At 35.6% G+C, this 72,089-nt stretch overlaps 2 protein-coding genes and 1 long non-coding RNA gene across 3 annotated transcripts; 1 reads left to right on the top strand and 2 right to left on the bottom strand.

Moving 5' to 3' along the window:
* Positions 1 to 18,569: 18,569 nt before the first annotated feature.
* On the bottom strand, positions 18,570 to 69,479 carry LOC121381286 (phosphatidylserine synthase 2-like). Its single transcript, XM_041510534.1, has 12 exons — positions 69,357 to 69,479; positions 59,393 to 59,682; positions 48,831 to 48,932; positions 46,722 to 46,804; positions 44,671 to 44,738; positions 43,768 to 43,899; positions 41,892 to 41,942; positions 34,602 to 34,715; positions 33,408 to 33,526; positions 32,545 to 32,659; positions 30,775 to 30,920; positions 18,570 to 29,657 (listed from the first exon to the last, which is right to left on the bottom strand). The coding sequence occupies exons 2-12, from the start codon at positions 59,524 to 59,526 to the stop codon at positions 29,324 to 29,326; spliced, it is 1,398 nt and encodes a 465-aa protein (XP_041366468.1). The 5' UTR covers positions 59,527 to 59,682; positions 69,357 to 69,479; the 3' UTR covers positions 18,570 to 29,323.
* Positions 34,734 to 37,506, bottom strand: LOC121381287. Its single transcript, XM_041510535.1, has 2 exons — positions 37,421 to 37,506; positions 34,734 to 35,287 (listed from the first exon to the last, which is right to left on the bottom strand). Exon 2 carries the CDS (start codon positions 35,277 to 35,279, stop codon positions 34,752 to 34,754), a length of 528 nt encoding a protein of 175 aa, XP_041366469.1. The 5' UTR covers positions 35,280 to 35,287; positions 37,421 to 37,506; the 3' UTR covers positions 34,734 to 34,751.
* On the top strand, positions 38,022 to 44,495 carry LOC121381290. Its single transcript, XR_005959066.1, has 2 exons — positions 38,022 to 38,326; positions 44,260 to 44,495. It is a non-coding gene; the product is annotated as an uncharacterized LOC121381290 (long non-coding RNA).
* Positions 69,480 to 72,089: the final 2,610 nt, after the last annotated feature.

Here is a 72,089-nt window from a genome sequence, read left to right as displayed (position 1 = left end):
ATAGTTTGTAAACGTAAGCACCAGTCATAAGTACTGTCACCACAGACGCTACATGGACAACCATAGTTTGTAAACGTAAGTGACCAGTCATAAGTACTGCCACCATAGACGCTACATGGACAACCATAGTTTGTAAACGTAAGCACCAGTCATAAGTACTGTCACGACAGACGCTACATGGACAACCATAATTTGTAAACGTAAGTGACCAGTCATAAGTACTGTCACCACAGACGATACATGGACAACCATAATTTGTAAACGTAAGCACCAGTCATAAGTACTGTCACCACAGACGCTACATGGACAACCATAGTTTGTAAACGTAAGTGACCAGTCATAAGTACTGCCACCACAGACGCTACATGGACAACCATAGTTTGTAAACGTAAGCACCAGTCATAAGTAGTCATCACAGACGCTACATGGACAACCATAATTTGTAAACGTAAGTGACCAGTCATAAGTACTGTCACCACAGACGCTACACGGACAACCATAGTTCGTAAACGTAAGCACCAGTCATAAGTAGTCACCACAGACGCTACATGGACAACCATAGTTTGTAAACGTAAGTGACCAGTCATAAGTACTGCCACCACAGACGCTACATGGACAACCATAGTTTGTAAACGTAAGTGACCAGTCATAAGTACTGTCACCACAGACGCTACATGGACAACCATAGTTTGTAAACGTAAGTGACCAGTCATAAGTACTGTCACCACAGACGCTACATGGACAACCATAGTTTGTAAACGTAAGTGACCAGTGAACTATACTGGGCTTGTTAGTTGTTCTTTAAAAAAGAAATCATCCTCATCATCATCCTCATTATTACAATTTATGATTCTGATTAGTATTATGCAAAGACATCCGTTCGTTGCAATTAACCGTAACTGTGACAATTTATTTTTAATAATCGCAGATAGATCTAACAACTGATATAGTTGCTAGCAAACAATAATTTTGTCTAGAATGGTCTTATGCTATCTACAAAGAACAGGCTTTTATAATACATAGTTTAGATGTGTCAAAACTGTTTTAGGATTGGCACTCCTCCTTCAAAGTACCATCATGTATAGGCTATTCTTTTTCGATTGGCATCAAGGGATCTTTTATATGCAACATTCCATAGACAGGATAGCACATACCACGGCCTTTGATGTACCAGTCGTGGTGCACTGGCTGAAACGAGAAATAATTAAGGTTCAAGCACGCTATCCTGGATACACATCTCAGATATCTGGGCTGTCTGTCCAGGACAGTGGGTTAGTTGGTTTGTTAGTGAGAGAGAAGAGGGTGTAGTGGCCTTACACCTACCCATTGAGACCTTAAGAACTCGCTCTGGGTTGGAGCCGGTACCGGGCTGTGAACCCTGTACCTACCAGCCTGTAATCCGATGGCGTAACCACTGCGCCACTGAGGCCGGTTGCTAGCAACAATAAGTTTATTCAACTTACGTGGCCTCTTAATTAATTACAAACATCACAGACTTTATATTGAGCCTGAATTTAAACAGAATCGAGAACCAGTTAAATAGTTCTTGAACGTTGGTGCTGTTCGTTGTCGCTGAGCGCATCCCTATTTTACGTGGATGACAAGAACTGTATATTGTGTTGCTGTTTGTAATTTTGAATAATAATAAGGCACACAATATTAAACTTTATTGTTGATAGTTATATTGGTTTGCACATTTTATATAACGATTAACCCGTTAGTTACTTCGTTTAGCACTTTAAAAAAATAGTGTATGTAATTGTGTACTATTATAATATGCCAAAGGTGTAAACGAATTGGTTAATATCACTTCAAAAAGAAACCAATCAAGCCAAATATTATGTTTATTATAATTGGCATAATATCTTTACGAGAAGTTATAACACACACACACACACACACACACACACACACACACACACACACACACACAAATTTACATTAAATTTAGTTTATTATCCAACTAAATATATTAGTATACAACTTTGGAGTAAAAACAAAAATGTAACCGAAAATTCATTGAATCAACAATTCTTTTACACTAAATTGTGATTGTATTGTTTTCTTGTGTCTGTGTTTGTTTCTATTGTGTAGATTCCTATATTTGTGACCAAAAAAACCGCTACAAACATTTAATACAAAGACAAAGACATTGTCTTGTTTTAAAAAATGCATGTCTAATTGGTAGTAACCTGCGATACTGTTTATTTGTATTATTATCTATTCCCACTAAGTTAATATACTTTTACATAGTATCAAGCACGGGGGTTGGGGCTGGGGGTCTACTCAATCAGTCGCCCCCCCCCCCCCCCTCCCCAATGTCTACATTTGATATGCGGTGTACACTTGAGGTTGAAATCAGTACAGGTAAAATATATTTGTTTCTTAAATGGACTGCAATTTTCAGCTAAAATGAAGGTTACTAACAAAAATACTCTTTAAATAATAAATGTCATGTGACACCTTATTTTCTTGCAGGTAGATTAAAATTGTTATGAGGTGACTTACTTTTTATGTCGGTGAGCCCATTGGGATATTTCTTTCTAGCCAGTGCTCCACAACTGGTGTGACAAAGGGCGTGGTATCTACTATCCTAGCTGTAGAATGTTGTCTGTATGAAAGGTCCCTTGCTGGTAATCGAAAAGAGTAGCTCATTGCGTGATGGCGGCGAGTTTTCTCTTTCATCATTTGAGACGCCATATAACCCCCATTAGAATTGTAATGCGTGCGTCGTTACATAAAACAGTTCTTCTTTCCTTCAGTTCTTCTTTCCTTCAGTTAGGTCTCGCTTGGTTTCCTTTGGACAGTGGAGCCACCAAAAGTAGACGAACAAGATATGAATACGAGTAAATTTAGATGGAAACTTTAGTTCACTATACTGATCCGTCAGCTGTATCGCTTGTCCCAGGTACAACATCCTGGTTTACACAAACTAGTTATATTAGGTTACCAGCACGCTAGCCCGAGTACTCTGACTGTATTTTGATTATATTTAAAAAAAGAAATATTTAATGGTTGAGAAACCTGTTCATGTCTCCACTCTGTTCAATGATAATATAGAGGATAATAAACGAGTTACTAGTTATTATCAAATTTATGTCCAGAGTGAAATAATTTTCAGTTGTCACGAGCTTTGACCACTGTGTCATGGAGGTAAGCGGGATCGACCGCGTGGATTGTAGGCCCCATGCATTTGGTTGAGTTAAACAGCATCTTGTTTATGGATGCCTGGATAGCTCAGAACGCATCATGGTTAGTCAGCAATTTGCGGGCGATTCGGTGCCATAGGTTCGAGTCCCAGCAACGGCATGAGGCAATTTGTGAGGCTAGAAAGGATTTAATTATCCCCTGCGCCAGTGCATTAATATCTATGTGTGTAGCAATCAACCTCGACATACATACGGTATATAGATAGTCATACACCAATACAACAACAAATACATACATACACACACACATACATATATACATACATACATACATTACAATGGTGTAATGGATACGGCAGTTTTTGACCACAAAATAAAACTGGCCGACTGTTTTCGGCATTCAACTGGAGAAAAAATCCCATTCACGGAAAATTCCGGCTGGTTACCCTCAAACTCTAGAGTAGATCCTAAAATCATTAAAGCTCATAAAAGGATAGTGGAAAAAGTGGGTGATATGACAGTTTATACAAATCAGCAAAATCTTTCTGTCATGGAACGTCGTGCTCTCACCAAACTACGCAATCCGCAAAATTGTTATAAAACCTACAGATAAAGGGTCAGCCACTGTCATTCTATCAAGGGAGATCTATATCCGGGAAGCCGATCGACAGCTTAATAATTCAAAGTACTACAAAATATTAGACAAAGCTATTTGGCCTGAGAATTGTAAAAAGTTCAATGTAATTATTCAATGTGTAAAAGATCAAGGACATATTAATAATAAAATAAAAAAAGTAAAATATTTAGAAGCCAGGTCACAATCACAAACCCGGGAATTTTATCTATTTCCAAAAATCCATAAGCCAGTCGATAGATGGACGGATATTTACACACCACCCGATCGTCCAATCATTTCAGACTGATGATCAGAATCGTACAATATTTCAGAATACATAGACTTTCATTTAAAACCAATTGCAAATAGACATGAAAGTTTTGTGAAAAATACTGAAGATCTTCTATCAAAATTATCAAAAACCAAAATCCCAAAAGATTAAATTTTTGGTTACCCTTTATATTGACTCCATGTACACCAACATAGGTACTGATGCGGGCAGAGTACCCAGATCCAAACAGACTAGATAAAAACATTATTGAGCTGTTAGAATTAAGCCTAAAAGGAAATGATTTTGAGTTTGATGGAGAAATGTATCAGCAAGTGTGTGGTTGTGCTACGGGCAAAAGTTTTAGTCCAAATTTTCCATCTATCCATGTCGCCGAATGGGAAGAGGCTGCTTTAAAAAAATCGAGTAAAACACTTCTTTTGTACCTCAGAGATATCTCGATGATACACTTATCATTTGGCCACATTCCAAACAAAAATTTTGGAACGTTTTTGAGCTATTAAATCAACATGATGACAATATCAAACTTAAGGCCACAATATCAGATAAATCAGTTGACTTTTTGGATGTAACATTTATAAAGGTACACACTTTGAAACACAGGTTAACTTGACTACAAAGTGTTTTTCAAACTCACAAACACACACCAACTTCTTCACTACAAGTTTTTTCACCCACGCCACACTTTAAAGGCATTGTTGAATCTGAGACTATTAGATTCCACAGAAATTCTAGTAACAAACAGAATTTAAATGAGGCTTGTTCACTTTTATTTGGTGCTTTAAAACCTAGGGGATATTCAAAACGGTTTTTAAGAAAAAATAAATCTGAAACTGTTCGGTAATTAGAAAATCAACTTCGGGCAACTGAAGATTATAAACCATACAAACGTCAACATAACCAACCACCTCAAATGAGGAGCTACTTGTGACAAAACCAGGTGTAGACTTTCTTTGGAAAAGACACGGCACCATATTATGTTCATACGTCATTTGAATATTGAGTAATGGCTGACTGGAATTAAAGTCGTGTATGCATTTTATAAAGACACGTTGTATTAACTTTGAGATTATATAATAAAGAGATTATTACTAATGTATTATGCCAGAGGCTCACATAATACAACTTTCATTTCTAATATATGATATTGGCGATATGCACAGAGAGAGAGAGAGAGAGAGAGAGAGAGAGAGAGAGAGAGAGAGAGAGAGAGAGAGAGAGAGAGAGAGAGAGAGAGAGAGAGAGAGAGAGAGAGAGAGAGAGAGAGAGACAGACAGACAGACAGACAGACAGACAGACAGACAGACAGACAGACGAAGAAGGGAGATATCACACAAATATACCAGTGATCAAAATATATTTTTGTGAAAGAAGAACCAGGATATCATCATGTATGTTGTTAGATAAGTACGACTTATAAATTTAAGTGAAAGTCAACATTAATGTATCGCCATAACTGGGACCTAACCAAATATGCACACACAAACACATTTACATAACCAGAGACCCATACAGGCACGCATGAACACACAAACATACATGCATGCATGCATCCATCCATCCATCCGAAGAAGGACGTAGCCCAGTGGTAAATAGTTCGCCTGATACGCGGTCTGTCTAGGATCGATCCCCATAGGTGGACCCATTGGAAAGAAAGGTTGGAAACTGAAAAATGTATCTTATTTAAAAATGGTAATTTTGAAGATTTCAAGACAAAATGGGAGCAGTGGTATAATTTATTTCACACATCATTTATTAAATCTATCAAATATTGAGATATATTTATTTCTAAAAATACTTTCTTCGCACTTTCTACTCCTTCACACACATTTTCATAATACTTTCTTTTATCAATACTAATTCCGTACGTAACATCTTTTTTTTTATCTTGTTTTTTCCTTCTTGGCACTAGATAATAATAATTTTTAAAAATCAATAACAAAAAACAAACAAAACAAAACAAAACAAAATAACAATATACATAAAGTGTGTGGATTATATCTATTCGTGTGTATATAGTTTGCCATTTACATGTATGTATATACAACTGTGTATACCATATGTAATTTACAAAATATTGTGAGACAGTGAGCTCAGGGTACCCCAACCCTGACACTGCCATTTTATATTCTGGGGACAATAATAAAAATAATTATAAAAAAAAAAATATATATATAATGTTAAACAGTCTTGACTATAATGATATGATTATGCTCTCTTGAAGTACCCACCCCCTAAGAAGTATCCGATTTGTATACTTGTACACGGCTTTACAATTATATTAATTTTGCCTATCTGTCATAAATACATAACAGCATTGTTACGTGCTAAACACAGTTTGGAGATATTTCATAAGAAAATTACTTTTTCTTCAATGGTGACAGCCTTATCAATTGGCCTTATTTGCATCCACTGAATTTGAAAATAGTTGTATTGGAATTGCATAGGGATTGATAGCTCATTTACTGTTTCTGGTCTGATGTTTTTGGACATATTTAGAAAAAACTATTTTTTCGTAAATGGTGGCAGCTAATTTGCATATGAATAGGCCTAATTTGCATCTGATGATTCAGAAAGTAACTGTATTGAAATCGGTGACCCTCAAAACATGGGACTAGACACTTCATTTATGGTTCTTGGTCAGCTAGTTCTAGAGATATTTAAGAAAATCGATTTTTCTTTAATGGCGGCAGCTAATTTGCATATACATGGGCCTAATTTGCATCCAGTGATCTTCAAAATAGCTTTATTGAAATCGTAGACCCTCAAAACATAGGACTAGACACCTCATTAATTTTATGGTTCTTGGTCTGATAGTTTGGGAGATATTAAGAAGAATAGGTTTTACTCTAATGGCGGCAGCTAATTTGCATATAAATAGGCTTTATTGAAAGCGTGTTTGTGCACACTGCACGTGCTTTCGCGGCTCGACTTGGGGATCCTTCACTTTTGTTGTTTTTATCAGCCAAGTGTAGTTTTCTACTGGGATGTATGTATGCGGCCATTGGAACTGATTGAACGCTGGAACGCTTCTCGTTTCGACAGTCTGCACCACCAGGTTGGATTCTTTTTTAGCGAGATTCCTTGCCTCCACGTCATTTCTCCGTCTGACTATGTTGACTAGCTTTTTTCGTGACTCGTATGACGGCCATTCTGCAGAACGCCAAGGTTGTTCGCGTTTAGTCTCTACATGTCCGAGCCTGTCCTAGCAGCACTGGAAGATTGACCGCCCCACTCTAAGAAAAAATAGGAAGCGGGGTCGGCCCCTACTACTCTTTTCTAGACTTTACTTTGTTTTATTGTGATACTATCTCGTATCCTCCGGAGACGGGCCCGTCCGCACCACTATACCAACCTATGACGACTGGACTATACCCTAGTCAGATTCTCTCTCTCGTTCAGACGGATCCGGCTTCTCAAGATCTGTATTTCAGCACAGCACTACACCTTCAACGTCTATTGACTGTCAATCTAGGGGTTTTCTTGACGGGATGCAACCCATCTCGTCCATACAAGCTGTGCACCCTAACGGCCTTAACGAGGCCACTCACGTGGACATATAGATCGGACTTTAAACTTTTAGACCTTCGTTCAAACGTTTATGTCGAAATTACTTTCTTTTTTTTAATATTATTAAATAGTCCGATCCTCTCTTCTTTCTCTTATTTATTTTTGGACTGTCCTTCTAAAATGCTCCAAATTATATAAATATTCGGCCGAGCAGTATATTCTTTTTATTTTTAGCTTGTAACTTTTTTCTTCTTTTTAGCTTGTAACTTTTTTCTTCTTTTTTTTTAAAATTCTATTAATTTTTTTACTAATTGCTATTTTCAAAATTCTGCCCATTTTCAACTCTACCCCACCCCCCCCCCCCCCCCCCCCACCCCACCCCACCCCACCCCTCCATCTTATCTAATTTCTTTTTGACCACCCGATCTAATCTAGCGACCAAATTTAATGAGTAGAATTTTCTTTATTAATTATATTAGAGATGCGCATCAAAATTTTAAAGGCCCACTATTTAATTTTTGGATGTAAATTTCAAAATTGTCCGCTTAATTGTTTTCTGTCCCGGGACAAGCCCCTGGCTATCCAGAGACAGGCCCCGGGACGGACATGCTCGAAACTCTAGTGGTATATGAGCATGTAAAAATTATTCGCACTCACACTCAAAACATAGGACTAGACGTCTCGTTCATCGGTTTTGGTCTGATAGTTATGGAGATATTTAGAAAAATCGTTGTTTCTTTAATGGCGGCAGCTAATTTGCATATAAATGAGATTTTTTTAAAATGCTCAAGGGTGCTAGGGTGGCATCACTCGGATTCTTGATCTAGATGGGTTGAAGGTCACAAAACCGCAAAAAAACTTTGGAAGGACACTTTTACACGCTTCAGCTAAAAACGGGCATTTGACTGCCGGACTATTTATGTATATTCCATTTTTGTTTATATAACTGTGAAAACTCATGAGAGCATAATCATATCATTTATAGTCAAGACTGTTTAACATTATAATTATTTTATTGCCTTCAATTCCTTATTGCACATACATTAATTTGGTTTACTGGTATCTGGTTACGTTTACTCAAATAAATGTTATTTGTTGCTGAATTATTTTTTACTTCTATTGTAACATGTTTTTGACCAATAGAAAAATGTTTACCCAAAAAAAATGATATTAATTATATTTTCTCATTTAGAAGAAGTTTGTTTTGTTTAACGACACCACTGGAGTACATTGATTAATTAATCATCGGCTATTGGATCTCAAACGTTTGGTAATTCTGACTCGTAGTCATAAGAGAAAACCCGCTACATTGTTCCTATTGCAGTAAGGGATCTTTTATATGCACTTTCCCACAGACACGAAAGCACATACCACGGCCTTTGTCCAGTTGTGGTGCACTTGTTGGAACGAGGGAAAAAATCCAATCAGCTGAACAGATCCACCGAGGTGGTTCGATCCTGCGAACACTCAACCGACTGAGTTAAATCCCGCCCCCTTCTCATTTAGAATGTTTGTGTCTGTACATACACGCCCCATGTTCAGTCAGCAAACGTTTCGCTAACGTTCGCCAACTATTTGATTGGTTCCCAACGGGGCCATTTGGTTTACTGTAGCGCATAAACCAGACTAGCGGGTGTTTTTTACGCTCGGTCTGGCTGAACGCAGCTCAGGTATGTCTGGTCGTCCTAATGTTTGTAGTAGCCTCCGCTGGATTTTACCCCTCAATAAGTCAATCCTCGTCGGAGGGCCCATTGGGCTATTTCTCGCTCCAGCCAGTGCACTACGACTAGTACATCAAAGACTGTGGTATGTGATATCCTGTCTATGGGATGGTGCATATAAAAGATCCCTTGCTGCTAATCGGAAAGAGTAGCCCAAGAAGTGGTGACAGCGGGTTTCCTTTCTCTATATCTGTGTGGTCCTTAACCATATATCTGACGCCATATAACAGTAAATAAAATGTGCGTCATTAAATAAACCATTTCCTCACCTCTCAATAACTTCATGCGTATGAAAAAAAAATATGCATTAGGAAATAAAATCAAGTTTGAATTATTACAAACATTAGAACATCAGGAAGACATCAAATATACAGACACTGATATTCTTAACAAACACAAAATGTATTTAGTATGTATAATAATCTTGTTCGTTACAAGAAAACGTAATGACAGCAAATTCGGGAGTGTCCCTTTAAATGTTGAAAAACGATTTACTTTAATGCCCATTGCACAGCTCTGATCAAATATATTATGTTTCAACATGTCTTCAGTGGCGGATTCAGAAAATCCATTTAGAAGGGGCCCAATTACATGAGACGGAATGCCAAGAGAACTTTGGGGATCGTAAAAAAATGAAAATTAATATATAATGAAATTATAACTGTCGCAAAATTTAGATCCACCTCTTGTCTTTATAGTTAATAATCTTGAACCTATGACTTAGCCTGTAATTTTATATTGGGGGCACTTAAACACCCCCTCCCCCAACTCTATTAAGTCCTATAGTCCAGACTAAATGGCAACAGACATATATAAGGTGAAGAGGGGGAGGGTGAAGATCGCCATTACCGGCCTCGGTGGTGTCGTGGTTAAGTCATCGGACATAAGGCTGGTAGGTATAGAGCTCGCAGCTCGGTACCGGCTCCCACCCAGAGTGAGTTTTAACAACTCAGTGGGTAGGTGTAAGACCACTACTAACCACTAACCCACTGTTCTGGACAGACAACCCAGATAGCTGATGTGTGTGTCCACTGCCAAAACAGCGTGTTTGAACCGTAATAGGATATAAGCACGAAAATAAGTTAAAATGAATCAATGAAGATCGTCATTGCCCCCTTCGGACCGGCCTCGGTGGCGTCATGGCAGGCCATCGGTCTACAGGCTGGTAGGTACTGGGTTCGGATCCCAGTCGAGGCATGGGATTTTTAATCCAGATACCGACTCCAAACCCTGAGTGAGTGCTCCGCAAGGCTCAATGGGTAGGCGTAAACCACTTGCACCGACCAGTGATCCATAACTGGTTCAACAAAGGCCATGGTTTGTGCTATCCTGCCTGTGGGAAGTGCAAATAAAAGATCCCTTGCTGCCAATCGGAAGAGTAGCCCATGTAGTAGCGACAGCGGGTTTCCTCTCAAAATCTATGTGGTTCTTAACCATATGTCTGACGCCATATAACCGTAAATAAAATGTGTAGAGTGCGTCGTTAAATAAAACACTTCTTTCTTTCTTTGCCCCCTTCGGCTATGTCAGTGCCTTAAATTATCGCATTGTTTGATGCATTCTTTTTACGGGCTGACCCGAGTTTATATACATAGGCGTACGGACTCCCATTTGTGTAGGGGGGGGGGGGGGGGGGGGGGGGGGGGGGGGGGGGCAGGCTGATTTTTGCCCGAATTAAACGAAAATGCCCGAAACTGAATAACAATGTCTATTCATATTATCATTGTGCCAAACATCTGTAGATGGAAAAGAAAGAAAGAAAGAAATGTTTTATTTAACGACGCACTCAACACATTTTATTTACGGTTATATGGCGTCAGACATATGGTTAAGGACCACACAGATTTTGAGAGGAAACCCGCTGTCGAAATACTGATTAATGTTGTTGAACCCCATTCCCGTGTTATCAAAAATGTTTCATGAATGTCAGCCAACCTAATACTCTTTTTCTTTTTTCTTTTTTCTAACGACGATGACGATGATAATGATGATGATAATAATTGATGATGATGATGATGACGTCCACAACGATGGTAATTGGTTGTTTTTGATGATGTTGATTGAGGAATAAAGGAGTAGAACTTAAAGTAAAAAATAGTCAGTAGTTTATGTGGTAGTAGTTGATATTTGATAACAGAGGAGCTGAATGCGGGACGATCGGACATATTGACGCATTGAACTCCTCGGAAATTCTATGGGACAGGAGCTCTATGCGGTTCTTTAATGACGGAGAGCTCTATACGTCAGGAGCTCTATGCGGTTCTTTAACGACGGAGAGCTCTATACGTCAGGAGCTCTATGCGGCGTTACAAAGCATGCTTAGCAAATGAATTTATTGTTGTAGTCACATAAACAAACCAGTTGTGTGCAGAAGAGGGGGCTTTAGATTGTGGCGAGCAAAATTTCTAGGGATTTGGGTCATTATACCCTGGAAAATAGAGTTAAAAATAAATATTTCTTTGAGCAGGAGAGGGTTTCGAACCCTGGACCTTTCTCCCCCAACCACCCCCCCCCCCCCACACACACACACACACAAACACCGCACACGCGTCTGCAAACAGCTGTCCAGAAAACGTGTGAAGACTACTATAAGATTAACAATTAATATAGATGAAAGGTCACTACATTTTCACATTGTCATATGATCAATTACTCAATATCTTGATATCCCAACGGTAAATACACCTCTTTTTCCTCCAGACAACTATACTGTGTCAAACTGTTTGTTTACTGATTTTCTTGCATCTATAGTTAAGGTTACTTTGTTTAACTACATCACTAAGAGTACATTGATTTATTAATCATCGGCAATTGCATGGCAAACAGCTAGTAATTCTGTCATGTCGTCTTAGAGAAGAAAAAAAACCTATAATAATAGACATTTTCCAATTAGTTACCGTAGCAGCAAGGGATCTTTTATATGCTCTTTCCCACGGCAAGGACAGCATAGCCTTTGATATACCAGTCGTGGGGCACAATCAGAGAATGGGTCCGCCGAGGGGTTTCGATCATACGTCCAAAGCACCTCAGGCGAGCGCTGTTTTGTTTTCCTTCCCATCAAATACTCTACGATTGAGGTAATAAATGCTATCAATCAATCAATCAATCAATCAACTGGCTTAACGTGCGTATATTTTATGAAGGTTTAAACACGCTCGTTATGTGTACAAACGTTGACAGAGCCAGAGTTTGTATCCAAAGCGAGACGGGGAACGAGGGTGTTAATGGCGGATAAAAACCACAGTGAAAACGAAAGCCTGAATAAAACGTTAACTGACAAAAAAAAAATATATATATAAAAAGAAAAAAAAAGAAAAAAAAGTATATATATATCACTGAACAAAAAAAGAAACTTCCGATTTGTACATATAGTATTTGTTGTGTTAAAGAATTCATTGTGTAATGAAATTATATAGGTCGTATTAGCCTTGAGCTGTATTATCAGGATTCATGAATTTTATCGGGTTATTTTTGCACTGTTAATCGTCGACAACGTGAAATTCAATTTGCACGTGCATGCATGGTTCGACGTGTCCCGTGTAGTATTCGGTCAATTTGTTTTACTTGTCTTACTGACATTGTTGTCAAGTGAACGAAAACGCTTCAAAATTAAAAAAAAAAATTAACGTTTTTTACATTGTAGCATTTTTTACATTGTAGCATTTTTACCCAATAATTTACGCGACGGGAGATTGGCATGCTTGATGCTGGCATGTCGACAGAAGACGTTGCAAGGCATGTTGTGAGTTCTAGTCGAGCGATACGAAATCTTCGCGTAAGATTTCGAACGACAGGAAACACCAACGACTTGCCACGTCGTGGACGTCCGCGTGTTACAACGCGTGGTCAAGACCGCTATATCATGAACACGCATTTGCGCAATCGGATTCCAAACTGCCACTGCTACTGCTGCTAAACACACCTGGGCTTCATGATAACCGAATCAGTGGGCAAACTGTTCGTAATCGTCTGCGGGAGAACGGTTTACATGCACGACGTCCTTACGTCGGGTGCGTTTTAACGCAACTCATCGTCTAAATCGTCTTAATTGGGCACGTGTACACACTCGTTGGATACGGCGACGCTGGAATACCGTTCTTTTTTCGGAGGAATCCAGATTTTCTTTACAACGTGGTGATGGCAGGGTGCGCGTCTACCGTAGGAGAAATTAACGCTATGCTGACTGTTGTGTTCTTGAACGAGATCGTTTCGGGGGTGGGGGTTGTGTCATGGTCTGGGCAGCCATTGCCCATGGTTATCGTTCACCACTAGTCGTCTTTGATGGTAATTTAAATGCTCAACGTTACCGCGATGACATTCTCGTTCATCACGTCAATCCTCTGTTCCATAACAACGCCAACATCTCGATTTTTCAGCATGATAATACCACCTCTCATACAGCTAGAGACACTGTAAATTTCCTTAGGACAAATAAAACTGATTTCATTGATGACTGGCCCGCTAAAAGTCCTGATCTCAACCCCATCGAGCATGTCTGGACAGACGATTGGGGCGTCGTCCCAACCCACCCGCTAACATCAACGAACTTCGTCAAGCGCTCATTCAGGAATGGAACAATATTCCACAGGCAAAAATCAACACTTTAGTCAATGCGCCTGCGATGCACTGCAGTGGTCAATTCAAGAGGTGGTCATACCCGTTATTAAGTGGGTGTGGGGTTTTTTAACCCCTACCACACTTGGTCAAAATTTCTCCCAGTTTCTGTTAACCTATGGCCATGATTTTTGCACCAAACGATGCAACATGGAACACTCTTTAAACGCATATACAACAATTATTCCCCCGGTTTGTTTTCATCAAGTTATGTTAAAGCAAAGTTAGCGGAAGTTTCTTATTTTGTTCAGTATATATATATATATATATATATATATATATTATATATATATATATATATATATATATATATATTGTCGCTAGACTTAAAATTGATATAATTTGGAGCATTTTTAAAGTGCAATCTAAAAATACATAAAAGACTATTTAACAAATGTGGGGAGGGGGGAATTTTAGCATAAAATTTTGACCAAAGCCTCTAAGTCTGATCTAAATGTCTACATTAAAGCCATTAAGGTGCACAGCTGGTAGGGACGAGATGGGTTGCATCCCGTCAAGAAGACAACTTGTCGGAAGATGTGGAAGGTTTAGAGCTGTGTGGAAATATAAATCTCTAGAAGCCGGATCCGTTTGAACAAGAGAAAATCGAACTAACGTGTGGTCCAGTTGTCATGGTTGATATAGTGGTGTGGACGGGTGTTAAGGCCTATTTTGTAATAAACGACCCATTTTGTAAAAAGTACCCATTGTGTTAAAAGTACCCATTTCGTAATAATAAAAGACTCATTCTGTGATAAAATGTAATAATACAACTTTAATAAATAAATATTTTAATAAATGCTTAAAACAGTAGAATATGTTAAAGGTGTTAAACATTTACTAATTGGACTCATTTTAAATAATGGATTCACGTTGATATCGGTGGTAGAGCGTCCTGTGCTTAAAGGGGAAGCTCAATTCCGTCCAAGTAGACCTTAAGTAGCCCTGTTAATTTTCTCGTTTCGTCCAATGTTCCACGGACGGTATATTAAAAACTAACTATGTACTATTATTAGTGGGGGAAAACTTGCTGCTGCGTATCGCAAGAAGTAGACTATGTGGATGTAGCATATAAAAAATTTATTCAATAATCTTTGGTTCACAATTTTTGTAGCAGGCAATTAACAATGTGTTGTGGCCTACAACATTATATATAATTATGAATATCTTTATGCCAGTATTTTCTCCCATAGAAATTTATATTAATACACGTTAATTTACTCGTCACTCTTCTATAAAACATCTAGGCAATAAAAAATATTCGAAGTATGTAGTAGTCACTTGGTTTTATATGACGGTTAAAAATCTCCGATTGGCTTATTCAATATCATATATCTGCACAAGACGGGGTTCAAAATAAATTATTGCCGAGTTCAGGCAGTATATAGCAACGAATCACGGTAAGGTGCTTTGTCTATAGGGGTGATGGTGACAAATAGTTTCCACAAGATAAGTAGGACTGTCACTTTCAAACGATACATGAGCCAAAAGCTTTTCCTACAGCTTCTGTTAGAAATATACCGGCCTCGGTGGCGTCGTGGCAGGCCATCGGTCTACAGGCTGGTACGTACTGGGTTCGGATCCCAGTTGAGGCATGGGATTTTTAATCCAGATACCGACTCCAAACCCTGAGTGAGTGCTCCGCAAGGCTCAATGGGTAGGTGTAAACCACTTGCACCGACCAGTGATCCATAACTGGTTCAACAAAGGCCATGGTTTGTGCTATCCTGCCTGTGGGAAGTGCAAATAAAAGATCCCTTGCTGCTAATCGGAAGAGTAGCCCATGTAGTGGCGACAGCGGGTTTCCTCTCAAAATCTGTGTGGTCCTTAACCATATGTCTGACGCCATATAACCGTAAATAAAATGTGTTGAGTGCGTCGTTAAATAAAACACTTCTTTCTTTCTGTTAGAAAGAGGACGCCTGAATGTGTATATTGATGTGCACAGAAAAGTATTTCAAGAAAGGAAAAATACTGCAAACATTTTTTTTATAGAGGGAGAAGACCCTTAAATTTAGGTCAATTTTTTTATAAATATAAATATTAACAAGTTTATTTGTAATGTAGATCAAGTTTTCACAGCGTACTCTACATAAAATACACAAGAAATACACATCTAATTAAGAGTAATAATATAAATGAATGTGAAATAAAGTGGTACAAAATAAATGACAACTGAAGTTAAGTATGGGCGACATGTATTTTGTCTCTGAACCTTCATTATCAACTTACCTTAGTGCAGTCGTTTATAAAGGAGTTCATCATTAATAAACAATTTTAATTTCATCTTGGATGGGTTTTTTTTTTTTTTTGGTTTTTTTAATGATTGAGTCTTGTAAATAGCAATCTCATTAACATTTAGACGAAAGAGGAAGTACGTTTCTTCTCTTGGAATTTGTCTTCCCAAGTCAATTTTTTAATTTTGTGAGTTTGTTGATATTACATGTTAACATTTTGTGCGTACTAAATAAATAGCCCTTGAAAAATTATTATCATATAGGTTGTTACATATTGCATATATATGTTTACAGTTAACCAAGTCAGTATTACGCATCATTGCCACTCAACAATTTAAACATTTTAATACAAGACACAATGTCATGCGCAAACAGGAAAAAGTGTATCGTACTAATTATTTTTAACCATTACTTTCATGTGACAGATAATAATGTTACGACACCGCTTTATGTTCACCAGGTGAGTAATAAACCGTGTATATTTACGGTACTTTCAGCATACGAAATGGTGGCAGCGGGTTTCCACTCAGTTCAGACCAAGTGTCAACATAACTATGACGGATACCAACAATCTGTAGATTAAAACGTAAATGTGTCTTTAAGTCAGTAGCATTAGGAACAGCGCATTTGAGCACAGAGTACAGCGCTCGCTCGATGCGCGGTTGGTCTGGGATCGATCCCCGTCGGTGGGCCCATTGGGCTATTTCTCGTCACAGCCAGTGCACCACGACTGGTATATCAAAGGCCGTGGTATGTGCTATCCTGTATGTGGGATGGTTCATATAAAAGATTCCTTGCTGCTAATCGGAAAGAGTAGCCCATGAAGTGGCGACAGCGGGTTTCCTCTCAATATCTGTGTGGTCCTTAACCATATGTCTGACGCCATATAACCGTAATTAAAATGTGTTGAGTGCGTCGTTAAATAAAACATTTCTTTCTTTGAGCAGTCTGTGAAAGCCTTCAAAACATTAACATATAGACCCTTCCCATCAAGATAGTGGTACATAGATGGGGCACATGAGAGTTAGTCTAGAATCAAAGAGCGAGTTCAAATATTTATTTTCATTTCGGATTTACAATCAAACAAGATGCCACGTGTAAACTTTTATTTATTTTGGCACCGAAATGCATATTATATGAATGGTTTCCTTTATTGTTAAAAACAAAGCCGGCGTATTCTTAATGCCCTCAGAAGATATATGAAAATTTTGTCTGAACTTTCACGCCTGTTAATACTCTTCTAAAATACAAATTTGTAAATTTAACTGTCAAATAACATTCATATCGCAATGGTGGTATGTTATATTTACGTACATGCTTCCAATCTACTAGCCCATTGGTCTATTTCTCATTCCAGCCAGTGCACCACAACTGGTGTAACAAAGGCCGTGTGTTCTATGCTGTCTGTGGGATGGTGTATATAAAAGGTCCCTTGCTGCTAATCGAAAAGAGTAGCCCATAAAGTGGCGACAGCGGGTTTCCTCTCTTAATATCTGTGTTGTCCTTGACCATATGTCCGATGCCATATAACCGTAAATAAAATGTGTTGAGTGCGTCATTAAATAAAACATTTCCTTCCTTCCAATCTATTCCTGTGCAATAAATTGAAGGGCCGTGCCAGCATTTATTGCCGTCTTGTCCCAGGTTATCACCATCCTGTAATAGTTCAATTTTGTAGTGTAAAGAACATAAAGAGTGTATATCATGGGTCTAGTTCCGAACGAAAATGCTTAGGTTTGAAAGTCCAGTAACGGTTCCGTGACTTGAGTGTGCTCTTTTGTTAGCCCTAATGATTGTAGACGGGCAGTCGTCTTAAACGGCTTAACTGGACAGTCAGTTGACCGGCATCGGTGGTGTCGTGGTTAAGTCATCGGTAGGTACAGGATTCGCAGCCCGATAACGGCTTCCACCCAAAGCGAGTTTTAACGACTCAGTGGGAAGGTGTAAGCAACTACTCACTAGCCACTATTAATAACTAACCCACTGACCTGGACAGACAGCCCAGATAGCTACGGTGTGCCCAGAACAGCGTGCTTGAACCTACGACGAAACCTCCTCACGCGAGGGTTCTACCTACTGAACTAGACCCCCCTCCTCCCCCCCCCCCCCCCCCCCCCCCCCCCAAATCAACGGTCAAAGACAACATCTAGAAACATCTGGCTTCAACGCTGTTTAGGTCCGGGATGTAGCTCAGTGGTACAGTGCTCGCCTGACGCACTATCGATCATGGATCGATTCCCGTCGGTGGGCCCATTGGACTATTTCTCGTTCCAGCCAGTGCTCTAAAACTGGTGTAACAAAGTTCGTGGTATGTACTATCCTGCCTGTGGGATAGTGGGTCCATGTGCCCTATTACCTTTTAGTCCCATCCCTAAAATATATCCTGGATCCGCCCTTGCAGTTTTAATTAAAAGAAAACAAAAAACAGATTAATTTGTTTGAATATAGATGTTTTGATTCAGAAACTACTTGGAATGATTACAAATACCATTAATGGGTCAATACAAAATATTTCTGTGAAGAATGGTACATCGTTACCAATACTGACGTGTAGTTCTTTGATTTTAAACAGTCAAGTGGTATTCCTGAAATTATCACATTGGGGTACAGAAACAAAACCATTCGTCCCTGTATTGCTGTTATTGGTTGGTATGTAGCCCGAGTACTCTGCCGTTAGAGAGCTAGACGGACATTTGGACGGTTTTGATCGCTAAAGTAGACGTAACCCGTCCATATGTTCGTCTAGCTCTGGAACGGCAGAGTACTCGGGCTAGGTTGGTATGCAGATTTGTTTTCCCCATGTATCTTGGCACTACAGATAGCGCTACATTTTGAGGGACTGGTGATGGATTTGTTTAGAGGGTTTTTTGTTCATTCATGTTTTTAACAGTGATTGAAAATACATTTTGAGTGATTGGTCGCAATATCTGTTTCTCAAATTTAATTTGAAGACACATGTTAGAAATGGAGAAACCGTTCTCGACTACAAGTACTTATACAACTCAACTCTCATAATTTTTTTTTATCTTTATTGATTTTTTATTTTATTTTATTTTATTTGAAAATTATATATAAAATTTAATATCAATACCAATTGACCGTCCTCTTGTTGACATAACGGGCACTAATTTCTTAATATGAATAAACAAAGTATATTATGTCATCTGAGTTGTAACTGCCTCTTGCTTCCTGTCAATGTCTAGCCATGCATCGAGTCAGACAGGGTTCTACATTTAGGCTTGCCCGGGACAATCTGCTCTATCATATTAACAAAACAATAATTAAATTTATTTATAAATTTACCACTGTGCTATGTTACAAAGTTTTATTTTAATGGAGAAGATGTTTTCTTGTCTAATGAAATATCACTTACATTGTTTGATGCTTAAAAACATTTGGGTGGAGCAAGCAAATTTAAGACACGACAAGTAAAGTAAAACTGGAGAGAAATTTGTTCCACGGGACAGATGGATGTTAAGAGTTAATGTAAAGCTTTAGCTGTGTCAGTGGGTAATTAAAGCATTCTTTTCTTTCCCTACCCCATGTGGCAGTTTCTGGAATATCCCTAAATTTAGACTCATGCACAGAAGTGCCAAACATACGTATTTACCAATGTACATAAAGCATTCACATACAAAACATGTAATATATTATGGCACGCAATAAGCATGATGTCCAGCAATAAGGCAACAGTATTCAATAGAGCCAAACGTAATTGAGAATATGAAAACAAGCAACAATTTTTTTTTAAATATTAAGTTTGAGATAAACAGCATCATTCACTCATTGATACAATATAAAACATACAATTATTTAACAGAAACAAAATACAAACGACTACTATAAACTCAAGCCATATTAGGAACAATGGGTTGGGGGTGTAAAGGGGGGCGGGGGGGTCAGACCATCTTTGATTAGATATTTAAATAAACAAATCTGTCCTCCAGATTGAAAGAAAATCGCATTTGAATATAATTCTTCAGCCCATACATATCTTAAAATTTCTCAAAATATTAATTCAATCTTATATAAAAAAAAAAAAAAAAAATTATGTCCTTCCTAAAAGCTTAAAACTGACCACACTGAGATACTGGATTACAAGCAGGTTGATTATGTTTACATTACACATTAGATTATTATTCATCACATGGATTAGTTATTTCCATGTCTGTTCTGTGCAAGCTGAATGCAATTATGAAACACATCAACGCACCTGTTGTATGTGAAATGGAGAATCTAATTACAGTTAGTACATGGCGAGGGAATTCAATTTTCTTTGATTACAGGGGTTAATATGGTAACAGTAGCTTTTTTTAAAAGTCGGTTTAAATGGGTTCATAAGTTCTTGACAGTTGGTAGTACAGTCAAACTCCCCTAAACCGGACACGCTCAGGACCAAGTAAAAAGTCTGGTTTTAAGAGGTATCCGACTTACAGAGGTTCTCTTCTGCACAGATATTTAAACAGGGACCATGAAAAACGTCCGGTTTTAAGGGAAGTCCGGTTTACAAAGGGTCTGGGTTTTGAGGTTTCACTGTACATGTATGACCACTCCTGTTTACAGCAAATCTATTACAGTAACAATTACACTTTTATTTTATATTTTAACACACAAGAGACATAGGCTTTTAAAAAAAAAAAAAAAAAAAAAAACCTTTAACAACTCTGTACCTCTACCTTCTCTGTACCTCTACCTTCAACAATTGTGTACCTCTATCTTCAACCCTCAACAATTGTGTACCTCTACCCTCAACCCTTAACAATTGTGTACTGGACCTCTACCTTCAACCCTCCTCAACTGTGCACCTCTACCTTCAACCCTCGACAATTGTGTACCTCTACTTTCAACCCTCGACAATTGTGTACCTATACCTTCAACCCTCGACAATTGTGTACCTCTACCCTTAACAATTGTGTACCGTAACTCACTGTGTACCTCTACCTTCAACCCTCAACAATTGTGTACCTCTACCCTCAACCCTTAACAATTGTGTACCGTAACTCTACCTTCAACAACTGTGTACCTCTACCTTCAAACCTCAACAACTGTGTACTTCTACCTTCAACCCTCAACAACTGTGTACCTCTACCTTCAACCCTCAAAAACTGTGTACCTCTACCCTCAACCCTTAACAATTGTGTACCATACCTCTACCTTCAACCCTCAACAACTGTGTACCTCTACCTTCAACCCTCAACAACTGTGTACCTCTACCTTCAACCCTCCTCAACTGTGTACCTCTACCTTCAACCCTCAACAACTGTGTACCTCTACCTTCAACCCTCCACAACTGTGTACCTCTACCTTCAACAAATTCAGTTTCCATCTTTGGCTAGTTTTATTTTGTTCTGCTTTTCAGTTAGTGTAATAACAGATAAAGATCTATGAAAAATATGGTTGTCATTTCATGTTGCCATAAGATACAGATTCAAAGGTATTCTTGCTTGCAAACTCCTTGACCAGTGGAAAATCTGCCGTGTATAATCAAATGTTTAAGAAGAACTTGTCAAGTTATTAACCTAATCAAAAATGTAAAGCTCATCTAATCACCTAATAAAAAAAGCTACATTATGAGTGGACTAAATTCAACATATAAAGAGATAAATATTATATAAAACGGTAAACCTATAAGTGGAATAATGGCAAAATATAATGAAATTAAGCAAATAAAAAATATGTGTTAAATGCAACATATAATCTAATAAAACTGTAAAAGTGTGTGTGTACTAAGGCATTTCAAAAAAAATTAAATGGGAATAAGGCACATCAGAGTGTACTGGTCACTTGCTTGGACTCATTGCAAAATAAACCACTGAAACACTCAAATCTTTACAATAACTGCAATCTGTATAATATTAATAATAATCCCCGTTTAGTATGGTCAAAATTTTCTAGATACAAATAGGATTGAAATATTAAGATCTTTTGATGTTCAAAACTGTAATCATAATATCATAATAATAATAGTATCATAACAATACCTTAAGTTTTGTTAATATTTTCCAGATACCATCTCAATTAGGACTGACAAGCCAAAAACATTTTGTGTTAAAAATTGTAATCTGTATCGCATACAAATAAGCCCCATTAAATATAATCAACATTTTCCAAATACCATCTCAGAAAGGATTTAAAACACCAGAATCTTTTTATATTCAAAGTTGTAATCTGTATCACATAATACATGTAATAAGTCCTATTAACTATGGTCAACATTTTCCACATACCATCTCAGATAGGAATGAAACATTAGAATTGTTTTGTGTTCAAAATTGTAATCTGTTTCACATAATAATAAGTCCTATGGTCAACATTTTGCTGACATATTCTTGGTAAAGAATACTTGAATCTTTGTGACCAAATCTGACTTGGTATCACTCAAAGCAACGTATAAAAAAACTGAGTAATACCAGTCAAAAGCTTAATGCTCAACAGTCAAGACTGATACACAAAGATATAAAATATTTTAATTCATAATCTATTTTAACATTAAATAACTGCGGCAAAAGAAAGGCTTAACAAATTAAAGGTACTGTCCAGAGTATGTAGCTATTATAAATTGTTTCTGACTAACAAAAACTTTCAAAAGGTTAAAATTACATATCAAACATATCTTCTTGTTCAGAATATCAGTGTCTGCATATCCAAAGTGTTCGCAGCCATACTTTAATGTTTGCAGCAGTCATATATCATTTTACTTATATATTTCTTTATACATATGAAGTTATTAAGAGGTAAAATCTGGTTGGACTACTACAAACATTAGGATGACAACATACATCTTGTTTATACTGACACTGATATTCCAGTCAAGAAAATATCTTTAACATATAATTTTAGTTATCAAAAAGGATCGATCTTGTAGCTGGAAACATCTTACAATGAAAGCAAACTACATGTAAGAACAGATTCTTTAACTAATTTGAAAATGAGTAATACTGTCCAAAAAACCCCCACAAACGTACGTTTAAATTTGTATAGTAACAAAATTGACTTGCCATCTTACTTTTCAGACTTGTTAAAATAATTTTTGATGTAATATATGTCATGTTAACACTGTGAATCGAAGACTGTCAATGACAGAAATACACATTGCAAAAAGCAAACACAGGCACCCAAATTGCATGCCCCGAACGGCATACTGAAAGTTACTTGAATATAAGTACATGTATGTTAATTCTGATTAATGCACTCATTACAAAAAATAAATTGTACAATATAATAAGCATCAACAAAAAACCCAATTCAAAAAATGTTTATGGCTTAGTAAGACTGCCCAGAGTTTGTAGCCATTGTTAAGATGTTAACAATTAAAAGTAACAAGAGCAGGGGCATAGCTTCCATATATGCAGGTACACAGCTGCGTACCACCTGAGATTACAAATAGTTTTTTATTAAAATATATGATGTAAATGTATGTATGCTCCATGTACTTGTTCACCAAAAAGGTATGCGTACCTGTCTGTGTACCACCTAAAAATCCCAAGCTAAGCCCCTTAAGAACCCTTTTAATGACTATAATAATTAATTTACAAATTAAATGTATTTTCCTTTTTAGAATATCAATATCTGTATATGTTTCTGATTGTCCTAATGTTTGTAGTTGACCAAACTTCATTTTATTTCCTAATATGTATGTCTTCGTACATACAAAATTATTGGATGGTAAAATCCAGTTTGGGTACGATTATTAGAATGACCAGAATGATATTGAACTGATTGACACATACATGTACATTCTGAAAAGCAAAATGTATTTGACATTCACAAATATTAGTTGTTAAAAGACTCTGCAAGCAGAAACATGTTACAATGGAAGCAATCTCAGTCTCTTAAGATGTGAGAGGAATTTCTGAAATGAAGGATAAACCTTTTGTGAGAGTCCACATTGAAATAAAACAAGAAATCATGTCTGTTCAATTCTGTAAGTGTACTCAAATAAATCGTTTAATAAACTGATGTGAACATGTTTGATGTTCATGGCAGTACGAAACCACAAAACCACTTTAAAACATTGTATGAACAGTGTAGCGCATTAGCACAAAGCTGTTGATATTATAAGTGTGTAAAACAGTTCAGTGGTTCATATCTCCATGAACGTAAACAATTATGATGTTCAATAGAAGTATTTCATCAAAAGGTAAAATACTATGAAATAACCAAAAAACAGCTCTCTACATTGCAACCATTTTGGTTGCATACGTGACAATTTTTTTCATCTGGTGACCAAAACATCTCATGTTATCTATACAGGCATGTGATTGAAACATTTCTAAAAAAGCTCAAAATGATACATGCATGCCAAAGGCACGTAATTGATTGCAGAATGCAAGGAAAATGAATGAAAGGAAAAATTTAAAAGCGTAATTCCACCAATTAGCGAAGAATCACATGCCTGTTATATAAAAAATAGAAGTAGGCGCCATCTGGCTCATAGATGGAATAGTTAACCGAGAGGACTGCAAATTAATACATAGAATAAGGGGAATCTTCTATTCTGCAGTTCAGCTTTTTCCATCAGTACCTGAATGAAGGAATTCTCACATTCTTTTATGCATCACTAATAACAATTTTAAACAATTCATAACATTTACTGATTCAACATTAACAAATAATGTACAGAGTTATTTTATAACTGTATATAAAGAAAACAGTTGAAATTATCAATTTTATTTTCTAAGAATTGATGAAAGAAGTTCCATGCCTGAAACCTTTGTGGTATAGGAACATGTAAATAAAGTTAAGTTCAGAACTGAGGTCCATCCAGTTACAAATATCAGGGACCAATTTCACAAAATATTGTAAGCCAAGTTTTGCAAGTAAATGTAAATCTATGACTAAAAATACAGTTCGTATATACATGTACCGTACTACTAACAGTACAACTAATATAGTTTGAAACAAACATATTTCTTTTTCTTCAATCCTTACAGTGATCCACCTGCTGTAACATGATGCAACGTTCTGCATGAAACGTGGATGCCAAACACATGTAAAACACATGACAGGTATTTTGGCTAATTGAAGACATAAACTTACAATGTTTTGTGAATTTGGCTCCTTATGTTCTGCACCAGTCCAAGTAACTGAACACCAAAACAGTATTTATAAATTGGAATTATACTGTTATAAACATTATATAAACACTTTATCATATATGTCATATATCGCACAAAAAATCTTTGACTTTGATAAATATACAATATATATAATATTATCTATATACAGGACATCTGTATACTTGCACTGCACTATGCACACATACGAAAGAGATTGACATGTATTTTTACTTTGCCAAAACAAGGTCACAAATGGTAAAAATAAATGTAGTAACATCATAATGAAATATCCATGTCAAGTAATTCTACAGCAGCATAATACTAAAGGAAAGATGATATAATTCTAGCTTTTCAACTTCTGAAACTGAAAAACTCAAGAATGAAATGTAATCCACAAATATTACACAAACTTCAGTTAATCATCATTGTTAGAGAATACATGTAATATTAATGAATTTACTGAGAACATCCTGTAGCAAAAAGTCAAAAAACAAAATGAAAATTAGGATTAAATTCTTATGAAAATATATTCTATAGGAAACGTAATACATTTTTGTATATAGATACATGTCCTTGTATACAGTAAGAACCTATTTATTTATGCTCTATAATAATGACAAAAAACCCGAAAACATCATGAATAATCCCAACATAAACGTAACATAAATAATCAAATGGATTAACAAAAATATATAACGCTATCATAAATGTACAGCATCAAGGCTTAAACTACAGATAACGATACTCAGTATGGACAGTACAAAACTATAAAATATATACAATATACAGTTTGGGTTTTTTCCTCCATGTACTACATTTTGTACAATGTACATGTGCAATCCAGAATAAGGGTTACTGTAATTAATGTGCCTTTTGCTCTTTTGATCTAGATTACCAGTACATGCAAGCTGCCTATGTTTGCACAGGATTTGGTTTTGTTTAAATAGGGCTAGCTCTGGTACCCACCAAATTCGCCAATTGCAAATTTCAAAAACAATTATTGTCAAATTGTATTTTAATTTGGCGAAATAATTTAATAAAATATTTGATATTTTGTTAGAAAAATGTATTGGTTTTTACTGTTTTTTAAAGTTTAATAGGTAATTTGGCAAAAGAATTCTGCTGACCCACAGCTAGCCCTGTTCAATATTGGGTATATATATATATATATATATATATATATATATATATATATATATATATATAATAATTAAAAAATTAAAACCCACCCACCAAATAACAACACTTTCTTATTCCATGAATGCATTAAAAAACAAAATGATATAGACAGGAGTGAATCTAGGATGTAACAAGAACAAAAGAGAAGAAACAAACATTGCACTGAGGGTGATTGATCCTGTGACCCATCCTATCTCAAGTGTAACTGGAATGAGTAACCCATATGACAACAGCAGGTTTCCTCTGTCAGAATAACCTTCCCTGGATAGAGAGCCCACAGCGGCGAGCACCATGCCCAGAATGGCATGCTACACATAGAACATGGCTTACACACACATGAACACGTGAAAACAGAAGTATAAAATATAATATAATTATCACCACTGCATTTCCATTTTACATACTGGACCGGTGGATTCAGCCGCTGAGAAAGTGAAAACATTCAGATTCGAACAATATGGTCAGCAATATTTTAATTACTAGTAATTACTAGTCGAATGTCTTTAATGAAAGGTGAACCTGGGTTTTAAACAAGTTTTAGGGTGGGATTTAGCACAGTATGAAGGAAACTTGTGTACGGTTCTTGGGTCGTAGATCAAACCCAATGATATTGGTGGGTGGGGAGGGTTTCGTATCCCAACCAGTGCCCTACAACTGGTATATCAAAGGGTGTGGTATGTGCTGTCCTATCTGTGTTAAAGATTTCTTGCTACTAATGGAAAAATTTAGCTCGTTTCCTCTTTAGACCATCGCCGAGTTCAGCCAGACCAAGCACAAAAATGTCCGCCAGACTGGTTTATACGCTTCACAGTAAACCAAATGGCCATGTTGGGAACCAATTAAATAGTTTACAAACGTCAGCAAAATGTTTCCTGGCTAAACATGAGGCATGTATCAAAATGACCAAATGTGCGACATCCAATAACCAATTGTTAGTTAATTCGTAACAAAAGGTATTAGGTGTCTTAAATGATGTTGGTAAAGCAGTGACCTTGTAATTTCTATTTTTAGCAAGTGACCTTGAATTTGATGCATACGAAACAGGAACTTGTCCAAGATATCATGATCTTATTCCTGTATGTGAAATGTTTCATGAAAATTGGATGAGAAATGAAGTCTAATTTCTATTTTTAGTACCTTTGACCTTTATCGCAGTGAGGTGAAATACAAAAGTGTTAAAGATATGATCCTATTCTTATATGTAAAGTTTTATGAAAATCAGATGAGAAATGTAATTGGTAGAGCAGTGACACTGTGCGTCATACATTCCCCTTGGCAACTCGTTGCTAGGTGATAAATGTATTTCATCTGTACATGAGCAAAGTAATGTTTAAAAATAATATTATTGAGCAATGAGTTTGGTTTTCTTCAATGTTGATTGCACCTCAGAATGTGTGAACAAGAATTACATTAGACTTTTAAATTTCTAAATATTAAAATAGGTACATGTACATTCATATGCGAGTGTGTACATGTACCTATTTTAATATTTAGAAGTGGAGTGGATGATTTTCTGATTTAATCATATTTTACAATCATTTGAAAAGTATTCTAGTTACCATAATTATCATGGAATTTGATCTTGCTATTTCTTTTATCTTAGACAAATTAATCTTCAAATACATATATAAGAACAAAAAGTCAAAACTGAAAAATAATTAATAAACATTTAACAAGCCCAAGGTCAAATATAAAATATATTTAATTGAAGATTAACTTTATAACAAAATTGGGAACTATTAGCTGTAAAGTTTAAATTTATTTTACTGTATACTTTGTATATCCAGTTATGTATAAAACATGTTATCCCTACTTTTTCTTCATGTAAGAACCAAAAAGCATCTTAAAAAATACCTATGCTGCTAAACTTTCAAAAATGTATTCAAAAACAAGGATGACATTGTTATTTATATGTGATGTTATTCTTGATCATTATCAGTACGTAACTACACAACTGAAGATGAGGGAAATTGTACTAATGACCTCAATATTCAATGGTACATTTTCTTTAAATAGCCTTTATTGAAAATGAAAACATATGTAATGCCATCTTATATTTGAAAAAAACTTGGCAAAACTTTTTTTTCTGGTTTTAACATTATTATAAAGTTAATCTTTAAATAATAACATGTATAATTGTTCAAAGGCAAATTTGGTTTTTTAAATCATGTTTGTTGTAATCTGATTCATGAAAACGGCAAAACGATTACTTTCTTATATATATAATTTCTGTTAGATTTAACAATTTCCTGTCTTGTTTTCATGCCTCAGTTCATTATTCAGTTTGGGAGACACTCAAGTCTACTGTCATTTCAAGTGGTAGCATGGACATGAGTACATATTTTAAATTATATTCTGGGGACACAGAACTTTATCCTGGGGCTCAGAAGCATATTCTACAAGCCAAGAGGTATTACAGTTAATAAAGCAACTGTTATTCAGATATGGTTAGATGTGATGAAAGATGATGCAAAAAATGTCAGAGATGGAAGTGCCAAGATACTTTAAAAACCCTAATCAGGTGATCATGAAGCTATGAAAAACATGCAGATGGTTAAAGAAATCAATGAGATCACAAATCAAGCATGCCGACCCTGACAATTCTGGATTTAAAAATAGTTTCATTATAAAAAATTCAGTCCCAGTAAGGAAATATTATAGGGATGGCATGGATTCCATGCGGGACTTGGCAGGGATATACACTGCAAATAGATACAATTTCATTTGTGAATCCTAAAAAAAAAAAAAAGACATATTAATTAATTAAACAAAATTAAGTAAACTAGAGAAATAAAATAATTTTCATTTCATCTGTGAATCTTTAAAAAAAAAGTACATTTTATTTAATTAACAAAATAAAGCAAACTGTGCTTCTGAGAAATAAAACAAAAAAAACACAAACATTTTGTGCAAAAAGGAAAAAATAATGCCCTTGATTGTCAGCTAACTTCAGTGAGCTGTACCGTTTCTTGTCCGGGACCGTAGTTGCATAGACTTGGAGTACGACATGTTGTGAGTGCCAACTCCGTTTTGAGAGCCGAGTTCGTCCGAGCTGGCGTCCACTTCGTCCTTCATAGGCACGTCGTTCTTGACGTCTCGCTTTATGTAGAACTTCCACACGGTCCACGAGACGAGGCCGAGGAAGCCGAGGATCCAGAAGTAGGCGATGGGCCGTGGGATCGGCTTGCTCAGCGTCTCCCAGTCGAAGCGCAGCACGATCAGGAACTCTGTGATGATGATCGTCGAGATCACCCATGTCTGCTGGCCGAACCGCTTGCACTTTCTGCAAGTAAAGTTTGTTCTGTTTAACGACACCACCAGAGCACATTGATTTATTAATCATCGGCTATTGAATGTCAAACATTTGGTAATTCTGACATAGTCTTAGAGAGGAAACCTACTAAATGTTTTCCATTAGTAACAAGGGATTTTTTATCTGCACCATCGCACAGATAGGATAGCACATACCACAGCCTTTGATATACCAGTCATGGTGCACTGGCTGGAAATGAGAAATAGCCCAATGGGTTCACCGACGGGGATTGATCCCAGACTGACCGCATATCAAGCAGGCGCTTTACCACTAGGCTACAAGGACAGTAATTATAATCAATGAAATACTGCTGACCGAAACGCTTACACTTTCTAGAAGTGAGGACAGTAATTATTAATAATAAACGAAATACTGCTGATCCAGTCATTAACTGGTAAAAATGGTCAAAATTCAATTGGTAACATAAATGATGTACTGCTGATTCTGTATTTTACACTTTTCTGAAAGTGAAAACAATAATAATAATAATCAATGAAATATTGCTGATCCGGTCGTTAACACTTTCTGAAAGTGGTCAAAAGACAATAAGTACAACAAATGATGAGTTGCTGAGCCAGCATTTCACACTTTCTGGAAGTGAGTTCATTAAGTACAATAAAAGATACAACCCTGATATAGTCATTTGCATTTTCAGAAAGTGATGACAGTACAATAATGATATACTGGCTTCACTCATTAAATAATTTTGTAAACAAATCAACAAGATAAATGGCATCTAACAGTCACTCATAGTATTTTCTACTAAATGAAATTTTGATGATGTAGTCATTTATTCTTTTGAAAATGTTAAGTTATAACAAACATTACATTAAAAAGAATGAAAAATTGCTGCAGCACATCTATACATGTAGAATAAAAAATAGAAAGTTTGTTTTGTTTTTAAACAACACCACTAGAGCACACTGATTTATTAATCATTGGCTATTGGATGTCAAACATTTGATAATTCTGACATATACACATGTAGTCTAGAATAAGGTAGCCCTTTCCCCATGGCTAGAGTTGTTAGTGAACCTTTCTTGATCTACAATATTTAATAACAGCAGACTGAGTAGGATGAACGTACGGATCATCTAAATACTGGAAGGCTTCCCTCATCGCCACAGCACCCATGAAGAGGAAGAAGACAAGACGACCCAGACAGAGACTGTGCTCGGGAGGAATCCACAAGACAAACTTCAGGTAGAATGTGTTCATCTCCGCCAACAGAAACTGAAATAAAACATGTGATTATTGTTTGAGTGTGTTAATAAAACACAGGACAACAAAACTAGAATATCAAGATGATTATTGTTTCAGTGTGTTGATAAAACACAGGACAACATAACTAAAAAATTAATGAAGGTGATAATTGTTTCAGTGCATTGATGAAAAATAACTAGAATATCAAGGTGATTGTTGTTTCAGTGTGTTGATAAAACACAGGACATCAAGGTGACAATTGTTTCAGTGTGATTGTTGTTCCATTGTGTTGATAAAACACAGGACAACATAACTGATCAAGGTGTTGTTTCCATGTGATTGTTGATAAAACACAGGACTAGAGTACAAGGTGATAACAGTGTATTGTTGTTTCAGTGTGTTGATAAAACACAGGACATCAAGGTGACAATTGTTTCAGTGTGATTGTTGTTCCATTGTGTTGATAAAACACAGGACAACATAACTAGAGTATCAAGGTGATAATTGTTTCAGTGTGATTGTTGTTTCATTGTGTTGATAAAACACAGGACAACGTAACTAGAGTATCAAGGTGATTATCAGTCAGTCTTTCAATAAATTGTGTTCCTCTTTGTCAGCAAAACCTCAAAATTGCTATAGGTAACAAAGTCCTAAGTTTGAGCAAATATATACTACCAAGTATAATGGACTTTTTGTATAAACAAGATTTAAGTAGGACTAACAAAATGTGTCAGAATACACAGAGTTCCAGATTAGACAGATGTCACGGAATGGGATTCTGTGATCATGCCATTGTACACTGAAATCTGGATCACACATAATGGTTTGGACAGTTAAAGTTTTTTTGTTTAACAATACCACTAGAGCACATTGATTAATTAATCATCGGCTACTGGTTGTCAAAAATTTGGTAATTCTGACACTTAGTCATTAGGAGAAACCAGCTACATTTTCCTAATGCTGCAAGGGATCTTTTATATGCACTTTCCCACAGACAGGAAAGCACATACCACTGTCTTTGACCAGCTGTGGTGCACTGGTTGGAACGAGAGAAAAATGGTTTGGACAGAGTGTATTATACAGGAGCCTAGCTTTCATATATGCAGGTACACAGCTGCGTACCACCTGAGATTACAAATATTTTTTAATTATTAAAATATATGATGTAAATGTGTGTATGCTCTATGCCAATAGCGTTTTATTCCATCGCCGAAAAAGTCTGCATACCACCTGAATATCCCAAGATAGGCCCCTGCTGTATATTATGTTACTAATCAAGGTTTATGTGACTGCAATATTTTTATTTCAGTTCAAAAATACTTTATTACTGTCTAAAATAAGTGATACTATATTGGACAACAGGCTAAAGCCTTTTATTATTATTTCATATACAATGAAACTCCTCTAAACCAGACACCCTAGGTACAAAGAAAAAGTCCAGTTTAAATGTGTAAGTTTCTGCTTATTTTTATAAAAAGGAACAATGATGGGAATTTGAGGGAATTCTGGTTTACAGAGGGTCTGCTTTTGAGAGGTTTCACTGTATAAAATGTACGTATAAAACTCATTATACAATTTTATTGAGGGCCATGAACTCACGGTTCCACATGGCACGGACTGCCACATAAAACACACATGCATATGTTTAACTTACAATAGCTATGATGAGCACCATAGACAGCCATCGTTTGAGACTGGATGTTGGCCTCCAATCAAAGTCTGTCCAACTGTACGGAGTGAATTGAGCTGCCAAACGCTTGAACATCCCACTGGAAACATTCAAATAGTACCATAATACATTTTGGGGGCAATAGACTATTTAAAAAACAAAAAAACATAACATACAATGTACTCACGATAAAAAGTCCCTGTGCACCAAACAAAATAGTCTCAAAAGGGTTGGAAATTTTACAAAAAGTATGACACAACATAATTGTATAAATTGTCTCATAACGTTTACGAATGACTTAAAAATAATATCTTGAAATAACAAAAACCCAACAAAACCCACCAACTAGAATTCCAATAGTAATACAGTCTTTAAACTACCAAGCATTGGTATCCCATCAATTCATTAGAGTGCTTGGATCAGAGAATAGAACCCCTTTCACAGACCCATTGGGTTCTTTCTCATGATCTGTCCATCACACACAATTATGTTATAATTTTCATTACACTCTTAGTTTAGAGCTGAATTGTTATTGGTAATCTTCTATAGTCATGTTACCTTTACTTCAAGGGCAAACATTGATTTGTACAATTTAAGGGTTTCACACAATTTGGAAATGAAATTTGTTGCTTTTTACCAATAACCTTTTGAAGTAACGTCTGTCAGTGCCTATGTAAATTTACTATAATTAAATATTTTATTTAATACATCAGTTCAGTGAAAACTACAGGCATAAGGCAAATAGGTGTGGGGTGAGGAGGGGGAAGACTTGTAAACTACAGGCATACGGCAAATAGGTGTGGGGTGGGGAGGTGAAAGACTTGTAAACTGATGACAAATTAACTAACCTGTAGGTTGGAATGTTCCACATTCCACGCCAGTGGTACGGTTTCATTGACAAATAGTGCAGGGTTTTCATTCCGAGATATATTCCAAGACCATTACATATAAGGGCATCCATTATCCACTAAAAAGAAAAAGAAAATAATGTGCAATAAAAATTATAAAAATTACATTGTATTATTGACAAATCAGACAGTTACATTATGACCACTGGATAATCATCATGCAACAGATTAAAAGTCAGATGACAATACTGCCGGACATATTTAGCTAAAGGGATTGGTAGTACGAAAGAACTCCACATATAAATACATTACTTCAAGATATATTAATATTGTTTCCAACATTTCCTATAGTTTGCATGTAAATTGTAATATATAATGATTCATAAATTAATCATATGATACTAATAATGAGAAGACCTTCAGTAGCATATTTGTTTTAAAAGTCCTAGCCTTAACAAAAAATAAAAAGATATTAATTTTCCTTAATTTGTGCCCAAAACACCTTAAAATTACCTTTAGAGGCATTAACAAACCATGCCACAAAACAAACAGAGGTTTTGGGCCAACATCTATTTCAAAGAGATTTTCTCCTTTTTTTTTCAATTCTTTGCTTTGAAAGAATCAGATACACTAAATCCGGAAATTAATGTGACATTATATTTTGCCCAAACTGTGTGTTTTCAGTAATCTGTCTGGTAACTGCAACTTTAAAAGATCACATTGCAAGCAAAAAATTAGGAGTCGGTTTTCACTAAATTAACTTTAGTTTTATCTTACATAAACTACACAAAAGTTGGCAAATGTTATGACGGTCAAACCAGTGGAAGTTGGCCAATGTTTGTTAGTTTGTAGTAAATTTCTCTACCTCTTACACAGAGCACCACATAATATTTTTTAAAATTACTGTACCATTATTTCAGTTGCATTTTTTGCCTTAATAACTTGCATTAATTTAATGCTAAACATTATTAGCCTATAAAATTTTGAAGACACATTTTAAAAAAATAATTAAGAACCCCTTTAAGACGTTGCTGGTGACGTCCACTGTGTGTTGTGTTCGTCTTGTTATCTTATACTCACCTTTTTTAATATACCCAATTATCCTATGTGTATTTTTGTGATGGGGCATCATTAAATAGTCATTCATTCAGTCAGTCAGTCAGTCAGTCAGTCAGTCTTGTGAAATATACTCACATGATCCCACCAGCACTCTCCAAAGTTAGGCAGCTGGTGCTCCAGAGTGTACTCGAGAAGTTCAAACATCAGGCTGAACACTGTGCACAGCCACCAGTCACGAAGAATAAGAGTCTGCAGGGAGAAAAAAAACATTAAATATTAGAATTATCATAGCTCATCAAGACAATATATATATATGTTTTTTCTTTTCTTTTCAAGATACTTCTGCCTTCTTTTTTCTTTTTCTGCTGCCTTTTGTTCTTCAGATCTGTTGACCCTCCATGTAGCCTTTTGCATTTTCCATTGTTCTTTTTTTGTCTCCTTTTCTTTTCTGGTTTTTGGTGCAACATATGAGCTAACACTCTTTCCCACAGCCTTCTGTTCAGCCCTCCACTTTCTCACACGCTCATTTGTCACTTTCTGGTACTGCCCTTTCTTTTCTGGTGTCAGGTTGGCCAAGAATAGCTTTACACGATTGTTTTCGTACTCCAAGTGGTTTCGGTATCTTTCCGGGTCTGCCTTTATTCTCTTCCGATAATCACTTGAAGACTCTGCACTACTTTTCTTTTTCTGTGCTGACGTGATACCATTTTCTGCATGTTGAACAGTTTCAGTTTTCTTCACTGCAATTCTGACACTTCGACGTGAAGTTTGACCTTGCTCAAGTACTTGCTCCAAAGGTTCATCCTCACCCATCTCAAATCCTGCAAAAATAACCAAATAGGAAAATAAAGCAAACATGGAACACAAAAACTAAGACTACGTAGATCTTTTATAGATGTGGACTATGTATATAGGATTAACAAACTTGAAGAAATGTAACAATAGCAAACATGATGGCATTCTTACAACTGTACCTAGTGTCGGACAAAATGACCGCTTATAATAAATGTGTGAGATTACCAAAGCATGGCAATTGATCCATAGCCTCAACTGGCTTACGTGAAGGTATCTGTGTACATACCGTTAGATTTAGTTTAAAACCCATTTTGCCTCTCACAAGAGCATGTACCATGTATTACGAACATGCACCGCGGTACACAAGATCTTGTGCCACTGTTGCTGGAAAATTGTGTTCTCGTTACTAGGAATAGCATTTTACAGAATTTCTAATTTCCAACAAATAGAAACTGATGTTAAAGGGACATTTCCGAGTTTGCTACATTGTAAGATGTTTTCAACTAATAAAATATTTCTACGATTAAACTTACAAAATAAATATATTTTCTTGTTTAGAATATCAATGTCTGTATATTTAATGTTTCTGGTCGTAAATTGAAACTGGTTAAACAAATTTTTTAAATATACAATAATTCTTCCCCAAAGGTATTTTGACAGGTCGATTTTCATGGGTCGGTCGGGTTAGACAAGCCTAATTTTCTTAGTCTTTTGAAAAAAAAATTAAATCTAATATCAGAATGTCTTACTATCAGTAGAATTCATAGACCACAACAAGTATTCGAAAAAAGTGTCCAGTGTAACTAACAACACTATACAAATTCCTAAATAATTAAGTGTGAGAAAAACAAACTATTGACATCACATTATGCAAGTACAAACATCTAAAATTAAAATACAAGAGTAATATTTACAGGAATAAAAACTGCAATTACTTAAAACTACATGTTAATGATGTAAGATACATAGGACTTGAACCAACTCTGCAGCAATGTGTCTTCTGTAACTAACATCATCAATAACTAAATATTCAGTTTGCATTACCATAAAATTTATATAACAATATTAAAAATTCCTAATTAAAACAAAAATATGGAATATTATTGTGTTCATAAAATAATTAATAGTAGACCAATAAATTTAGTGTCCATTTCTCAGCATTAGTTTTGTAAGTTACACTGGACAACAAAACATCTAAAATCAACTTTGCTTTCATAGTCTTCTGTAACTAACATCATCAATAACTAAATATTCAGTTTGCATTACCATAAAATTTATATAACAATATTAAAAATTCCTAATTAAAACAAAAATATGGAATATTATTGTGTTCATAAAATAATTAATAGCAGACCAATAAATTTAGTGTCCATTTCTCAACATTAGTTTTGTAAGTTACACTGGACAACAAAACATCTAAAATCAATTTTGCTTTCATAGTCTTATGTAACTAACATCATCAAACACAAATTAATTCAACTTCAATACTGTTGGGGGTTTCTTGAAAATATCAAATATATACATCAGAAATAACCTAGATTGTTACTTAATTTTATCAATTTAACAATAAAAAACATTAAGAGTAGACCGTTAAAATTACTATGGCGATGGCGTTCGTTTCAGTTGACACAAAAATCATTAAAATGGCGGGAGAAATATGCCGGTATTACATTTTTTACTTTTGTCATTATTTTACGACCGTTTCGCTAGTAACACGACTTTAATCTGTTGCTAAAAAAGAGCCTGCAAAACATCGCTTAACTTATTCATTTCAACTCGCTGTAAATTTTGACAGAGAAAGGAAAACTTATTCGTTCGTTGCAAAAGACCACAAAAAGGCGCCAAAAATATTGTCCGTGAAACGAACATCAGCTGGCATAGAAATATAAATATAATCGCCGGTTTCACTTAGCTTTCATACTTTGTATTAATTAGCTTTTGATTTTATTACATTAAAAAAAAAAAATCTCGAAAAAGCGATGCACCAGCGCTTAACAATCTAGTTTTAAATAATGTTCGTTTCACAGAGACACGTGTGCAAATGAAAATCTCCCCTGAGCAGTCCACCAAAAATGAGCTAAAAATGCTAAATTGTAATGTATCATATTATAACTTTAACTAAAAACATATCAGAAATAAAAAGAGTGTATTTTGCTTACCTGATTTTGTCAATTATCGAATCCAGTTGCACACAAATCATAAAAAAATAACAATTAGTCGAAGTTCAAATCAAGTTGCGTTTCAAGCGGATGTCGGACAATAAATGACTTCCAGGTCACAATTATAGGTTGCACTATACCAATTAATTTCCGGCTGGGTCGAAGTTCGAGGTGCAGCGAACTTTTGATAGAGAAGTTAACACCACAAGTCCTGTGATTGGTTATAAATGTGAGTGTGTTGGTTGTAAAAAAAATTAGTTTCATCTGGGCTAAAAATGTATGCAATTTTATTTGATGTAGTACCACCGTGTCAAGTAGCCTTGTGCTTGGAACATGTATGGGGTACCTGTAAAAAAAAGTACTAAAATTTTGTGCGAAACTAGGGGTGTTGCAGAAACATCTGGTTATACCGAAAATGAGCCATGAAAGGTACCATTTTCTGCAGTTAATACTTTGAGGTAGGGGTTGTAGTACTGATATTTATGGGTCACAGTTTGGTTGATATATTGCATATAGTGTTTTTAAACACAAACGTTAACATGGTCGCCTATGGGATTTGAATTGGTATAGTCTAACCTATAGCCTCTATACTTTGTTGAAAACAGTGAAAGGTCATTTCGTCACTTCCTGTGGAAATTTCCAGTCTATATACCCCATTGACAAGTCGGTAAAGATTGTTGACCACGTGGGGTGAGCGGGAAAATGTTCGTTTCACATGGACGCAAAAATTTAAAATTAAACTTTGTTTAATTCTGCTAGAAATATAGCTTGTCATTCTTATTAGGTTTTGCCATTTTATTAAAACTTTGTTTGAATGTAAATTGTAGAAATAAAAGCTGTGTAGAAGTAAACAAACAAAGAAACGACTATGAGGTACAAAGGTCGTGCTCATGTTGGACAACAATGGTAACGAACAACAATGATTTTTAACTAATTCACTGTATAAACGTGATAGCATAAAAAAGAACAACACAATTAATTACTGGCTCTTTCTTTATTAAACTAGAAGCAAACATTTTATTTTGATCATTGTTTTCACTTGTTTTTGTGCTACACGCCAATTAAGTTGACCCATCGTTCGTGGGTCACTGTAATTTAATCACATATATCATAATGTCAACATGCTATTTACTTTAAACTTCAAAATCACGTATTTTTTAAGGATTACGGAGTTGAATGCACACACCCTTGCATTTTCCTTCTTTGGCCCAATAGCGTGCCACTCCACATATGCATCTCAAAATTTCGAAAACAAGCCTACATGTAGTTTTGCTTTACCCTTTTCTTTTTTTTTCTTCTTTTTTTTAATATTTAATTTATGACATCATTTACATGGTCAAAATGGGTTACATAAAACTGAAATGAGTTACCTCAACTTGGTTTTGTATAACCCACTAAAATGGTTTAGGCAAATTTTTGCATTCTCAGAGGCTTGAGATAAAAGACAATGGCAAGCATCAAAGATAACACTAGATAACAATGATTTATTAATCGAGGCATCAAATAAAGTCATGAACGGTTGTTCAAGTTAACAGTAAAAATAAGAAGGAAGGAAATGTTTTATTTAATGACGCACTCAACACATTTTATTTACAGCTATATGGCATCGGACATATGGTTAAGGACCACACAGATATTGAGAGAGGAAACCCGCTGTCGCCACTTCATGGACTATTCTTTGCGATTAGCAGCAAGGGATCTCTTATATGCACCATCCCACAGAAAGGGTAGTACATACCACGGCCTTTGATACACCAGTCATGGTGCACTGGCTGGAACGAGAAATAGGCCAATGGGCCCACCAATGGGGATTGATCCCACACTGACCGCGCATCATGCAAACGCTGTACCATTGAGCTACATGTACATCCCGCCCACAGTAAAAATAACAGCAGATGTAAACATAATACATGTAAATGTTTAAACAATATTTATTGCAGTTATACAAAAGTAAACACTTTGAGGATTGGCCAACAGGCTATACAGCCTATATTAAGACCTAGCGCTAAATTTTACAATACAAATATTTTACAAACAATATGCATGCAGGCCTCTGAAAATTGTAAAAGCGACAGTTTTGTTTGTGCATCGCTAACATAAGTATAGCTTGTGTAACCTATTTTTCATTCATGCTTTGAATTTATATCATTTACTTGATCATGATGGGATACGTAAAACATTAAATGGGTTACCTGAATTTATTTTTGTATAACCCATAAATGGCTTATACAAATTTTCAATTCTAAGAGGCTTGAATATGAACAAGTCATGATAATTAACTCTTGCTTGCCCAATAAACACAGGGGCTGAATAAACATAAGGTCTGGAAAATTTTCTAAAATCAATTAAAAGTAGGGTGTGGAATTAACATTGGGTGACACTGTGTGGAAATAAAAAACAAAAACAAAAAAAACAAAACAAGAGTAGATCGAGTGCGGAATTAGCACAGGGTCTTGAAATTTAGCTAAATTGTAAATATTGACTAGTAATGAAAACAGAATACAACAGTAGTAAGATCTTGAAAGTATGCATATGTACTTTTTTGTAAATAGTTTCAGTTTGGTTTGACGTAAAAATAAAAATAAAAGTGTTTGTAAAAATAAAAATAAAAGTGTTTTGGAAATAACAAAAGTACATGTATACTATTGTGGTGTGTAATTTAGAAAACAAGTGGCTCAGAAGTAAATAACTTGTAGTAAATTCCATAGTATGAAAAAATGTGTTCCCCGTGGGACACACTATAAACATAATTATGTTTCTATTATCTATCTATTACAACTATGTTACTGTCACACATAATTCATTAAAACTGTAGGTGTGATTGTATGTTTAAATGAAATTATTAGAATTAATGTGAGGTGAGATTGCAGCTTTACAAAACAATCTAAAAGTTCCATGCAAGAAAACCAAAACAATCAGGGTGGATGACAGCTCGCTAGATTCATCTCCTATATTTAACACATGGTCAATTTCATCAACTTAATTTTCACTTGTATCATTCTTTAGTTTTAAAGCATAGGTGGGGACATTTATGATGCCAGGGGCTAGCATGCATAAATCTCAGCTGAAGATACACAAACAACTGTGGTCATCGGCCATGCCTGCTGTTAGCGGAACGTGCCTCAACTGGAAAGTGGTTATGGGACATAACTCTGCCTAATTTTTCTCGTTAATTTCTAATAGAGGCTATATGTAAGCATTTGATAAATTAAGAATTGTAATAAGCGTTGGGTGCTGAATTAGTGTAGGGGCTTACATGTTTTTTCAGATGTAATTAAACGTAGGGTGCTGAATAAGTGTAGATACAGACATTTTTTTTACAAATTTAATAAACGTAGGTGTACGTTTATTTGGCACTCGAGAGTAACTTGTTCCAAATATATTAACAAAGAAAGAAAAGAAAAAGAAAACATTTTTTGAAACTTTGAACTCTGAACCAGTGACATCAGGCTTTGGGATTAAAAATTTCATGGGAAACACTTTTATCAATTCTCTGCCCTGTAATTATATGTATCTGGACCCATTGGAAACTGTTCTCTGGTAATCATGGTAACAGTGGATTATGCTACATGATAATGTTTATGTCCTGAGTGAAATAGTTTTCAATTGTCACAAGCTTTTGCGACATAAACATGATACGAAATGGAAACAAGTTTAATATCCTATTTATTTCACATAATAAACTTTAATTTATATCACTGATCTCATTTGGTTGATGATCCAAGGTTGTAGTGCACTAATTGATGACTTTATTGTATGGTGTCGAAGTGTTACATCCCACTAGATGTCACGTGACTATAGAAATAACCGACTTTTCTTCCATCTCAATAGTAATCAAGGTCACTTTTATTTATAATCCTTGGTAGACCTGGGATTGCAAACAGATTTGTAAACTCACCCGTGGGAATATGCCTTTAAGATTTGGAATCATCAAATTTACCATTAGTCTGTCATGTTGTGTAAACCTGAATTACATTTTCAAATTGTAGGAAGAGGCCTTGATATAGGCATCTTGGCTGTTGGCCAATCCCCAACCAGCATTATAACTGGGAATAAATATTGTTTAAACCACGTTCTGGTGGGACGTAACACTTTGATATATACCATAATAATTTTAACCATATGGGTAATAATTTTGGTTCTGTGATTTTGCTGACATGCTACTGGAAATGATTGCTTCTGTGAAAATGTCAGGCCTGTGATGTGCTATTCAGTATATTGCTACCTGAAGTGGGAGTAATTCATTTGAATTTTAACCAGATGGCAAAAACTTAACACTGGGCATTAACTGTATGTATTTTGGCAATATTATTTAATTATTTCCTATACATCCATTTGCAAGAGTGAGAGCTAAGATTGTAATATGTCATCTTAGAGATTAATTTGAAAACACCCAATTGGTTGCTGCATATTACATCAAACTATCTAATGAAATTAACACTACAGATAATAATAATAAACTTGTACTTACCTTTAACCACCATCCAAAGAAATGTGTTGGAACAAAACCATCAAATTTTTCCTAAAATGATAAAATATTTAATACATTAAATATCTAACGACAATTTTTTTTCGTGGTTTGAAAAATGCTTGATAAACTGTAATGGATAAACAGTTCAACATTATGGTTCATTTTTGACAACCAGTTTTATCTCGCAAATTTGAATTCCCCATCGTCAAAACACACAACACACACACACACACATTTTCTTGTAGCCATTCTTAAAGGGACACGCCCTAGTTGTTAACCATTATGCCGTTGTTACTATTAAACCCATTTTCTCACAAATAAAATTGCACTTTACTAACATTTTATTATTTAGAATATACATTTCCATTCACCTGAAGTGTTTTTTGGTAATCCTGGTAATCCTGGTGTTTGTAATACCACAAAATGCATTTTTCGTATTTCTTAAAAACGTTTGAGCGTTTGAGAAAAAAACGTTGAGCAGACAAGGTCTAATCTATTTTTAGAGGGGATCTTCCCGTTTCAACATCACAGCCGTTGGTATACCACGTGACCATTATCATTTTGGTTCGGTTTGTTTTCTCGTGCACGGTTCATGCAATCAACATCTGATTTGTTGTCGTTTGCTTGTCATTCATTTGTGAGGTTTTTCTTCACAGTTCGTGAACATTTTCATTAACAATAAAGTTCAGACAAGTAAGTATCTCAATACAAAACATTACCAACGCTTAAAACCAATAAGTCTTACGATATCTGAAGAGGACAGAACAGTTGGAACATGCCCAGGAGAGGTGAAAGGAACGCACCCCAAGTCTGTGTGCACTCTGGTAAATTTGTTGTGACATAGGCATTTCTGTGCTTCGAGCGACATCTACCGGTGACATCAGAATACTAACTTTCAAAATTATTTCAAGTAATTGGGTCACGGGGATTCCCATGGTATTTATCGATATAAAACCTGCCTTTTCACTCTATTTTATAAAAACGTGATCTAAGTGTGTTACAGTTTTGTAGATTAATTTTCGCGGGCTGAAACTAGGGCGTGCTACTTTAATGCAAGCTACAAAGTATAGTATATTTCTAATTAAGCAACAAGGGTTCCCCAACCCACAATACCTTCTCCAATATAAGTTTTGGAATTCTCACTTACTGTTTCATAAGAATCTTATAAAAAATATGTGAAACAAATTACCTAATCATTTTAACATGCAGCTACAGTATACTCATGACAATGAATTATATTTACAGGCCCTAATCTTGCTGGCAAAAATTAACTTTTTCTTCACCGAAAGATGGCTCAAGTCGCTGACTTAATTAGCAGTAGTGAGAAGTCGAAGTCACCATAATATGTTTTACCTAATCCGATTTCAAACACAAAATCATACTACAGTCGTCAAAACCCCCAATTATTTAGTGTCATATGTCGGTCCAAGTTTTTACTTTGGTGCCAGACTGTCCATTGAAACATATCTCGTCGTTTGCTCCAACCAGTCAGGCGTTGTTAATCCTCGGTCACATTAATTTCAGTAATGCCAGAACATACTAATTACATGTATTACTTTCATTTTCACAAAACAACACATTATCAACTATTTTAATATCATGTTTTAATGAAAGATACAATTTTTTTTATTTTATTATATTACCGGAAGTACATGTAGTGTTTTATATTAAAATATTATAATTAGAACCGAGTGTATAATTAAATTCAGAATTTTTTAGAATGAAAGTGGGACATGTACGAAATGTACCAATAAATGTTCACTTTTTCTATTTTCATCAAATTCTCATGTTCGTTATGGGAAGGGAAAAGTCAATTTTCCTACTTTTTCAATTCTAGATTAGGGTCTGTATTTATAAATGTAGTTTTTTTACTTACCTTTAAATTATGAAATGGATCTTCATGGTTAGAGTCATATATTAGGCAATTGCCTCCATAATTTTTTTCAGGCATAGCTTTTCCAAGATTTTCATCAAAGTATCTTAGTAATTGTCTGGCATCATCAACTCGCTGAAATGTGAAAATTATTTTTGATATTCCATACTTTAAGTAATAAAGATTTAATTCATTTAATCTAAGATTATCAGAATAATGTTTTCCAAGAAATTTTGCATGGCATTGTAAAATAAATAATTTTGCGGCATTTTATATTGTTTCTTTCGTTTGAGGAATGAATTAGAAAGTAATTATTTTCTCCTTGGTTGAAGTACAATAAAGAATGGAAATTTAGCATACGGCCAATAGAAGATGCTTTATATGTACTATATAAGGATGTCAAATGCATTTGTACCATCTCAGTTTGCAGTGCATGCGTTTCTCACTCATTAAAGTTTATATTCAATATTTAAAATTATATTTTTGTATTTATAGATTTTGGAGCTGGCAAGCCATGAGAGTATGCATGAGATGGGCAGTGATGATACTATTTGGAGGAATGCTATTTACATGGTTTTGTGTAACCCGAAAGTGTTCGTGGGGGTGAGGGCCCATTATAATGTGTCACAGGCCTGGTGTTTATGGACATGTCCAATTATTAATTTTCAGTGTATGATTTGTTTTTGTAATAAACTGTGACGTTGGGTTGTTGCACCACACAGTATGCCAATTAACTGTTGTTTTGTTTGACATGTGTATGTATGAAGGTGGTGAAGAAGAACACCATTTTCAGGGCACATACTTTTCATTAAAAAAAAAAAAAAAAATCAAACGAAACTAAACTAAATAATTTTTAAAAAATAATTAAAATTTAATTTAATTCTTCACACATAGAAAAACACTTACCTGAAAAAGTAGAAAAATTAAGGCAAGTTCATACACTATACTCAGGCACATAATTAGTCTCCAAAAGGCTGAAAAGAAAAACATACACATAAAGTATTAGTTGCTATGCCCTTCAAATGATTAGTTTTAAAAAATGCAGGTAGCAAAGGAAAGGAATGTTTATTTACACAAAGGTATCTACCATAATGATGTATGGGTACATGTAGCAAGGTGCCAAAAAGTGGGGGTACACACATGTATATAGATATAAACACATGTATAAATATATAAAAATCATCGCTGCTGCTACAATAGTACAAAGTGGGGGTACACACATGTATATAGATATAAACACATGTATAAATATATAAAAATCATCGCTGCTGCTACAATAGTACAAAGTGGGGGTACACACATGTATATAGATATAAACACATGTATAAACATATAAAAGTCATCGCTGCTGCTACAATAGTACAAAGTGAGGGTACACACATGTATATAGATATAAACACATGTATAAATATATAAAAATCATCGCTGCTGCTACAATAGTACAAAGTGTGTGTGTGGGGGGGGGGGGGGGGGGCACATGCACCCCCTTCCTATGCCAGTGTGATGTGACATTAAAACACTCCTGCCAGTCAACAGCAAGGGGGTCTTCTGTATGCATTTTCCATAAACAGGGCAGCACATGCCATAGCCATTGATAATAACAGTTATAGATTATTAGTTGGAATTGGAAATAATCCTAAGGATCACATAAGGGTGTCAATCCTAGGGCGAGTGCTCAACTACCACTTCATCGGAAAATAAAAATGCTTACCCAGAGGTGGATCCAGGATTTTGTAAAGCAGAGATCACAAAATTCTAAAAAGGGCAAAATTGAGTTTGCTGAAGCAAATGAATAGCATTCCTGAATGCACTGAGATTTGTTTAGGAGAGGGGGGAGGGGTGCAATTTTAAAAGATTTGATATAAAGATGCTCAGATGCAGTCATGGTGCACAGATGGAAATTCACTTTCGATAACATTAAGCAGTGATAGAAATAAGCAGAATTTTTCTATAGTCCACCAGATAAATACACTTACAAATCTACTTCTCCTCAAATATTTTCACTTGTCAAAATAAGTGGTTTGTTTTATTCAAATTCAAAGACATTTTTTGATTGCTTAAAACGAAATTGTGTTAAACATTTTACTTGTTCACTGGACATCCATTGTCACTGACATCCATTTTGCTAGTCTGAGAAGATTTTCACTTGTCAGGACAAATGGACAGGTGCTTATTTAGAACACTATTCAGGCAGGGCTTCTAGAAGATTTTCACTTGTCAGGACAAATGGACAGGTGCCTATTTAGAACACTATTCAGGCAGGGCTTCTAGAAGATTTTCACTTGTCAGGACAAATGGACAGGTGCCTATTTAGAACACTATTCAGGCAGGGCTTCTAGAAGATTTTCACTTGTCAGGACAAATGGACAGGTGCCTATTTAGAACACTATTCAGGCAGGGCTTCTAGAAGATTTTTCACTTGTCAGGACAAATGGACAGGTGCCTATTTAGAACACTATTCAGGCAGGGCTTCTAGAAGATTTTCACTTGTCAGGACAAATGGACAGGTGCCTATTTAGAACACTATTCAGGCAGGGCTTCTAGAAGATTTTCACTTGTCAGGACAAATGGACAGGTGCCTATTTAGAACACTATTCAGGCAGGGCTTCTAGAATTGTTATAAAAATACACTAACCATGGGATCAGTGATTTTAAAAATGTACTAGCCATGATTAAAACCTTACTAGCCCTACTTTAAGTAAAATACAATTTTACTAATTGGAATAATCGGATATGTCTCCTAAAGAAGGAGATGGAGTTTAAAAGCCCTCAGATTGGGGAGGGGGTAAGATATTCATATTTGACAAAATTTACTTTAATGCAGACTTTTTTACTACCTGCCGGGCTTGGCAATAGTAGATATTTACTAACCTAACATTGAATAACACTAGCCATGGGAGTGGGGCTACCATAATCTAGAAGCCCTGATTCAGGCTAACAAATTAATGAGTACATACCAGGATGTGGTCGGACGAATGGCCCATCGGGTGTGTGAATTACTCCAAACACCAAGAAGGCTATAACAACTGCAGACAGACCTCTGAAATCAACAACCAAACACATTACATTGTATTAATTGTATCATGTACTTATTTTATTAGTCTCTTTTTGTTTAAGAGGAGCACACATGTTCTTGGTCTATATGGAATGTGGTAAAAAGTTGTAGCGTCAGAGCACGGAAAGAAATGTTTTATTTAACGACACACTCAACCCGCTGTCACCACTTCATGGGCTACTCTTTTTGATTAGCAGGAAGGGATCTTTTATATGCACCATCCCACAGACAGGGTAGTACATACCATGGCCTTTGATATACCAGTCATGATGCACTGGCTGGAACGAAAAATAGCCCAATGGGCCCACCAGGTCAGAGTACATAATCAAATAAAGATATTTTTGGAGTTGGCGAGTCTGTCAGAAATGGTTTTAAAATAAATATCTTAAAATCATTCAATTCTGTGGATGATTTGTTTTGGTGAAACCACAATGTCACTGATTTTCTGAAATCATCTTTAGGTAAATTAATTTTAAAGCTGCAATCCAGTTCTTTATTACATAATACATACGGGTACATATAAAACATCTATAGCAGTGGCATCAAATACAATTTCTTAGTTTTTAAGAGTAAAGAGCCGTCACAAAACTTGTGACCTGTCACAAGACTTGTGATCTACATGTTAAATAGCTCACAATTCTTGTGATAGTGAAAATATGGATTCATGGAACATTTTGTTTCCAAACTCTTGATTTATAGCAATATTTCTTGGCAATTGAAAATTGATTAGCAACTACTTAATATTTATAATTGTGTAGCAATCTCTAAATTTTAGTCAATTGAAAATTGATTAACAACGACTGTTTAATATTTTGAATTGTGTAGCCATCTCTGATATTAAGCAAAATGTTCCATGAGATTTATTTTTAAAAAACTAAATGTTTGCTTTATGCATTAATAACAAATATACTGAACTCCACTGAAAACGCATCAGTAAGATTTGAAGTTGTAAAATGGATATAAAAATGACAAAACATTTTTAAGACGGATTTTGTACAACTGGATGTATTTTGATGGGTAATAAATAACCCCAAATTTGTATTCACGGATTAGGTGTATTGTCTGTTTTATAGCGACTTCGCACATGTGAAAGTTACAACAACTAAACATAGGGTGGTGTGTTTTAAATGGAGTTCAGTATATTATAGAAATAGGAGGGGAGAATGCAACTTGGTCTGGAATGTACATGTACAGTCAAATGTCATTATTCTAATGTTGATAGGATCGAACCAAACAGTTCCACAGAACAGTGGGTCAAGACAAACATAGTAGTTTTTGGTGAAAAGTATGCCATGGTATCATTTGTTTTACCTCAAGATTACCTGGGCTAAATGAGATAACAGAGGACAAGATAACAGCATTAGACTGTACATGGATATTCAGTTTACATTATATAAGAACTGTTTGTCATGACTTTATTGATGTATACATGTACATGTACATGTAGCAGTCACAAATTGTATAAAATCACATAGCATATATAGCCAGGCGATTGTATACTAAGTTTAGGACTGTTAACCAATAAACTTACAAAAATGAAAATCAGATCTTTTATATATATATATATATATATATATATATATATATATATATATATATATATATATATATATACTATATATAATTACAAATTTTAATACACTAACAACACAAGTTATTTAGTTCAAAATATACAAAAATGATTTTCAAATGTCCTTTCCATAACCTATTTTACAGGTACATGTATGTGATGTTTCCCCTCCCCCCCCCCCCCCTAAAAAAAACCCAACAGGTTTTTTAGTGACTTTATCTAATCAGAACAGAGTAAATGATAACAGTGAAAAATTTGCAATTATATTTACATATTACATTATATCTAATGGTCTACATGTGTACACGTATATTTTGTATTACACAGTAATCTGACGTGACTTTTCTTAAACTAACAAATGACTATCGCTACTGTTATTACACAGTAATCTGACGTGACATTTCTTAAACTAACAAATGACTATTGCTACTGTTATCATACCTCTTCACATTGTAGTCTACATCATCAACTGCTTCCTCAAACAAGGCAACGTACACCAGGACACAACTGAATATTACTAGAGCTGTGATAGTGTGAGCTCGCCTGGTGGATAAAAACGAAATTAATAAATAACAAGTGTACCGGCGAGGTACATGATACCCCAATCAGGAGTCTGATGAAAAAACCATATCTATATTAATGAATATGTTACGGGTATGACTCAATTCTTGATTATGTGAAAATTTTGCAATGGGATGGGTGAACAGTTTGTTTTGGACCAACCACCATCCCAAGTTGTTCCTACGTGTGGTTTGATGGTCCTGTATGCATCTGTATGCAAGGTATGATGTGAACAAGGATTTACTATTATGTGCAGTAGACAGTGAAAATTAAGTCACAGTGACCTTGTAATAGTACACGACACAACGCCATCCGAAGTTGTTCCTATGTGAGGTTTGATGGTCCTGTATGCAACTGAATGCAAGATACCTATATGGTCTGGAAAAGAAAAAGTTAACAGACGGAAGTATGGACGGACGTACAGACAATGCCATACCATAATACGACACATCATAGATGGGTGTATAAAAATAAGTACAAGTAAGTAAAAGTTGGTTTTAACTACAGCACTAGAGCACACCGATTTATTAATTTATCATCAGCTGTTGGATGTCAAATATTTGATAATTTTGACATATAGGCTTAGAAAGGACACCCGCTACATTTTTCCATTAGTTGCAAAGGATCTTTTATATGCACCATCCAACAAACAGGATAGCACATACCATGGATATACCAGTAGTGGTGCACTGGCTGGAACAAGAAGAAGACCAATCGACCCACCAACCGGGATCGATCTCACACCGACAGAGCATCAAGCGATCACTTTACCACTTAGCATGTCCTGCCCCTAGAAGTAATAAGTAAAAAGATAAATAACAAGCATTCTAAGGGTACTGCCAAAGCAGAACATGTCCTCTGCCAAACAAATTTTCATATCTCCTAAGTTCAAGGGCCATAACTTTGCCAAAAATAAGTAAATTGCCATGAAATCCAAACTTAGTTCTGGAACAGTTCCAGGGCAATAACTTTGTCACAAATGGGTAAATCCCCATAAAAGTTTAATTTATCTGTAACAGTACTCGATAAAGTTACATGTACATGTACACACAAACTTTCAGCTCAATATATTGAGGCATAGTGGAAAAAAGCATCCAGAAAACTATATGAGGGACAGACAGAAGGACGTAGACAAAACCCATAGTTCCCTATAAAAGCCAGACTGCACACGTTCTGCACCTGATGTGAAAGTAAAGTAAAGTTTGTTTTATTTAACAACGCCACTAGAGCACATTGATTTTTTATCTTATCATCGGCTATTGGACGTCAAACATATGGTCATTCTGACACTGTTTTTAGAGGAAACCCGCTGTCGCCACATAGGCTACTCTTTTTACGACAGGCAGCAAGGGATCTTTTATTTGCGCTTCCCACAGGCAGGATAGCACAAACCATGGCCTTTGTTGAACCAGTTATGGATCACTGGTCGGTGCAAATGGTTTACACCTACCCATTGAGCCTTGCGGAGCACTCACTCAGGGTTCTGATGTGAAAGAGTCCTAATATGACAACTGTGATAATTAGTCTAATATAGGGTTTGATGTTTGTTTTGTTTACCTGTGGGGTTTTTTTGTGTTTTTGTTTAGTTTTTTTTGTTTGGGGGTATACATGTACCAGCATTCTTATACTGGCAAAAAGGGGGGGGGGGGGGGGGGGGGGGGGGGGGGAAGGGGGGGGGGGGGGGGGGTTAAAAGAACACAAAAAGAACATATATGTACATCATTATATTGTACATTGTAAATTAACACCAATTGAAAAACCAAGACTAGCTCATCTGTAATTCAAGAAATAAAACAGGAATCACCTGTATGTAATTTGCAACATAAATTTGTAAATGTTGTTCTTGAACAGGTAGTTACGGGGCTCAATATAGCAAAAACCAGTCCACTGTTTTAGGGTCTAGCAGATGAAATAGAAATTTACCTGCTAAAACTACTAAAACAAATCACAGGTCAGTTTTCAAAAGACAGATGTATAAGCGACTATCTCATCTAGCTGCTATTAAGCTCGTGATTACATTATATTTTAATTCCACAATGCTCTAAAATACATCTCAGAGACCTGTCTTAATTTTTGCTACATACTATCCCAAACCCCTCCCTCATCCTGTGTTGTTTTATTTTCAGGAGTCCTTTTCTTTCTTTCTTTTTTTTAGGGGCGAGGCATAGCTCAGTGGTACAGTGCTCGCGGGATGCGCTGTCGGTTTGGGATTGATCCCTGTCAGTGGGCCCACGACGGGTACATCAAAGGCTGTGGTATGTGCTATCGTGTCTATGGGATGGTGCATATAAAAGATTCCTTTCTGCTAATCAAAAAGGGTAGCCCATTAAGTGGCGACAGCGGGTTTCCTCTCTCAATATTTGTGTGGTCTTTAACCATACACGTATGTCTGACACCATATAACCGTAAATAAAATGTGTTGAGTGTGTCGTTAAATAAAACATTTCCTTCCTTCCTTCTTTTTTAGTATTACCAAGACATATTTGGGGGCTGCTATTTAAAAAAAATAATAACAACAGCAGGCCATATTTTAACTTCCTATTTTGAGCTCTGTGGAATATTTGGTGAGCACTAATAATATGGTAATACTAACAATATATTAGTTAATTAATTTTTAAAACTACACTAGTAGCACAAAGTAAGCATTATTTACAGTTCTTGTCCGTCCTACCTCTCAGGTCTAAGCTACGCCAATTCAATATTGTACATAATGCAAACTATCATTACATTTATTTTGTAACCACCGTCGAAAAGCGTCCCAGTTAAGTTTTGACTTAAGTTTAAAGTTAAGTTTTTGAAACTGACTTATCTAAGTCAAAAACTTAAGTTGGTTTTCATCAAACAACTTAAGAAAAACTTAAGAAAGTCAATACACAAAATTTAAGTCAGTGGTCGTTGAGGAAGTATTTCCTATTTTCTATTTATATCCTAGCGCCATGTCGATACGAAAACATTACGTTTGTCAAAATATAGCGGAAACACCTGTACGAATTAGTGGCTATGTTCATGAGGGATTATCACTGTTTTTCACAATAAACTAATGTGACTTGAGAAAGGTAAAGTATTATTGTATGTACGAAGTATTGTTTTTATTATATTTTAATACGCATGTAGAATATCCCGTAATTTCAGTCTGGCGAGTGTGAAAAATAACGCACGTTGCACTTAACAGCGCACGTAAAATATGTAATTATGTAACTGATAGAAAGTCCAGTTTAATAATACCATAAAAACAAAAATGTGACGAGAACGGCAGCGTCAATGCAACCTTATAATATATGACCGGTACTTATAATTGCTATAGCCTACAAATCGGAAAACACTGGTTTAATAGACATCTTCGAGGACGTACCAATCCGATAAAAAAAAACATCCTTTACCAATTTAATTTATTATTAATTAGAAACAGTCTACTTTTGTAAGGTAACAGATCACAACGTCTGATAATGCTAACTGTCCATATAGTTATGAAAAAAAAGGAATTGAGTTAAATAGTGGTTTCTGTAGCCTACACAAATGAACTCGCTACGGAAATCAGCGAAGTCGGTAAAATTGTCTCGATTAGTTCATAACTGTTAAGTCTACAAAGCTTATGTGAGGTCCCGAAAACCGTTTACGGTAAGCGTGTAACTTTTTACTTTCTTTAAAAAGGAAATAAAAATTTAGACAAAGACAATTCAAAAGTAAACGGAATAATAAAAAGAAGGAAAAGAAATGATAGGTATATAAGAACAGGCCTAGGTCTCGTTTACTAAAAAAGTATCTTTTGTCAGTCTAGTTTTTTGTTTTTTTTATCATCTTAAAAAACAAAACAAAAACTTCATTTAAATATTTGTATTTCAGCAAGCGATTAATGAATATGCATCTGTTATTTATATATGTATATATACATGTACAAAATATAATAACAGTAATCAAAACCGACTATTTAATTTTTGTTTGTTTCAATACGTTTGTTAGAACGTCGCAGACCATGCGACTGGAACATGATTTCATGCCAGTACTCTGTGGCATATTGACCAATCGGATTATTTTTACTCTTGGAACTCTGGTTGCACGCACACGCTACTAGTCTACTTTGCAACTTGTTTCGTATTAAATGATGGTGTCTAAAATTGTTGTTGTTGTTTTGTTATATTATCTTTATTATGGTATCCCACGTTTGGAATAAAATCCTTTGTAATGACAGATTTTGTCGGCCCTATAAGTTTTATCAACAACCGTTGTAGATGAATAACGTAACGCCGACTTGACATGTCAGAGCCGTTCGTAACTGGTAGTGGAAAGAAAAAAATGTTTTATTTAACAAGCAAGACTTCAAGGATCTTTTATATGCACCATCCCACAGACAGGATAGCACATACCATGGCCTTTGATATATCAGTCATGGTGCACTGGCTGGAACGAGAAATAGCCCAATGGGCCCACCGACGGGGATCGATCCCAATCCGACCGTGCATCATGCGAGCGCTTTACCACTGGGCTAAAAAAAAAAATGTTTTATTTAACGACGCACTCAACACATTTTATTTACGGTTATATGGCGTCAGTCATGGTTAAGGACCACACAGATTTTGAGAGGAAACCCGCTGTCGCCACTTCATAGGCTACTTTTTCCGATTAGCAGCAAGGGATCTTTTATTTGCGCTTCCCACAGGCAGGATAGCACAAATCATGGCCTTTGTTGAACCAGTTATGTATAACTGGTCGGTGCAAGTTGTTTACACCTACCCACTGAGCCTTGCGGAGCACTCACTCAGGGTTTGGAGTCGGTATCTGGATTAAAAATCCCATGCCTCGACTGGGATCTGAACCCAGTACCTACCAGCCTGTTGACTGATGACCTAACCACAACGCCACCAAGGCCGGTCCCACTGGGCTATGTCTCGCCCCAAACTGGTAGTGAAGGTCAAATGACCTGTTAGAAAATGTTGAGGGAGGGGGACTGGTTGCGTAATTGTTGTATTAAAAATGCCATGTGAATGTCAATGCCCCAACCAACATTATCAATTGAACTAATTGTAGGCCTATGTTTAACCAGTTATTTAAAAAATAATAATATGATGGATCTAATTCTAATTCAGTCCGTAGTGCACACCTGAGATGATTGGGTCGTAGTTCTAATTGAACCACCTCCTCAAAACCAGTGGGTTTTTCCCATCCCAATTATCCTAATCATGTTTGCTGTACATGAAATTCAAGACAAGTTGATTCCTACACGTTTAGCTGCACATTCATCAAACCATCTAACACTGAAAAGGTATCTATAAATGTGTGCATCAAATTATCTGAAATTAGAATAGTACATATTGTAAGTAAAAAAAATCAAATTATCTGCATCAGTGTATGTCATAATTATATTTCTATAGCACTGCTCCTGAAATGTTTAATAATTCCATTCCTGATGTCATAGGGAAAAGAAATCAGACTACACTAATGAACCAAACAACATAAAATTAGAAAAAAACATTGGTTTATTAGTTCCTTTTTGTAACCTATGTCTCTGCATTTACATGTACCAATTACTTCATAAATTAATAATGCTTAGTTTTCACTCGCTTTAGCATTTTGATGAGTGCAATTTTTCACTCGCCATGGTTTTTCAAAAGCCAAGGACTAGAAATGTTTTCATTAATTATATTTTTTCTTCTAATAAGGGCAATATTTTTCGAGGTAAAACAAATAATGTTAAAAAAAAAAAATCAAAACAACACATCTTGGTTATAAAGACATGTATGAAGTTGATAGATAACACTTTGACCGAATAAAATATTTAATTAATGTAGGAAAGGCACACTTTTGCAAGCCTATAATGGCTAGATCAACATGGTTTTTTAGCACCGGTTAACGGCTTAATGAAGGAGCTCATAGACTACTATAGCTGTCTTATCAGCAAAGAGCTTACACATTTTTATATAAAACCTGCAATACATACCTCATAGTAATTTATGAATACGTAAGTAAAATTAATGTTTTATTTTACTATTAATGTAAACACCAAAGCATATTTTGAATTTCCCTCCGAGTGACACCGAACACAATCATCATGGCTGCCCAGACTACAGCCGGTCACATGAAGTATTTTCAACTATAGAATGAGTATAGACTGTTTCACAATTAAGTCATTGTCTTAAATGTGCTGAATGAAAACATTTATACAGTTAATAATAGATATTTTTAGTTTTCATAAATTTTCAAATTGTAGTTTGCTGTGTTTCTTCTCTTTTTTGTTTTTGTTTGTTTATTATTGTTTGTTCTGTTTATATATGTATAAGACATGTATATATAATATTTCCTAAAAAAATTCAATGTTTTAACATAGGCAGATAATGAATGAAAAAATAAATATGTGTTTACAAATCTACATTTACCATTCCTTCTCTCAATCTTCTCACCCTCCTTTTTGTCATTGCCATGAAAAAACCCCTCCTACTATCGTGACGCAAAATTGCTGAATTTCCCTATCTGTAAGCAGTCCGTAGAATGATCGAATGTGTACACACATGGAGAGACGCGAAAATTAAATCTACTCAGAATTATTTGCTTAGAAAGTGGTTTTCCCACACAACACCTTACAGATTACGGAGGAAAATTCTTAAACTATTTTACGTGAATTTTGGATTGTTTTACATTATGACGCTGTATTATTATATAAATAAAGGTGATATCGAAGTATTCGGTGTGGACGCTGACATGTTTTGTGTGTGTCCATTTATGCGGTTACCCATGCGGTTTTGCAGTTATCAGTACCAGTTGTGTGTTTTCGGACATGTTCGTCGTTTCCATAATTACCGCTACATGACCCGGTCAGAAATAAAATGTAGCTGTACGCTGGACCGCATTCTGAACCGGACAGATGGACAAAGTCTTAAATGAAATTTCAATGTGTAGTGTGGGATTTCAGTTGTATATACATGTACATATTCTCGCCCGCATACACAGAGGCAGATCTAGGGGGGAGGGGGGCTGTTTACAAATCTACATTTAATGTTTATAGTAACATAGTAAAATTTTGCGACAATTATAATTTTATTATATATTCATTTTCTTTCTTTTTTACGAACCCCTTCCAAACCTCCCCCAAAGTTCCCTTGGCATTCCGGCTCATGTCGCTGGGGCCCCTCTAAATGGATTTTCTGGATCCGCTACTGATACGCACTTGTAAATGGACTAACTATCATAACACAGAGTTTAAACAGTGTGTATGTGAAGTATTTTGTTTCTATTTTGTTTGTGCTAGGTAAACAATTTAAGTAATTATAAATTTTAAAAATTACATTGATTATTTTTGAGAGAGTTACATGACCTTGTCAGCCGCATTGGGACGGTTTTCGACGATGGTTACAAAATAAATGTAATGATAGTGTGCATTATGTGCAATACTGAAGTGGCTTCGCTTAAACCTGAGATGTAGGACAGACAAGAACTGTAAATAATGCTTAGTTTGTGCTACTAGAGTAGTTTAAAAATTAATTAACTAATGTATTGTTAGTATTACCATTGTATTAGTGTTTACCAAATATTCCTCATGGGGCTCATCTCGGCCTGTATATAGTTTTAAAGTTCCTGTATATTATTATTATTTTATGTGTTGATTTGACAAATATGGATTGACACAGTTCCTGCAATGCTCCGAAGAACATAGTGGAGGAATCTACAACCAAACAACCAATAATGGTTGTTGTTGATCAATTCATAGTATTTTAACAACTCAAATAAACAACATACATGTAGTCATGTTTTGCTGCTAGTTTACACTACAATGGATAAACTAAATAACAATGTCATTAAATGCATAAGATGACAAGAATGAACATGTGTAGTAGCTTTGGGTTTTTTTTTGCTAATGGGACGGTTTTCAATAGGTCGAGACTAAACGCTTAATTTTCTGAATATCTAGACCGAACTTAAATATAAAATGTTTGCTTTTTCTTTGTTTTAAAACCATTTAATTTTTAGTCATAATATAGTTAGATGGAATGTACATTAGCTATAATCCTTCCCACTATGGCATTTGTACTACAAGTTATTTATTTCTAAGCAGATTATTTCATTGCACACAAAAATAGTTTTTTGTTGTTATTTCCAAAACACTTTTACTTTTCTTCTTACATCAAATCAAACTGAAATTGTTTACAAAAATCATTGTTCGTGGAGGCTGGGATGGACTATAGAAATGTATACCCAGTTGTCGTATTGTGAGTTAAACCTTGTCATAATGCGTGAATGGCCGTTTTGTTACACTCAAACAAATCAAACTTATATGGATTTGACTGGAATTTTGTACGAGTTAAATGGTAAAGTTTGTGGTACTAGTATTAAAAACTGTTTAACTGTAAGTGGTAAGTTTTATTATGTTAACTTTACCCCAATTTATTTTGGTAAAACAATATTGAAAATATGACAAGTCATCGCTATGCTATTTCATATAAACAGGAAATAGTCTATGCATAAACAACAACAGTTTACCGTGAAATTTAAGTTGTATACTCACTTTTCAAAAACACTTGATTGTTTTCAGTGTAGACAATGAATGAATGAATGAATGAATGAATGAATGAATGAATGAATGTTTAACGACACCCCAGCACAAAAAATACATCGGCTATTGGGTGTCAAACTATGGTAATGCAAACAAATAAAGTGATGATCAACATCAATATAAAAATTCAAGATTTAAATAAAAACACAGTGTAAAGAACTGTGCAAAAATACAAATATCACAGATAGATACTGACTTTTACTAAAAACTTCAATTGTATCCCGATGAAAACAAGGGGATTTGTGCTGTATTGGCCATTCTCAAAGAGAATGTTACACCCCTGCACCACGGCAGTGTAGACAATACCAAATGTCTGGCATTATTTTAGTTTTTCTGACAAATCAGTTAGAAAAAACTTAAGTCTGGTAGGCAGGAGGCTAAAACGTTAAGTCAAAAATGGGCCAAACTAAAGTCTTAAGTAGGTTGATAAATATGACTTAAGTTTTTTTGTGGAACTTAAGTCAAAATCGTAAAAACTTAAGTAATTTTAGCTGACTTAAGTTGTTTTTTTTGTTGATAAATACAGGCCCTGATAAGACATTTATGAATTGTATTTCAAGTGAATATGATAAGAGTTATCATGTACATACAAGTACACCTGGTGGAGGTTTATAATCATCGGAGGTAACATCTTGGGGAAATTTTCTCAGGGATGCATACATGACCACACTGACACACGTGGTCCGACTGATTTCAGGTCAGAGGTCAGGCCGTTAATGTCACACAGAATATAGTTCCACCTGCCAGGACCTGTTCTGTAATCTGTGTTGGTTAAAGTTCATTAATATGAACCGTCAGCAGTATAGTGATGTGGAATCAATATGACCTTGTATACATTGTAACTTTCCCCAGAGCTCTGACAAATACTAAACTTCTGAATTTGTCCATTTCATTTGTCTGGGGAAGAAGTCTTTTTTTGGTAATTTCTGACATTATAGTTTTAGAGAGGAAACCCGCTACATTTTTCCATTAGTAGCAAGGGATCTTTTATATGCACCATAACACAGACAGGGTAGCACATACCACAGTCTTTGGTATACCAGTTGTGGTGCACTGACTAGAGCAAAACACAGCCCAATGGGCCCATCGACGGGGATCGATCCTAAACCGACTGCGCATCAGGCGAGTGCTTTTCATAATTTGCATGAAATAGTTTTTATTTTGTTTAACAACACCACTAGAGCACAATGATTTATTAATCATCGGCTACTGAATGTCAAACATTTGGTAATTTTGACATACAATGTATGGTCTTGAAGAGGAATCCTGTCACATTTTTCCATTAGTAGAAGGGATCTTTTATATGCACCATCCCACAGACAGGGTAGCACATACCATGGCCTTTGATATACCAGTCGTGGTGCACTGGCTGGAATGAGAAATAGCCCAATGGGCCCACCAACGGAGATCAATCCCAAACCAACCGTGCATCAAGCAAACATTTTACCACTGGGCTATGTCCCGCCCCATTGCCTGAAATGGCAACCAAAAAAACAAGTATCCTAAAAAAAAACCTGCTAAAGCAACACACATATGGATAAATTCTATTTTTGACAGTTATGGCCTTTGATTAAATTCTCACGACTATCAAAAAGTTGACATGGCCACACATATACATGTATCTGTCAAAAACTTATAAATCCCCTTAAAACTCAAAAGTTATGTAACATTGTACAAAACATATACATGTGTTAATTTATTTATTTTTTATTAAAAAAAAATTGTTTCTCAACCTGCTGCACAGTCAGTCCAAAAAGTTATATTTGTAGGACAGATCAACAGATGGATGGACAGACAGACAGAAAGATGGAGACAAAACCAATAGTCTCCTCCAGTCGGACCAGTAGGGAACTAAAAACAAAAACCCTAATCAAACTGGTATTATTAGAATGACACTGACCAGAAGTACGACAGAGTTCCATCATCATAAATAGGCGAATCCTTGTGTTTGCGTTTCTCTTCCTCCCAGTTATGAGCTGTGCAGTTGTGGAGGCGGTAAACTGTGTCATCTGTGGTTTGCCTTGCAGTCGCCATCTTGAAGGTATCTTATCTTCCTTACTTTCACCAAACTGTCAACTCCAGTATTTTGTTTTGCTTACAGGACTGGTGAATGTTTAACTATGCAACCTCGGTAGGATATAATATGGGTTCGTTTCCAGCGCAGCACCAGTGATTTCAGAACAGAAATGGCTGCAATAATAAAAGAAAGTATAAAAATAACAAATTTCAAGCTGGACAAAAAATAACTGTCAAAGTATAGTAGAGCAATTGCATACATATGGATGTATATGTAGTTCTGCCTTTAGCCTCCCTGTACTGCATATCAATAGCTACATATATATTTCATTTTCAGTGCAATCAAAGTATGATATATTTTGCATATCACATACTTTACGAATTTGATAACTTTGCAAATTAGATGTAAATTAATCGGGGTCACGGCACTATGTTTATTGACATTTAAGCAAACATACTTGGGAGACACTCCATAATTGACATATGCATTCATAGTCATCAAATAAAAACATTTCAATAGCAATTTTACATTGAAGCTGTCCCACGTTCAGACAACAAAAAACGTTAGGCCATAGTTTATTTTGATGTAAGGACATCCAAAATGACGTCATTTCCATTCAAAAAGAAAACGTGCCACATATATTTACGTCATTTGAATATCTAGTAATGGCGGACTGGAATTAAAGTTGCGTGTACAGTTTACAAAAACACGTATTAAGCTTGAGATTATATGATTAAGAGATTATTACCCTCGTGTATTTCAGTATCGTCAATATCATATAATATATTAGGAATAAAAATAATGTATTCCTAATATATGATATTGACAATACCGAAAAACACTCTGGTAATAACCTCTATATATATATATATATATATATATATATATATATATATATATATATATCTATCTATCTATCTATCTATCTATATATATATATATATATATATCTATATATATATATCTATATCTATATATCTATATATCTATATCTATATCTATATATATAGATATCTATCTATCTATATCTATATATATATATATATATATATATATATATATATATATAGATATATATATATATATATATATATATATATATATATATATATAGATATATATATAGATATATAGATATATATAGATATAGATATAGACAGACAGACACACACACACATACATACATAATAATATATATTCTCAATTCAGGTGCAATTGCTTACACATATCTTGGCTGTTCAAGCATTTGACTTCATCCCTGTATTAATCAGATACAGTTTGATTGTACATGAACTTTGTTCACAATTTTTGGGGGATAAAGTTTTTTGGTAAAAATGTAATACGAAAAATAAAACCTCATACGGTTTAAAATGTAAATACATTATTCACTACAAGTTTTTTTTACGTCATTATATCATCAATTCCGTTATAATGCAAACCGGCTGCACATGTATAGCATTACAGTCTTCCAACAGGCAGATTCATTATAAATTCAGTTCTTAATATTATTATTCGCATATACATGTACTGCAGATTTCAGAAATACATGTATAGTAGGCTTTTCAAAATGACACTTCCAATTGTCTTTTTTTATTAACTTTTTGCAATTATGCACATGTATGAATTATATTTTTTCAACATGATTTTGTATTTTGGAACATACATGCACATAAATGTCCTTTATATTCATTAAAGTTTACAAGCATCCAATGGTCCAGCTGTTGCAATACAAGTTTGTTTATTTCTCGATTAATGTAAAAATGTCATCAAGTAATGCCTCATACGTTGATGTCATTTTACAATGATACTATATTATTGAGCATTATTATTTTAGAACCAAAACAAATGAATTCAAAACTACATGTAAATATGATTTTGTATGTGTTTTTATAAATAAGTACATGTATTTATATGCATGCTTCAAATTTAAATAAAAGTATTCTTTAATTTTTTTATGTTCATCTGGATATGAATGAAAAAAAAGAGCACTGCAAACGTTTGTGTGAATGCATGGCTTTGCAGTGGGCAGATGCCCTTCCACAAAAAAAAAAAAAAAAAAAAAAAAAATATATATATATACACTTCTTGTTCAGTTGGAGAAAACCCTATACTGTGCCACAATTATTTTTACCACAACCCCATCCTTTTTCTTATTTTATACTAAATATGACCAAAAACTAAAATGTACACTGTAATTAATTGTAAACATGTAGTAAATTCAACTTACCCGTTTATTACATAAATTTACTGTTTACATATAATCTCAAATGTTAAAGTAGACTAATCATGTAAAACGTAAGTCGTGGTCTCTCACTGACAAAATGATTAACTTACCTGTAATATATGTACAGGTGTTAAGTTTTAATCTTTAAGTGAGCAACCACTTGTCAAGTACATTACGTGTACCAGCCTGCTTTCAAACCACATCACCACACATTGGCTAAGACATATCTGTGTACTTCTTAATCTGATAATAGTAAAGTTGTAGTCCCATTGTGACTACTTGCTTCTTTTCTATAGCTGTAGATTCATAATGTAGCTATATATACATGACATATGCTTGATAAACCTGTTTTAGTGACAGTCTAGTACTTTAATAATCAATAACAGATCTTACAGATAATATAAGAACTTTCTGCCAGACACTATCTCTGTCATGGACAGAACTCTTCGGCCAAGTCAAAGGTTGTGTCCACAACAGGCATGCTTGAACAGTTATTTGATGGAAGCATGCAAAAAATTACCCCCCCACACACACCCAGACACTAAAAACCTTCTGCAAGACTGGATTGGGGAGGTGGGAGAAATACTGATGCCAGATGAAAGATGACATTAGGAGGGTACAAGAAGAAGTTTGTTTTGTTTAACGACACCACTAGAGCACATTGATTTAATAATCATCGGCTGTTGGATGTCAAACATTTGGTAATTTGACATATAGTCATAGAGGAAACCTGCTAAATTTTTCCATTAGTAGCAAAGGATCTTTTATATGCACCATCCCACAGACAGGATAACAAAGCAATTTGGGTATGGTGCCATGCCCGTTTTACCCTCTGGCAGAAACCTTGGAGCCTCTAGTGGTGTCGTTTATTTACTCAGAAGTATAGCTTCAGTTTAATCACTTTCATCATCTACAGTCTGCTGTGTCAGTACCTCTATATGGTCAATGGGTTAGAGCACTGGTTTTTATCAAAATCCTGATGCCTCACAGTTGCATGCATGAAGCAGAATATACATGACCATTTGCTTGGTATCTGCAATCTTCTAAACAACTACATGTATTCATTTGCACAGGAATAAACAGTAATAGTTAAGTAGTTAGGGGCTGCAACTCACTAGTTATGCATGATGATTTACAGTTTCAAGGGGTTTTTTTCATCTAACATGTCATGAATTACAATACCATCAATTGGTAAGGATATCGAAAAATATGCAGGCTGCCAGCTGAAAACTATTTTGTAAGGGGTAGTTTTTAACCAGTCAAGTTTTCCCCCAGCATTTTCACAATGAAGACGAGCTGTTCAAAGGAACAGTCCTTTTTGTCACACAGTCCCAACAAAATACCATACTCAATCAGCACTAATTGCTGTTTTGTTCACAAAGCTTTTAAGTTATCATTATGTAGAAGCATTCTGTACCATTAAACAAAATGCAGATTTATTTTTCCCATGTCCAAAAAGAAAGAGTTCTTTGTACTTGTAGCACATCTTGTCGGGCAATAATCACTGGATGGAGCAGTGTCTCTCTGGAAAAGTGTCAATGGACCATGTAACTCATGAACAGCCCTGGTAAACTAAACCACACTGGCATGCTTACCAGTATGACCTGTTGGAGAGACTGTCCTGAGTTTGCTGTCATTGTTTCCAACTAATAGTTAAATACAGCCTTTTCACAACTTGTTAAATATATTTTCTTGTATGCTACATGTAGTTTAGAACATCAGTGTTTGTGTATATATAACACAGTGTGTTTCTGGTCATCCTAATGTTTGTAGTTGTCCAAACTGGATTTCACCTCCCAATAGTCTTGTACATACAGAAAAAACAAGATCTTTTAGGAAGTAAAATGAAGTTTGAGCTACTATTAACATTAGGACAACTGAAAATACATTGCATATGCAGACACTGATATTCTAAACCGGAAAATGTTTTTGATAGTTCTTATAACAAACGGGACAGGACTTAGCCCAGTGGTAAAGTGTTCGTTTGATGCACTTGATCTAGGATCGAACCCCGTCGGTGGACTCATTGGGCTATTTCTTGTTCCAGCCAGTGCTCCACAACTGGTATACTATCCTGTCTGTGGGTTGGTGCATATAAAAGATCCCTTGCTGCTAATCGAAAAAGAGTAGCCCATGAAGTGGCGTTTCCTCTCTCAATATCTGTGTGGTCCTTAACCACATGCCTGACGCCATATAACCGTAAATAAAATGTGTTTCGTGTGCGTTGTTAAATAAAACATTTCCTTCCTTCTTTTAAGAAACCAATTGTGCTGGCAAGTATCTCTGCATGATGGTGGATGAGAAGTACAAGGATGTTTAGTGTCAGGACTCTACATCAATATGTTGTCAGCACACATCCAAAAAACTTCAGTTCTTATATTGGCCTCCTCTTGATTAGATTACATTTGTGGAATGCCAAGAACACATATTAGTTATCTGAGCAGTTTACTTCCACAACCACTCAGTCTGATAAACACTCAGTCTGATAAACAATGTCTTGTTCCAAGAGAATCCTTTTTTCCCCCCGACATGTAAAGGTAATTAAAGAATATTTTTACTGTTGCAAACAAGACAGTAAAGATCATGAAGAACATAACAATGAACAGTGTAATTATTATGTACCTTCTCACTGTCGGTGGTGAAAAAAGGTTCCACCAACAAGATTCGTGGCATATGCAAATGAACCTGTTCCATTAAGTATGTTTGCAAAAAATGGAAAGACAATATCATCAAAAACTCGGTGGTTACCACATTTGGAAGGACTTAATTAGTGGACTGGAAAAGGTGACATCTATCACAGTGTGATACAGTGTTATCTGACAGACATGCCTGTATGTATTTAAATGATGAATAATCCTTCACAAATTGTCACAAGGTTTTTTAACCGTATAAAATGTAGTGCTCAGTAACCCAACAGGTTCAATAAATACTGTACATGTGGTGTCTAACAGAATCAAGGGACACTTTCAAGTTAATCTCCAACTATGCGGATGTGTTGTGAGAATGAGCTTATTTCTCCCCCCCCCCCCCCCACCCTGGGGGCTGTGCTGCGTGTATTTGGGCCTTTGACCAAGTACCGCATAGAGCACAATGGAGACAACGTGACAGTGACCTTGTGTTACGGCGCTGCTAAGCAACGGAGTATACCGAATGGAAGAAGGAGGAGGCGACCTAACCTGGCGGCTCAACCGCCAGGGGCGGTCCCTCCTGTTCCGAAGAGGAAGACGAAAACGACAGGGGCGGTGCAGGGTGATCCAATTCCAGCGGCTAAACAACCGGAGGCGGTTCATTCTGCGCGGCCGCCCCCATATACTTGACCGAAGCACTCGCCAGGAGCGGACCTGGGGGGACCAAAGCTGTCAGCTCCACTGACAGTGGCGATCCCTCCTGTAGACCCACCAGCTGAAATGGACATGGGACATGTGGTCATCACTGAACCCCCAGCCAGTCCATCAGCACCTTCGCCAGTTGTTGTTGTTACAGCAGTCCAAGAGGAGGAAGGTGTCATCGGTTTCCAAACCGGAGTCACCCGACTTAACCAACTGGACTTTACTTTGCGACCAGCTACCATCCAAATACCGGGATATGGTCATCAGCGACTGCACCGACACCACGCGCCTGAAGGGAATATGGTCCACTACTCAATGGCGCAAACTCCCGGACGGACAAGGGAAATACCAAATTCAAAGAGCAAAGAATTCCGACAAACTTTATGTGACTGCACAGCAGGACGGACTGTACAGGCAGGGGCTCCTGAGTCCTATAATGCCCAACTCAACCGTTCACAGAATTTTGAAGATCATACTAGTACTACGGGGCATTTATCCAGGAGCCATCGACAGGAACATCAAGCTGTTGACTGAAGTACTCCCCAACTTCAAGCCTGAACAGTCCATCACCTCGCCATGAGTCCTGCTACGCCAACCTTAACTAGGACAGGTAACCTCCTTTTTGGGGGACTTAGTTGGACTTTTAAATTTTGCGGCCGTGGTTCAAAACTCTTATGTTTATTTTTTTATAAATAGTCCGACGCACTTCAATTTGGCGCCCCGCTCAATTGCTCAAATCACTTTTAAACCCTTTCGGCTGAGCAGTCAAAACTACTTTTTGGTTTAATTTTAGAGTCCAGACATGTTTGGATGCAGTTATTCTTTGTAGACTTAGGTTTTCTTAGGTGTCTACTAGTCGGTCCGCGCTCTCGCTGGACTTCACTAAATGGCTTTCTTCCAAATTCTGTCCACCTCAAACATTGCAATATGTTGTGAGATAACCTAAAATTGGATTTCTAATGAATCAGTCACCAACAGCTCCTCAACTTCTTAACAATTTGAATAATTGTTCAGCAGATTGTATAAGAAGATGGTCTGAAGGCATGTACTATTATTTGCATTTGTAACAGATAAAAATGAACCTCCACTGAGGGGATTCGAACCACGGACTCTCAGTACGATAGTCCAGCGCTCTACCAGCTGAGCTAATAGGGAAATTCCCACTAGCTACTGCCAGTAGGAGCACTTTATACCAACACTACTATACATTTATGGACAAATGAACTTTTTGATGAAACCAGTGCTCTAACCCACTGACCATAGCAAACTGTCAGGAACACCTCTGGTAGTCGCCAAATTCACCAACTGCAAATTTGAAAAACAATTGGCGAATTTTATTTTAATTTGGCAAAATAATTTCATGAAATAATGGATATTTTGTAAGAAAATAACTGGCTTTTTGCAATGTTTTAAGTTTGATAGATAATTTGGTGAATGTCCAGTGTTCGAGATTAACGGTATCCCAATATCCCGGAGATACCAGAATTTATTTTGGATACCATACTTCAAGAACCCAGTATCCCGCTGGGATACCAAATGTTGTGTTTTTTAATCCTGAGTGTTTATTTTTCATTGAAACAATGAAAGTCGTCATTTACTGATGAAGTTAAGTAACATTATTTATGAGCACATACCCAGACCAATTCTACGCTGTAACAATATCTTCCCCAACTCATACCCAGTCTAATGGTACACTGGAGCAATAGCGGCATAGCTAAAGACTGGGATCCGCTAAGTCGCTATTATTTTTGTTGGGATGTTTCCTTCCAGTCTAAGTGTTCCTTAATTAGGCCTAGTAATTCCAAAGTCAATAAAAACACTAAAAAGGCAAGTACCCATTATAAAATGTTTTCAACCAATACAGCCTATTTTATTTATTAAAATTAAAATTTGCTTGCTATATTTAAATGTCAAAAGTGGGATACGGAATTCTCAGGTGGGATACGAGATTTTGAAATGTTAGTATCCAACTGGGATACTGGCCAAAAATGTTTAATCTCAAATACTGATGTCCTGCTGACCCAAAGCTAGCCCTGACTGTAGATAGTGACAGTGATTAAACTGAAGCCATGTTTCTCATTGAATAGGTGTAGTTTTCACAACAAGAGTTGGCTACAAATTTCTAAGCCCGCACTAATTTGCCACAATGTCAACATTGGTTTCCTGGAACCCGACCCCAAGACGAACATTTAGATGCATCTCAACCTATGTTGAACTCTGGGTTGGACTATCTCAAAAATTGGTGGTCTCTGTTGCTCCACTAACTCATTTCAGAGTCCCCCTCAGTTGTCTAAAGTATGTACTATTAAAATGTTCACTTAGGAATAGCAGCCTAATGTAATAAATATAATTAATGATTACATGATGAAGTATTGAGTAACAGCTTTTTGTTTGATGTGCAAGACCATTCTGTTCATATTACTATAAAATATGCATGCAAATGGTTAAAATTACATATATACTTGTATGCCTTACCAGTGTATGTGTAGTAACATTTCTGTAAATTACCTGAACATCACCTACATGTAGTTTTGACCTTGTGGCTTATACATCAAGTAAATATGGAAAAAAAATTGATACAAAACACTGAAATTAATGTTCTATGCATACTGAAAAAGAGCACTTGACACTTTTTTGTATCTCCTAAGTTCCATAACTCTGTGAAAATGGGTAATATGTCATGGAAGCAAACTTGATCTGTAACAGTACATGATAAAGCTATGCACCACACTTCAGTTCAATATCTTGAGGCATTGTGAACAAAAATATCCAGAAAACTATATGTGGGACAGACAGAGAAAAAACCTATATTCCCTGTGGTTGGACTGTAAAGGACTAATAAATTGTCTGCATTGGCTGTTGCATATTGTGAAACATAAATTATACAACTTAGCAAAATAAATTTTAAGACTTACTTTTCATTTACGGAATAGTTAAATACGTGTACATGTACATATACACTGAACAGCTGATGGGGAACTTGTTGCCACACACTGTACCACTTAGGTACAGCAAAAAAAAAATTGTTTTTTTAAACCATGCAATGAGATTAACAATAACATTCCCAGATTCAACTATAAAAAGGATCTACATACATGTGTAATTTTAAATAACCTTTCTGAAAGGTATATACAGAAACATAAGCGATTAAAGATGGGTGTTCAGGGGGTGTCAACTGATGTGTTTTTCTTCTGCTAAAATGAAAGAATTATAATTTGTATTTTCTGGCATTACTGCAATTAATGTGGCCGAGAATCGACAACACTTGACAGGTCACTGCAAATGGCGTGACATGCATGTTGATGTACACTGTGATACGAAAGTAAAAACACAAACCCATGTGCTGACAAATGAGCTTTTAAAAGACACTGAAGAAATCAGTATGTTGTGTGATTTTATTCATAGAATCAGATTAGGTACAAAATATATTACGGCGACTTTGACTTCTCACTACTGCCAATAACTTGGTGACTCAAGCCGACTTTTGGCAAAAAACAATACTATTTCGCTTGCTACATTAGGGCTAGTCAAATATTCCCACTCTAATACAACAATCCTATATTTGACGTTAAATACCTTCATATATATAATTTTCTACCTTCCTTATAACACATTTTTACACAATAATCACTAATAAACACACTACATATTTGTCAGGTTTCTTCCTGTAGAGTGTGATTAATATGTGAAATTTTTATTATCAAGAAACTCGAAAATGTGCAGAATTTATATAGATTGGTATCAAGCATTGATAACTGCACAAATGTCTGTCTAGCTCTCTTACCATTGGAGTACTTGGGCTAGATTAGGGCCTGCACTTTTAGTGAAAACTGGTGGATGTATAAATTTCTGTGCAGGGAACATTTTGTTTGTGATTTGCTACACAAATTTCAGAGATTGCTACACAATTTTAAAATATTAAACAGTAGTTGCTCATCTTTTTTCAGTTGACTATAACTATCTCTAATCAAGATTCTGAAAAACTAAATGTTCCCTTCTCAGCTTCTGTGTTGTCGGATATTTAGAAAACTTAATTTTAACCAATGGTTGGAAATTGAGTTTTTAACACTCAGTAAGTTCTCGTTCTATCTTCACATATAAAAAGGGTACAGGGTAGTTCAGTAGAGGGCACTCGACGTAACAGTAATCATGACTCTTTCAATTTTAAAATTAAATTATCTTTGCCTTGATCAGTGATCACCTGATCACTGGTGCGAAACGTAATTTTACAATAATTCAAATTAAGCATTTTACCGTCGCCGGGCAGTTATCTCAAAGCTACTTTACTGCTTACCACAGTCCAGTTGCCATACAGTGCAGTAGGTGCTGTAATTTACAACAGTAATTATTACTACATGTATGAATTCAACAACCCAACTGCAATTTATAACATTTAACAGGTCAAAACACATCGCCGACCACGAGTTATCTTCCCATGATAAAGTTCATTTCCGGATAAGACTAGAGTTCAGGTAGCACTATACCAATTAATTTCCGGCTGGGTCGAAGTTCGAGGTGCAGCGAACTTTTGATAGAGAAGTTAACACCACAAGTTGTAAAAAAAAAATTAGTTTCATCTGGGCTAAAAATGTATGCAATTTTATTTGATGTAGTACCACCATGTCAAGTAGCCTTGTGCTTGGAACATGTGTGGGGTACCTGTAAAAAAAAAAGTACTAAAATTTTGTGCGAAACTAGGGGTGTTGTAGAAACATCTGGTTATACCGAAAAAGAGCCATGAAATGTACCATTTTCTGCAGTTAATACTTTGAGGTACGGGTTGTAGTACTGATATTTATGGGTCATAGTTTGGTTGATATATTGCATATAGTGTTTTTAAACACAAACGTTAATATGGTCGCCTATGGGATTTTATTTGGTATAGTCATACCTATAATCGTCCCCTAGCCTTTAGCTTTACTTAGGTAGAACAACGAAAATTTAAAAAATAAATAAGTGATCAAATTTTATATTTTAAGTTAAAATATACGATATTGGATGTAAAATAATGAAAACAGAATTTTAAAAAGTTATTTGGTTACAGAGTTATTACTCATTTGAAATTTGGACATTGTGACATGTGTCTGCGAAATTTGGACTCCATTTCGGATGATTTCCAGATTTGCCGGTAAAACTCTTATTTGTGGTTATCAAGTGCAAATTTCACTTCGAAAATATACTAAAACACACCAAAGATTATTCAGGAATATGAAATAGTGTGTTTTAAGGCACTGAAAAATAGTTATACGTAATGTCATAATAATGATAATTTGGAAATGTAACGTCGTGATAAACGTAAAATCGGAATACAAGAATTATCGTGTAAACACAGCGCCCTCAATAGTTTAAGAAGTAGCAGGCTACAATAGTGATGATCGCAGGGGGCAAAGCGGGGGGTCTGGGGGCCCTCCCCAAGAAACATTTGAAAAATCAAATTTCGATGTGAACTAATCGCGTTTCAAGACAAATAAACAACTATTTTGGCACCTTGTTTGGATCCCTTTTGTAGGAGACATTATTAAAGAAGAGAAAGCACTTTTTCTTACCATCAACGAAAAGTAGGCGGCGGCAAAAGCTGTTTCAGGCGGCGATTTGCCGCCGGAGACCGGGTACTTTTGAGGGCTCTGTAAACATCGTTTTCAAATTTAATTTATATATTAAAGCTACTTTGACAATACAAATAAACATACATTAATTGTCAGATGCTTTTTTGCAGTTTGTGGACAAAATTATAAATAAAAACAGTATAAATAGGCATATGGATGATATGCTGAATAAACGAAGAAATTATTGTTTTGTTTAGACATGTAAAATGATTTATCACCCACCTGGTGAACGTATAGCGGTGTCGTACAAATACGGTACGCACCACGAGGGTCGTACCGGATGTACGTCTTTTCATTGGTTGACAATGAAGCAAGGCTATTATGATTGGTTGGACAGTAAGTCTACCGGGACTTTTTTTTTCATTCATGAAAAATTACGTTGTCAACATTCCACAACTGTTACTATATATTTCATTCATTCATCGGATATCGCGAGACATTTAAATTAAAAATAATAATAAAATAAATAAAATTGAATATTGTATATATGTATTATTTCTATAAACAAAGCTATATACACACCTTGAAAAATAAAATGCACACTTTCGTTCGGTCAGATACCTTGGGAAGTTCACTCGTTTCGTAAAAATTATATCTAGCGAAAACGAGTGTAGTATTCTATATGTATGGAACAAGCCATCGCACGAGCTAGGGTGGAAAGGTCTGTTCATTAAAGGTGCAGTCTCAAAGTTGTATATTGTCAGCAACTCGCCAACATTATTTTTTTTACTTTTATTTTGTACTCTGAACATATCATCAGCTAAATGCCTATAGATACAAAATTACAACCAAATAATTTATTTTATTAGAAGTAGAAAACAAAATATTAGGAGACTATTTCCCAATCTAATTAAAATTAGCTCCACTATTACATGTGGATCTAACAGCAGCCCGTTGGAGCTCATGTCCAGTTGACCTTTCATTCGACCAATCAAAACCTTACTTGCAAAATCATGCCAGTGATTTGAAAAGAATTTGAAAACATTCGGGATTATGCCGAGCATATACGAAATGATTCGGGTGAATTACGAAGTATGCCGGAAACTAATTGCAATATAAAATTTTATATAAAATTTGTTTCAAGACGAAAAAAAACTCAACTGTGATGGTATAGCCATAAAATCTGTTTATACTAGTATACAATCTAGAGTTTATTACTGCACTTTTGTCCCTGCTTTTTAATGTTGAAATAGACCAACAAGTTCGCCTATTGCATAAATAGTCTCGCCCGATATTTTTAGAATTTGTATGCTCCCGAATAACGCTATAAACGGCGAAGTGTAATTGGTCGATATTTGAATTGTTATTTATAGATGAAATGTCACCTGGACATGGGAGTCCACGCAATGCTGTTAGATCTACCAGGGTAGACCCAGTAGAGCTAATTTTAATCAGATTGACTATTTCCAGGACAACTGTTG

Source organism: Gigantopelta aegis, chromosome 9 (genome assembly GCF_016097555.1).
Source record: "Gigantopelta aegis isolate Gae_Host chromosome 9, Gae_host_genome, whole genome shotgun sequence".
Taxonomy (NCBI): Eukaryota; Metazoa; Mollusca; class Gastropoda; order Neomphalida; family Peltospiridae; genus Gigantopelta; species Gigantopelta aegis.
The sequence above is the reverse complement of the archived record's forward strand: the minus strand, read 5'-3'. Positions and strand labels throughout refer to the sequence as shown.

Coding starts and splice junctions, on each gene's coding strand:
- LOC121381287 (XM_041510535.1), bottom strand. CDS start 35,279: ATGGGTGAGGATGAACCTTTGGAGCAAGTACTTGAGCAAGGTCAAACT.
- LOC121381286 (XM_041510534.1), bottom strand. CDS start 59,526: ATGGCGACTGCAAGGCAAACCACAGATGACACAGTTTACCGCCTCCAC. Junction 44,739..46,721: donor ATTCGTCCGACCACATCCTG/GTATGTACTCAT, acceptor TTTTCTTTTCAG/CCTTTTGGAGACTAATTATG. Junction 33,527..34,601: donor GAGAGTGCTGGTGGGATCAT/GTGAGTATATTT, acceptor TTTTCTTTTTAG/TGGATAATGGATGCCCTTAT.